Source organism: Hemiscyllium ocellatum, chromosome 11 (genome assembly GCF_020745735.1).
Source record: "Hemiscyllium ocellatum isolate sHemOce1 chromosome 11, sHemOce1.pat.X.cur, whole genome shotgun sequence".
In the NCBI taxonomy this organism is placed as follows: domain Eukaryota; kingdom Metazoa; phylum Chordata; class Chondrichthyes; order Orectolobiformes; family Hemiscylliidae; genus Hemiscyllium; species Hemiscyllium ocellatum.
In genome coordinates, this window is record NC_083411.1 from 78,992,163 (window position 1) to 79,064,251 (window position 72,089).

A 72,089-nucleotide genomic window follows, 5' to 3' on the forward strand; every position below is an offset into this window, starting at 1 on the left:
CACTGTCTAAGAGAAGAAGTAACCTCCTCATCCCTGCCTTAAAAGAGAGATCTCTTGTCCTTCAATCATGTCTCATCATTTTAGAAATGTTTTCCAGGGTTTTGCTCGAATCAATGCTCTCAAGATCTTATATATTCCAGTTAAACGATTTCTTATCCTTTTAGTCTGCAAAGGGTATAAAACTATCTTGGTCAACTTTCCTTCATAAGATAAGCCCATTATTCTTGGAATCAGGTGAGTGAACCTTCTCCAGGTCTTAGGTCATTGGGTCATCCCAAACCATAGCGCTGCCAAAGAATTTGGGTCATTAACTCTCATTGGCCATATTTCTGGAGTTTTGTTCCATGATATCCAATCAACTCACATCCCCTTCACCACAGCATGCAAATGTTATTGCATTTACATTACAATGCATGTGTGCCTCTTAGTTCAATGTTTTTATTCATTATTTTGTGGCATCAATTGTTGTGTGTAAAGGGCTTGATTCCATAAAGATGGTCTTTAAAGCTTGCCTTACACAAAAGCAAAATATTAGTTTCTAACTACACAAGGGTATAAGAAAAATATATGAAAAATATGACAACATTGGATCTTTATTCTGTTTTTCTGAGATTTAATTTGAAATAATATGTTAAAAGAAACATTGAAAACATCCTCTTTTCCCCAAGCTTTCATCCACATTCTAAAATGTCAGTTATTTATCTTCTAAATGCTCTATCATTCAGCCCACTTCTCTTTATTATCAATCACCAGGCACCATTTAGTCTGTCTCTGAACTAAATTATTCACCAACTGTATAACTGCTTTATTAAAAATTTATTATTTAACTATGCCATTCTCTCTCCACGTTATGGTTAAAGTCATCCTTGGAAGTATCAGTAATGATGCTGATATTGAGGAAATTATTTGAGGGTTGTTTTTGGTTTGATTCCAGTACTGGTTGAAGCTCAGCCTTTTCAACCTTACCACTTACATGAATCCACTGCTAGTACTGATAGAGTAGATAATGATGATTTGTACTTCACATGAATCACTTGTTAAGGGTACAGAATTTCATTGGGGCTATATCTGCTCCATAGTGTTAGCTTCACCAGAATTATGGTGACAACTCTATTTTTGGTGAGATTGCAGTTTTGGAAAGGGAGTAGCACCAAAGAAATGTCCAGTTAGGGTGCCTAACCCAAGGCTCGATGTATAATTTATTTGAAAATAAATATTGATCTTATTGACTCACATGACAGATGTTCTAATTACTAATTGGATTTTTCATACATTTAAACCTCTAGGGAATAATATTGTCTGGATATCACACATGGGAATCTATTAAGATAATAGTAAATGTTCTCGCCTCTCTCTTCCTTCAAGCATAAAGCACAACATAGGTCATAGTTCCAATCTTCAAAACAAAATGGCACCTTTTAAAGATCAATGGAGTTCTATATGACATTTACAAAACAGTTTCCTAACATTATTCATACTGAAAATCTTGTGGCGCAGTGCTAGTACCTTCAAGCCAAGAGGTCTAGTCTCAAGTCCCAAATGCTTGAGAGCTATGTGATAGCTTTGCTAAACAGGTTGTTCGGAAAACATCTAAAATAAGACCTAGAGGATATAATTTAATATTATTTCATTAAGTTAAATGCAAATTATTGGGAAGGCTAGAAACGTTAGATAATGCTGGATCACGCTGATTGATTAGCCTCTGAGAAAATCACTAGGAAGTAAATTATTCCTTTGGGCAGCTGACTTGAAACAATTTAGTTTCAATTAATTCAATTTTAGATAATATCACCCTCAAGGGAGTTAATTCCTTTTCAAATTGTCTACTTATGAATAATTATCAAAGGGGTTAGCTGTATTTTGATGTAAGCTAAGTTTATGTCGTTAGGTTGACTGTAAAATTAATTATCACTCTGGGACAAGACTTTATTCTTTTAATCATATAATCTGCTATATAATTTTATCTACTTTAATATGAGTAACATTCTATTTGGTGTTACTCCATTTATTAAAAGAATGCAATAACATTACTGATAAGTATTTCTTTGTTCCTGAGTCAATTGCATCAACTGAATGGCCAGATTAGTAATATGTAATTATGCTGGGTTCAATCATCAAATACTACATATTCAAAACTTGATAAGTTAATGATTAGTTGACAGAATACAGAGAAAAAAAATCACCACATTTGTTAAACTTGAGTATGGAAGCAATAGCTTCTGATAACTGGTGAAGTAATAGTTTCTTTTTATTTAATCTATTTTTCCAATCAAGCTGTTTAGGGAGGTAGACTGTGTCTACCTCTGGAGCAGGTGGAACTTGAATGCATGCATCACCACTGCATCACAAACAGGCCCAGTGAAGTAATGGTTAAAAGTGAAAGTTTAAAGCAAACATCTGTTTAACATAGGTCCTTGATGCTACCTTACAAGTAAAGCAGCCTCCAAAATGAAGCATGTTGGAGATGGCATGGTGGCTCAATGGTTAACATAACTGCATAACTGCCTCATAGCACCAGAAACCCAGGTTTGATTCCATCCTCAGATGACTGTCTGTTTGGGTTTCCTCCCATTGTCCAAAAATGTGCAGATTAGGTGGATTAACCATGAGAAATGCAGGGATGAGGTGCATGGGCTGTTCACCAGAGGGTTTGTGCGGACTTGATGGACCAAATGGCCTGCTCTCCTTAACCACGAAAACCACCCTATCTTTGCTATCTTTTCTGAATACAAAGCATTACAAGAAAATTTATAACAGCAGAGCAGCCCTCTTAAGGATAAAGCCTCTATATTGCCACAATATTGCAATTCCACATGGCAATCTGTCCTTGTAACTCCTCAATCTTATTCATTTCTTCATTTATTCACAAACATAGTTGGTGATCCTCATTTAGACATCATTACCTTCTGCTTACTCCAACTTCATCTATTGTTTTTCTGTTCTCTATGCTGTTGCAATCTGCCTCTGAGTATTTTATGCACTCCCGTACTCCCTCAAAATGGAAAGAAAGGGCAAATAAATCGGGAAATTCCTTTGTAAGAAAGGAGATAGAAAATGCCATTGAGAACTAAGAGAAATATGGGAGGTTCAGAGGGGAGGTGAAGAAGCATATTAGAGAAACAAAGCAGGATTATGAGAAAAAATTGATGGTCAACAAAAAGAGAATCCCCAAGTTGTCTCTGCGCACATTAATAGTAAAAGTTGATTAGTGACCAAGTTGATTAGTGACTTACACATGGAGGCATGCAGATGTTAAATTAATAGTTTGCACCTTCTTTTTTAATAAAGCACAGAAAGAGTGCCTAAGAGGATTATCTCAGATTACAACAGGATCCTGACCAGATGCCAATGGGCTGACAAGTGACAGATGGAGTTTAATTTAGATAAATGCGAGGTGCTGCATTTTGGGAAAGCAAATCTTAGCAAGACTTATACACTTAATGGTAAGGTTCTAGGGAGTGTTGCTGAACAAAGAAACCTTGCAGTGCAAGTTCATAGCTCCTTGAAAGTGGAATTGCAGGTAGACAGGATAGTGAAGATGATGTTTGGTATGCTTTCTTTTATTGGTCGGAGTATTGAGTACAGGAGTTGGGATGTCATGTTACGGCTGTACAGGACATTAGTTCAGCCACAGTTGAAATATTGCGTGCAGTTCTGGTCTCCTTCCTATCAGAAAGATGTTGTGAAACTTGAAAGAGTTCAGAAAAGATTTACAAGGATGTTGCCAGGGTTGGAGGATTTGAGCTATAGGGAGAGGCTGAACAGGCTGGGGCTGTTTTCCCTGGAGCGTCGGAGGCTAAGGGGTGACCTTATAGAGGTTTATAAAATTATGAGGGACATGGATTGGGTAAATAGGCAAAGCCTTTTCCCTGGCATCAGGGAGTCCAGAACTAGAGGGCATAGGTTTAGGGAGAGAGGGGAAAGATATAAAAGAGACCTTAGGGGCAACTTTTTCACACAGAGAGTGGTATGTGTCTGGTATGAGCTGCCAGAGGATGTGGTGGGGGCTGGTACGATTGCAACATTTAAGAGGCATCTGGATGGGTATATGAATAGGAAGGGTTTGGAGGGATATGGGCCAGATGCTGACAGGTGGGACTAGATTGGGTTGGGATATCTGGTCGGCATGGATGGGTTGGACCGAAGAGTGTGTTTCCATACTGTACATCTCTATGACTCTATGACATGCTGGCAGAAGAGGAAGCTCAGTCACTTGAAGGGGTCAAAGCAATAAAGAGGAAATATTAGGCTATTGATATTTAAAGTTGGGATTGGATGAGATGCATCCAAGGATACTGAAGGAAGTAAGAGTGGAATTTGTGGGGGCACTGGCCATAACCATTCAGTCTTCCCTAAACTCAAGGGAGGTACCAGATGACTGGAGGATTGCTTTTTTTTAAATGTGTGCGTGCAGGTGAAAGACACAATGAGAGACACAAGGTGTACGAATCTTAGTTCAATTTCTAGGAAGAAAAGAAACACCTGAATGGCCAGTGACAAGCAGTGCCCTTCACAAAAGGCAATACGGAGGATTGTTCACATTATGCCCTCGTAAAAGTCAATTGTTGTTGGAGAATCGTTTTCTAAAAAGGAAATCATTTTTTGACGAAATTGCTGAAGTTTTTTAAAGAGGTGACAGAAAGTGTTGGTGAAGGTAATGCTGCTGATGTGATGTACATTGACTTTCTAAAGTCATTCGATGTACACAATAAACTTGTGAGAAAAGTTATAGCTCATAGGCTAAAATGGGCAGTAGAAATATGGATACAAAATTGACTAATAGACAGGAAACATATCCGGAAACACAATTATTGCTGATGGATGTTTTCCAGAATTGAAGAAGATTTAGAGTAGATTTGTCTGGGGTTCAGCATTGTGACCCTTGTTTTCCCTGGTATGTATTAATGGTATAGATTTTAGTATCAATAGTAGAACTTCAAAAGGACTCTGCTAAGTTGGAGTGGGCAGCTGGATGACAGATTTTAAAAATTCACTTCTGCAACATGGGATGTGAATGCCGCTGACTGTCCAGCATTTATTGCCTGTCCGAAGATGCCCTTGAGAAGGTGTTGATGAGCTGCCTTCTTGAACTACTGCAGTCTATTTGCAGTTGGCTGACCCACAGTGCTAAAAGGGAGAGAATTCCAGGATTTTGATTCAGCGACAGTGAAGGAATGCAATATATTCAAAGTTTGGGAGAAGATTTGTAGCTCGGGTGCTCGTTGTTGTGATTCTGTTCGCCGAGCTGGGAATTTGTGTTGCAGACGTTTCGTCCCCTGTCAAGGTGACATCCTCAATGCTTGGGAGCCTCCTGTGAAGTGCTTCTGTGATGTTTCCTCCGGCATTTATAGTGATTTGTACCTGCCGCTTCCAGTTGTCAGTTCCAGCTACCTTCGTAGCCACAGACTCAGATGACAAGCAACATGAGTTCGACTGGGACAACACTACTATTATAGGACAAGCCAAACAAAGAACAGCCAGGGAATTCCTAGAGGCATGGCACTCATCCACAGATTCAATCAATAAGCACATCGACCTGGACCCATATACCGGCCACTGCAGCGGACAGCTGGAACAATATGGAGAGGCTGCAACAATTATCCTTGGAGAGCAGGCAGAGAGGAGATCTGATAGAAAGTTTTAAAATTATAAAAGGTCTGAATAGAGTGGAGAGAGAGAAATTGTCCCTACTTGTAAAAAGATCAAGGATGAGAGGGCACAGATGTAAAGTGATTTGCAAATATAGCAAACTTAATGTGAGCAATTTGGTTTACACACATGTGGTTTAAGTCAGGAGTATGCTACCTGGAAATGTGATGGAGGCAGGTTAACGCAAAGCATTCAAGAGAGCATTGGATGATTATTTAAATAAAAACAGCATGGAAGCTACAAGGAAAAGGCTGATGCATGTCACAAAATCTCAACGCTGTTGGATAGCTAGTGCAGAGCTGTTGAGCTGGATGGTCTACTTCTGTGCAGTAACAGTTCTGTCATTCTGTGGTTCTGTTGTTAGCTGAATAAATACAGAAGATGATTCATACATAACTGTGTCCCATGAGCAGCAAATTAGTTTAATGACTGCTATTAGAATGACTTTTACAGAATGTCTAATTAGCTCCTTTATGCACGTTTGAAAAGAAAAACCAAGACTTGGGTTTTAAAGCATCACTTTCAACAAATGGAGCAATGCATTCAATACTGATGATTCAATTAACAATCTGACCCAGAGTCTGTAGTTTTCTTTGACTACTGTCCCTCCTCCTTGCACCACCACACATTATTTCAATGACAAAAAAGTTAAATGATTGTTTACCAAAAATGGTTCTATAACTTACATTTAGGTGAGGGGGAAAGATTTAAAAAGGACCTGAGGTGTAACATTTTCAGACAGATGATGGTGTGTTTATAGAATAAGCTGCTAGAGGAAGTGGTGGAGGCTAGTACACTTACAACATTTAAATGGCATCTAGATGTGTATGTAAATGGAAAGGGATAGAGACCAATTGCTAGCAAATAGGACTAGATCAGTTTGAGATGTCTGGTTCATATGAACAAGTTGGATTGAAGGGTCTGTTTCTGTGCTGTATGACTCTATGATTCTATAACTATGACTCTATAACTTTAGTGCATAGTTCAGGAGTGCTTCATTATGAAATATTAAGTTGTGATCTCCACTTGACTTGAGACGGACAAAGACTTCGTGCCATTTTTTTGAAAAAGACCACCTTATGTTCTCAACAATCAACATCATCAAACAGACCAACTGGTTATCTTCTTACTATTTATGGTACCAGTTGGCTATTGTGCAGTGATTAGCTTTGAAAAGTTTTTAATTAGCTGCGATTGTTTTAAGACTCCTTGACTGAAGGCTATCTCCCTTGACTTGAGTGAAGACTGCTCACAAGTATGACAAGCTTCCTGGCTTTGTGTCTGAACTAAATATAACAGCCAAACAGAAGTACCATGAGACCTGATAGCTCTGGCTGGGTAGGCAAAGCAAGGCAAGGCAGGGTGTTATAGGCACCCAGCTCGGTTCAAACTGAATAAATAGTAAGAGAGAGAGAGTGAACAGGTACATCTTAGACAAGCCGTGAGCTGGCTGTCTGTCCCTGGGTGCAAAATGTCCTTGCAGCAGCATTGCAAACACAGTTGCTGGTGCATAATGAGGTGTAGCTTTAAAATGCAGAGGTGTTGTGTAGGTGATTTGGAGATATGCCATATAAATGTGAAGAGGCTGGCAACTGTCTGATTCTTAAGTTTGTGTACGTAGGAAACATAGTCACTCACCACAGATCTTGTCCTGAGAAGTTGTTGGTGGTTGTTCAAAATGGAGATTCAGAGGAGAACGAGATGAGCTGGAGTCACAGGCACCAGTTCTGACTTTCCTGTCAAGCATTCTCAGTATCATGGTTTCCTGAGTCAGGTGGTAGGATAGGAAGCTGCATATTAATACGGGGAGATGTGCATTTAATGAGGTCATCAACAAATAATCATCCTCTTATTACCACCTAACAAGAATCTTGTCTCAACATCTGGAACATCATTGAAAAATGCAACTAATTGCTCATGACATCAAGAAAAACCTTGCTGGACCTTTCATGTAATTTTCCTGGATTTCTCACCATAACCCATGTTGTTCAGGCCCTCTAAGCTTCTGCCTAATGAGTTTAATGGTGCTCACAAGAGCTACATCAGTACACAGTGTAGAAACTTTCCAGCAATGTGTTTCAAGGTAAAAAACATTGTCAATAATCACAAGTTGCTGGACAATTTACAGAATTTTGTTTTTCTCCTCACAAAAGTTGCAGCCTGCATTCACCATGCTTAAGCTTCAAGAAAGTTCTGCATTTGAAGATTAATTATCATTTAAAATCACTGCAGAACATCAGACAATAAAAAGTCAGAGCAGTGATCTGGAGGTACTTCTTCAGGCAGACTTGTAAGGCTGTGCAAATAATTCCAGAGTTGTTTCAGGAGAAACAATGTCGAAAGCCATGAGTAGATTGGGCAGATCACTCAGGGAAAATGAACTGAGGTGTGTCGGCATAGCGTGACTCCGATCAGTTATTTGCATGTCAGTGTGGATTGACTGGTTCAGCTGAACGATTGTTTGTGTGTTGCATCTTCTATGTATTGTAAGAATAAAAATGAATCCCATTATTTCATCTGCCAGAGTTGTCATTTTGGAACCAATTCTCAGATTTGGGTTGTCCTATCAGACAGTTCATATTATATCATAGTATGGGAATAACACTGAAGGAGGCCATTTGGCCCAGTGTCCATACTGGCTTTCTGTATGAACAATTCAGATGGTTCTGTTCCCCACCCTTTCCCTAAAGTCCTGCAAAAATCTTTCCTCTTCACTAGCTCTTCCAATATTCTTTTGAAAGCCATGATTGAGAACTTTGTCAGCATATTCTCAGACAGGGCATTCCAGATCCAAACCATACATTGCATTAACAATGGTTCCCTCTAGTTCTTTTACAGAAGCTAATTTTTAAAATCATATATATATGTCTTCAAAAATGTCAATTCTGATATTTAAATTTACTGACTGTTAGCATTATTATAACATTTTTATTTGCTCATACCATAACATTCAGAGATTAAACGCTCTGAGGCTCTGTAAGGCTCTGTGTCACCAATAATCAAAACTCATCAGAAAATTACAGATTTTCTCAAAACATAGTCTGAACATTCTTTCAGTATGTTCCTGATTGGTATCAAGGTGACAACATTTGTTTATGTGTTTAGTAATTCTATTGGACACAAGGCATAAATATTTTATTTAAAAACACCTAAAATCAGCTTTAATTTGATGTTTGCTCCTGCTCTTTATCAGATTTCAAACATTTTAGAGAGAGGTAAAATGAATTTTTAAGTAAGCTGTTTCAGAAACCAAACAATATTTCTTGACCTCATACATCATAAGGCTCTTTTCGCTACTCCCCATAAACTGGAAGTTAGAATCACTATTTTAAAAGTCAGTCAGAAAACATTGATTCATCTGTATAATCAAAGTGCATAATGTCATAGACTCATAGAGATTACAGTGTAGAAAAAGACCCTTTGGTCCAACTCATCCATAAATTAATCTCGTTCCCATTTTCCAGCAATTGGCCAATATCCCTCTAAACCTTTCCTATTCAAATACCCATCTAAATGCATTTTAAATATTGTAATTGTACCAGCCTCCACAACTTGCTCTGGCAGCCCATTCCATACACGCAACGCGCATGGCGAAGTTGCCCCTTAGGTCCCTTTTAAATCTTTCCTCTCTTAAGCTAAACCTATGTCCTCTAGTTCTGGACTCCCCCACCTCAGGGAAAAGACCATGTTTATTTATTCTATCCATGCCCCTCATGATTTTATAAACCTCTTGAAAATGAGAGTTTCTTTTTCATTTTCAGGAAATAAGTAATAATGCTTCATTTCACACTAAATCATTAAAGTTGCCAACAAACAGATTCAGTCTTATAATTCAATTTCAGATAAATTCAAGTCAGATCATGAAGGTGTAAAAATAATGCTTGTTCAAAGAATCACATGTCAGTTTGTTTACTAACATCCTTTCTTAAAAAGCTAAATTCAGTTGATTTTTTAAAAAAAAAGGTTTGTTTCAAACTAAATTCTGTTGATTTTGAATGTTTCTGTTTAAGTACTAATCATTTGCCAAAAGAGATTCACTTGGAGGAGTTGTTTTCCAACTACCAAGCAATTTTAATAAGAATGAACATGTGCTCATTAACCAGAAGCAGACTCAGCAATCATATTCTTTAATCTATGTTGAACTTTGACCTACAGTGCAAGGCATGGTAATTGTACCAATCAATTCTGGTAAATTCAATACTTCATCTTAATTAGAATTAATTTGTAATTGTTTATTTTCCAAAATGAGTTCCTCCTGAACTATTTTATTTTCTGATCATATAAAGTATTATGACAAGAATATCCAAAAAAAATGCATTGTTTTTCAGAGTGGATGTGAAAATCTGTTTTTCATGTCATTTGAAATTGTCCTTATCTATGTCCAGGTATCCTGAAGCAAGTTCAATCTGAAGGGTACTATATTTGGATTGGATTTGATTAAATTAATCAAAGATCTTACACTTTGAGAAATTGGGATCAGCGGATAGAACATTTCATTTCGTTTCATTTCATTTTCTGCCTATCCTTACTTTTCCAGAACTTTGTGCTGGAAAATACCTTGCAATTACTATTGCCTCACCACTCCAGTTGCTGTTCTCTTGATCTCGATAGCTTTAGTAAATCACCAAACCATATCATTACTTATTGCTGATCAGTAGCGCTGAATCTGAGATTGTCATTGACATTGCACTAAAGGTGGTGATTAAATGTCACTCAAGCTTTGGCTTGCATTAGTGAGCAATTCTGTTTGGTTTCTCATCATGATGACCTTCAATATTACAGAAATGCCAACTTCAGGAATAGAGTTGACATGTTTGACAGGAGCCAGGTTGATAGAGAAAATGGCCAGGTTTCTGCACTTAACACAAAACACTATTTATTAAAAGTAATTATAAACCCTATCAATTAAAATTCTGTACCTTTGTAAACTCCGCGTCTCTATCACACACTCTCACGTGTACACTTTCTCTTTCACACACACACACACACACACACACACACACACACACACACACACACGATATGGGTGGAGGAAAACTGAATACAGCTCATTGCTCCAATTTATGAATTGCTGAGATGAGTCTTATGCAGCGAATGTTACTTTTCTGTTGCCTTTCTCCATCTGGTTCCATTGGTTTTCAAGAGATGCAAAGTGGCTGATAGCCTTAAGAAAGGTCTCTGACATTTTACTTAAAAGTTATCAACTACTGAAGGAAAGATGAACTGGTTTTCTTTGAGTTTAAAGTAGATTTTGCATGTAGAGAACAGAGAGACCACTTTTGTATTGGTGGAGAGAAAATCATTTCTCATTGCAGCGCTAACCTTGAATAAATTCAATGATTCAGCTTCTACGACTTTCTGGGGAAGACAATTCAGAGAATAAGAACTACCAGAGAAAGATAGATAGACAGAGAGAGAGAGAGAGAGAGAGAGAGAAATCTCCTCATCCTCGATTTGAAAATGAATCATCATATTCTTAAATGATGCCTCTACTTTAGTTTCTGTTGCAAGCAAATTTATTCTGCCCTGTATCCACCTTATAGAGTTACATTTCAATCTTATGCTTCAATGCGATCACCTCACATTCTTAGAAATGAATTTAGGCCCCCTCTCTTCAACCTTTCTTCGTTATTGTCCTGTTGAGTGCCAGATATAATGCTTCAACAAAAAATCTGTTCGGTAATACTCACTTATTTTTACCTTGCTGTCGGCTTTTTTCCTTTTTATCTGCAAATTACATTGCATTAAGCACTAAAATGACGTGCAGCAATAATTTCTTCTGAAGAAGGGTCACTGGACCTGAAACATCAACTCTCATTTCTCTCCCCGGGTGCTGCCGGAGCTGCTGTGTTTTTCCAGCCATTTGTTTTTGGTACAAAATTCATCGACTTAAGCCACTAAAACAAAAAGTGGCAAATAGCAACAATTCCTTCCCTCTTTGAACTTTTAAAATGTGCATTCTTGCCAAATTCTCACTTCTTACACTTTTATTTATGATACATGCCATCTAAAACTATGCTATGTAACCACTCACTCACATCAATCACTTTTAGAAAATAGCCAGGGTACTGTGAATTGGATCTGATTGCTTCAGATTCAAAGAATCTCTGGCATCAATTAATACACTGGAAATGTATGCTGGCTTTGGATACATTTCAGATATAACACCAATACTAACTTATCTTAATTTAAAAATGTTTACATATATTTTATAGATTTAAATGGTATTTCAGGCAAAGCCTTTCTTACTGATCATAAATGCCAATCATACACTCTCTGACTGCTGACAACTCTGTGAGAATAAATTACTGCTGATTTCCTGAACAAACTTAATGAAGATTTATGTTCTGTATTATGCTGTGCAATTCTATTTAAAAGGAGGAATTGCAGAAGCAGAACATTACATGGAAATGTGTGCACCAGATGTAATAAGCAGTTTCAACTAGTCATATGCTTGGTCATGTATTTGAGGATCATAGAGAATAATTATACAAAATTACAGTGATCAGTGAGTGCAACATGGTGTACATAAGCCAGTTAGACCTCTGCACTGCCGTTTAGTTCTCAGACAAAGGGAAAAAAGAGACAGCCACGCAGGATCTTAATTACAGTGTGCTATCTGCGTCTGCGTGTGTTCCAGAAATGAAAGTACATATTAGACAAAACTTGTTGCCTATTTATATTATAGAACTTTTCACAAACAAGCTAAGAACAGACATAAATTACATTAATACCCCTCTCCTAAGATGCTACAAATAGGGAATTCTTCAAAAACCTCTTAATTGCCATTTTGAGGGACAATGAGATTATACAATTTGAAAAGCTCCATAACTGTCTCTCACAAGGGAAGCAAAAGACATCAACAGTTCAGAAACTAAATCAGGAGGCACATAGCTTTTGGTTACATCCAATGCATTAACATAAATTATCTCTTGAATGTGCTTCTGGCACAGAACCAAGCAATTTTTTTTAATGTGCGGTCAGTCAAAACTAGAAATGAAACGGGAAGATGGATATAAGGGACATCAGTGTGACCTTTTAAACATTGTTAGAAATTGGTTGTCCTTTAAAGGAGAAATAACTTCCTTGCAATAGAAATGTCTTTTAAACAGACTGTTGGCTCGTTGAGTGGAAGTGATATATCTGGAAAAGAGGAAGGCCATGGATTATAAAACAGAAAACAAATCATTTTACTTCTCCCTGCCTGATAACACTGATATGACCTAGAAAAACAATCTGTTAACCTCCTTGGAATTTAACCAGCAAACAAAAACTGAACGTCTGACAGTACGCATCACAACAGCTCATTTGGGATCGTTTGTGAAGGTCCTTTCATCTTTGTCAAAATCCAAAAGGCACAGGAGCAGGAGTCAGGTCTGCTCTGCCATTTAATGAGATCTGATCATTTCCCCATCCCTCCCCAACTGATTCAGAATCTATTTCAGCCTTGATTATACTTAAAGACTCAGCCTGGACAGCCCTCTGCTGTATAGAATTCTATAGCTTCGTTACCCTCAAGGAGATTAATTCCACCTCACTTCTGTCTTAAAGGTGCAACCCCTTATTCTGAGATTCTGTCCTTTGGTCCAGTGTTGTCCCACAAGTGGATACATCTATCTTGTCAAGTCCTCCAAGAATATTTTGTGTTTCAAGAAGATCACATCTTATTCTTCTGAATTCCTGCAAGTACAGGCTCGATCTACACAGCCTCTCCTCATAAGACAGTCCCTCCATATCTGGTATTAGCCTCGTGAACCTTCTCTGGTCTGCCTTCAATGCCAGTATATCTTTCTTTAGATAAGGGGCCCAATACTGTTCAAGGTATTCCAGCCATGGTCTGACTAGTTCCTTGTATAGCTTTAGTTACATCTCCCTACAATTGCACTTTATTCCCAAGAAATTAAAGGTCAACATTTCCTTTGCCATCCCTGTTGCTCTCTGAATGTGGATGTTAGCCTTTTGTGGTTCATGAAGAAGGATTCCCAAATCCCACTGTTCCATAGCTTTGTGCAATCTTCCACTATTTAAATAATAATAAAAATAATATTATTGCTGCCAAAGTGCTTTCCCACAAATATTCCCATGTTATATTGTATTTGCCTATTTTTGTCCTGCTCACTTAACCTGTCGATATCCCCCTGTAGACTCTTTGTGTCTTCCTCGCCAATTGATCTCCCACCTAATTTTGTATCATTCACAAACTTAGCTATAGTACATTCACCTTCATCATTCAAGTCATTCACAAATATTTCCAATAATTGTGGTCCCAACACTGATCCCTGTGGCACACCATTACTTAGAAATTGCTCTCCTGAAAATGTTCCCTCTTATCCCAAATCTCTGTGTTAATTTATCAATATTCTATCCATTTACATGTACTATCTCCAACACCACGGGCTCTTATTCAGCAGCATAGTATGTAGTACCTTAACTAACACCTTCTGAAAATTCAAGTAAATTAGATCCACTAATTCTTCTTTATCTGTCCTGCTTGTTCCCTCCTCAAGGAATTATAATAACTTTGTCAGGCATTAAATTTGAGTGCTGACTCAGCATAATCATATTATGTTTTTCTAAAGATTCTACTATTATGTCCTTTATAATAATTTGCATACAGAAATGCATCCCATGATGGCTTCTGTTACAAGCAATAAGCTTAATGTTTACAACAAACTAAAGTGAAAGCAAGTTACAGCAAAGTTTGATGTAGCATGACGGTGTACAAATGCAAATCTCCAAACATTCCCATTTTTATAAAAAGAGCAAGAAAAACTTTGCATGCACCACAATGTGCAGTTATAATTGACACAATGTCCATGGTGATCAATGAAATAAACATTAACACAATTCTTATTGCAAATCAGCTCCACTTTCAGCAACTTTTGCACATGTCATGCATATATAATCTCTAAATCACAAAATTTATTTAATGGCAGGTGTGTGCATTGTCACTGGCTGTTCATCTGCCATTTGTTCATTCCTAGTGTTACAATACTGTGGCTTTAAGAGATGTATTCTGTGCTATTTCTCTTGCAGAGGGGATTCTTACAGTAGCGCGGAAAGTCTCCTCAGATGAGTAGTTAGTAAACAGTGTTGCGTTTTCCCGAAGTGCTTTTTTAAATGAGACAATGGAATCATGAGTGGGAAGGGTCAAACTCACACAGACCTGAAGGCATTTTATTTTTGCTTTCAGTTGGTTTTGATGGCTGCTTGGGCTGAAAATTGAGTTCTGTGCTGCTAGGGTGAAGTCTTAGGTGGAGGGGGAGGGAGGGGGGGAGCGAGGAGGCTTCCTCTTAAAAATCAAATTGGGGAGATAGTTCCTTTCTACTGAACTGGAGAGAGACAGCTTGTGAGAACAAGAGCTGTTCCTGTTTTTTGCTGCATTGCCCATGCCTTGGGTATGTTTATGGGGTGCTCCCTTTTTTTTGGAAAAGTTGCTGATTATTGGTCAAATAATACATTATCTTGTTAAGTATTTCCACAGGGTAAATGTATGCCAATTTTTCCTTTTGGTGTATTTTAACTGTATTGTAAGAATAAAAGATGTTTTGATTAAAGCTTAGTGATGGACCATTCAAATCATATCTGGAACACAGTGTCTCATATTTGCCTTTAAAAAAATACAAAAGTTAAGATCTAGGCTATCTCCATATTATACACTGGAGGTCTGGTCTGGTCCATAACACCAGAGAGTGGGAAGTGGGGTCTGGTTTGATCTATAACACTAGGGTGGGTCTGGCCTGGTCCATAATACTAGAGGGCGGGAGGTGGGGTCTGGTTTGGTCTATAACACTAGGGTAGGTCTGGTTTGATCCACAATACTAGAGGGCGGGAGGTGAGGTCTGGTTTGGTCTATAACACTCGGATGATAATCACTCACCAGCAAATGTGATTGTTTTGACAAGAGTGCTGTTGCCTTGGTAACTGTTGCTGATCAATTTCCATTGTTGAGGAATAGTGAACATCTGGGAGAAATGAACATTTTGTACTCTGTGCAGATGGTAGGATCACATCTTCCTGATAAGCTGCGTGCAGTGACTGAACAGCTCCTGTGGTTGTGTATATATGCCTTACAAAGTGATGTTATGTCTGAACATCATCCCCTTCTACTGCCATCATTCTCAAAGTTACAAATTATTTCTCACTTTTAGATCCAGTCAAACCAACATGCTGTACAGTATTGAGTGATTTGTCAGAATCTTTGTCTGACATCTCTCCAGCAACCATCTCTGGAAGCATGTTTTATTTATTTCTAGCCAAACATTGCGTGCAAAGTGTTTCAGCTTGCTGCAGTTAAAGTACTGCTTTATCTTTTGTGTGATGACCTGTGCAATGTTTAGGTCATGTCCTCTGCCCCTGATTGTTTTTTGCTGGTTCTTCTGCAAAGATTTCTTCCTTTAATCCAAAGTGCTGTTATCATTCAGCTTCGCATGTTTCTTCCAATAGCACTCCGTAGCTGATAATTGACAACCTCAGAGCTTCTGTACGTGTTAATTTTTCTTTATGAGTAAGTTCCTCTCTCAGCAGACATGCTCTCGTGGTAGAATTTTTTATATCTAGAATAGTGCTATCTCTGTTTGATTTTGAAATCCCCTCAACCTTCTCCTGCTTTAGAAGGATTCCCTCAACATCTATTTGGTGATATTTTGTGATACTTTGACACCATGATTCAACCATGTTTTTGCCAAATATGACACAAGGTCAGAGTATATGAAGAAAGGGCTTGTTAAACCCAATGGCTATACTCCAACAGAGGGAAAGAAGTCCACAGTCAACTGGACACAGCAAGAGACAACAGTGTTGTTGATTAGAATCCTGTAGACAAGTGTTGAACTGAATGGCCTGCACACCACTGACTTGGTTAAAGATCACTTTTTATACTTACCTTTAAATACTTAGTAAATCTATTGCACTAATTTTCAAATCGCCTACAACCAAAGTGTCCTATGGTTATTCACAAGCACATCTTTAGCCCTGCTTTAACTAGAAACTTACTGCTGGAGCTGTGGGCACATTTATTATTCTGGTACCGCCCCTTGGGTTTCTGAATAGGAAGCAATTCATTACTCTTGTCAATTAAGTCTAATTGTAAATGTATATTTAACAAATCTATCTGAATCTCTTCCCATGTGCTCGAATAGAAGATAAATTGGAAGCCAATGGATAATTATCGTTTGTGATCATCGTGTATACAATTTGCATCTAATCCCCACAAATTCATTGGACCTGCCTGCTATTCGAATGACCACAATGGGTATAGCCTATTTTCTTCACCTTAATTGCCCCTGATTTTGCCTAAAAGAAAACTACCTAGCTCTTTGCTTCCTCCTTTAAACTGTGGATAAGGCACTGGTCTAACCTTGCAAAATGTCAGCTATACATTATCCGTTAGCTTAAGTTTAACCTTAGGCTGACTGATTTTATCATTTTGTCAAAGGAAACAAAACAAGAAGATGAGGGTTCTCAATGATCTCGGTATCATGGCAGCTCCCAGGCTACTTGGCACAGATGTCTAAGAAGTCTCAGATCACAGATCACTTGCACACAGATGGGTGGTCACCCATTTCCTCACGCTACCTTTATAGAGTACTTGGATGAGCACTCGAAATGACACAAGATTGAACGCCTTGGGCCAAGTCCTGGGAAGTGCGACTAGTGTCATTTAGAATACTTTTTTATCGGCATAGACCCGATGAGCTGAAGAGTCACTACTGTACTGTATGATTCTGTACTCCATTCAAAAGAATACAACACCAACTTCTCTCTCTTTTCCAGTAATTCTGGAATGCCTGTTTTCTGGCATTCCTTTTAGTATTTTTCCTTTGCACTCTCTCTGAGACCTTGACCAACGACTGAAGCCAAGGTCGAAGGAGACAGGATTTGGTGTGATTGCTTAGCTGCTGCCTCTGTCTTTGTCAGGTTAAGTTCCTCTGTACATCTGTAAATTAATGTATCAATTCCATTCCTACCCTAGGGTTTTTATTGGCATAATTTGCCATCAGTTTGCAAGCTGGGTTTTAAACTCTTACTTTATGATGTCAAATGTATTGTGAATGACCCCAGAGATTTTGCCTGCAGTAGATTTTCTTTAAAATAGCTTAAAGCAAACATTTATTAACCCTTGATAAATTTGGTTTTCCTGATTATCAGTTATGAGTTTACATTTATGCCATCCGCTCTTACTTGTTTGATTTGCTCTGAAGTCTTTACCCCAGCTTGCTTCGTCCATGACATTTAATAATTTAACAGTTCAGTCATGTCAATCTTAACCATTCTCTCTTTACGCTGAAACACCATGGTTTTCCTCATCTCTTTTTGAATTCAAAACAGTTTAGAATTCTTTTCCATGATAGCAAAGCCTTGATAATCCAATGACTGCACCAGAAAGTGATATTCTGTGCATGGTTTCACTGGAAAATAGATTGAACCCCTATGAGCCTGGATTCTCCGACTGGCAGTGAATGAACAAACTTGCCATTTATCTCTCTTCCAGCTACATGTAGACCTCTGGTGGTGTTTTGAGCATGGATTAGCATCAATGGAAGTCTGATGCAGTGCAGTGACTTTATCAGGGAATCTGGCAGCCCTGTAAACAGGGCAGACAGAAGTGTGTTTATTCAATCGATTAAGACAACCTTACTAAGACACATATAAACCATGGAAGGTGAGACACTAAAACCTCAAAGTGTTAGCAATCTGATGTTCTCACCCACTTCCAGTTTTAACAGGTGCACTTTATCTCAATGGAGCTGTTGACTAAAGAACTTTGACAGTCAAATAGCATTTTAATTGAGGGTTCCAGCTTGAACAGCGAATTATGAAATTTCTTGAGCTAGATGAAACTTTCCACATATGGCAAGGTGAGAACACAAAAGGAGCCATTACTCAATGGACTGATATCCCTTTAAAACCTGAAACTGGATGGCTGTGACACCACCTAAGTGAAAGGCGTGTGTTAACAATACAAAAAGTCAGATTTCACTCCTCAGGTGATCATTATTGATGTGGGAATAGTTCTCCAACTTAGACTTTACTCATCTTGTCCTCAACTTTCCTACTGTCAGCCTTCACAGTAGTATGGTACCAGCTGCAAGTCCACCCATCTCTCCTCGACTTTCACGCCACACTTTTTGACTCTAATCTCTAGCATTTGCAGTTCTCATTTACCCTTCACTTTTGATGAGGACCAAAAGAAGTGACATCAGCAACACTTAAAGCAGCAGGAGCAACATTAACAAGCTGCCTTCTGCCACATACTGATCCAATGGGATAGCTATGGTAACAGAGATGTAGAAAGGCAGAGATACCCTCAAAGCTGGACCATCGGAATCTATAAAAATATGCTCAAAAGTAGACCCCCACAAGCCTGCCCTTCCTTCAATAAAGCCATGGTTGATATTTTGTCAAATCTTGTTACTCTCCATGAGCTGCGAGAACAGAAATTGATCTATCTCAAGCTTGAATGTGTTCTGGCCTCTAGGGTAGATGAAAAGTTATAACCTTCTCAATGGTCAAATTTATCTTCAGCTTTGATCCCGAATTATTTGAGACTGTGCCCCAGTGTTTAGATTCCTCAGAAAAAATATCACCTTAGTGCCTATACTGGCAGTATCCCACAGAATAAGATTGCCTCTCCTCCTTTTGAACTCCAGAAAGTATAGGGTTAATCAGCTTAATGTCTCATTAATGGACAACCCTGTAATCCTGGGAACCAGTATAGTGAACTATACTATTCCAACTGCAGTGCAAGTGTATGCTTCTTTGGACATAGAGACTAAAGCTGCATAGACCTCTCCAGGTTTAGTTTGAAGGTCGAAGATTGGTGCAATTTTAACAAACCATCCTGGTTGCATTTCAATCATTTTGCAAAACTCCCAACATTCCAAAGCCTTTTGAGTTGCTTAGTGCAGCACCGGGAAGGGAGGTAATGTTTGGCCTCATGCTCCCGTCTGCTCCAGCCAGATGCTTTCTCCCTTCTTTCCTTACTCTTTTTGTCTTCTTTCTTTGTCTTTTTCCTGTGAGTGGTGGAGGAGGGGTGACATCGTGAAGGGGGAGCAGCTGGAGCTGGACACTTGGTGAGGCAGTGACCTGGCCTGGCAGTGGAACCGGGGCTCCTGTTTGTAGTGGGCCCAGAGTGTGGACTCAAGGCGTTGGCGAGGAGGAGGTGGCAGCTCCACATGGTTGTCGGCCCGGAGCTGGGATCTCCTGGTTGTCGGTGCGATGGTGGTGACAGCAGAGTCTGGGTTTCAGGACAAGTGTGGCTCCAGCATAGGATCTGTATCGGTGGCCCATCAGCAAGATGGGCCCAGCGATGAAAAGCTGGCAACTGAAGAATGATGACATCAACATTGGTGGGTCCAGTACAGGTAGTAAAGTGAGTTGTTGTTTGGCTGGTTCAGGGCTTGGGACTCATGGTGAAAGTGACAGAGCAAAGATGGACTTTCATTCAGTTTTGTCTTTTTATTCTTGATGTATTCGAGTGATGCCAAATTATGGTTACAGTCGAAGCTTTACATTGTATTTTACCATGTTGACCATTGTAGAATACAAATGGTAATAAATTACATTCATTCTAACTTTCTATATTCCTTGTGCAGGTATGTACAAGTTCCTCTGATTATCAATATTTATAGATTTTGCAACTTTTAAAAGATATAATATTTTTAAACATCTGGCACCTTCTTGCCATAAACTTAACTTGACTGTATTTCTTGGAAAATTCTTTCCTGTCCTCCTCACAGTCTGCATTCATATATGTTTTGTAAATCAGAAAATCATTTAAGACCATAAGACCATAAGACATAGGAGTGGATGTAAGGCCATTCGGCCCATCGAGTCCACTCCGCCATTCAATCATGGCTGATGGGCATTTCAACTCCACTTACCAGCGTTCTCCACGTAGCCCTTAATTCCTCGAGACAACAAGAATCTATCAATCTCTGCCTTGAAGACATTTAGCGTCCCGGCCTCCACTGCACCCTGTGGCAATGAATTCCACCACTCTCTGGCTGAAGAAATGTCTCCGCATTTCTGTTCTGAATTTACCCCCTCTAATTCTAAGGCTGTGTCCACAGGTCCTAGTCTCCTCGCCTAATGGAAACAATTTCCTAGCGTCCACCCTTTCTAAGCCATGTATTATCTTGTACGTCTCTATTAAGTCTCCCCTTAATCTTCTAAACTCCAATGAATACAATCCCAGGATTTTCAGCCATTCCTCATATGTTAGACCTACCATTCCAGGGATCAACCGTGTGAATCTCCGCTGGACACATTCCAGTGCCAGTATGTCCTTCCTGAGGTGTGGGGACCAAAACTGGACACAGTACTCCAAATGAGGCCTACCCAAAGCTTTATAAAGGCTCAGTAGCACATCGCTGCTTTTATATTCCAACCCTCTTGAGATAAGAGATAACATAGCATTCGTTTTCTTCATCACGGACTCAACCTGCATGTTTACCTTTAGAGAATCCTCGACTAGCACTCCCAGATCCCTTTGTACTTTGGCTTTATGAATTTCTCACCATTTAGAAAGTAGTCTATGCTTTTATTCTTTTTGCCAAAGTGCAAGACCTCGCATTTGCTCACGTTGAATTCCATCAGCCATTTCCTGGACCACTCTCTCAAACTGTCTAGATCCTTCTGTAGCCTCCCCACTTCCTCAGTACTACCTGCCTGTCCACCTAACTTCGTATCATCTGCAAACTTTGCTAGAATGCCCCCAGTCCCTTCATCCAAATCATTAATATATAACGTGAACAGCTGTGGCCCCAACACTGAACCCTGCGGGACACTGCTCGTCACCGGCTGCCATTCCGAAAAATAACCTTTTATACCAACTCTCTGCCTTCTGTCAGACAGCCAATCCTCAATCCATCCCAGTAGCTCACCTCGAACACCATGGGCCCTCACCTTGCTCAGGAGCCTCCCGTGTGGCACCTTATCAAAGGCCTTTTGAAAGTCTAGATAGACCACATCCACTGGGTTTCCCTGGTCTAACCTACTTGTCACCTCTTCAAAGAATTCCAACAGGTTTGTCAGGCATGACCTCCCCTTACTAAATCCATGTTGACTTGTTCTAAACAGACTCTGCTCTTCTAAGAACTTAGAAACCTCATCCTTAATGATGGATTCTAGAATTTTACCAACAACCGAGGTTAGGCTAATTGGCCTATAATTTTCCATCCATAATACATTTATGTCTTATGCTTTAAGGAATTTGTTCATGGACTGGCTATGAATTCAGAGCAGTGTTTGCAATTTGGAAATTGCACCACTCCTTATTAATTGTAGAGACACATCTGAATTGAATAGAACATCTTGAATTTAATAGCAATGTTAATCACAGTGAATTGATTGAAATTATCAGAGCTTGGTAGAAACTAAGCAAGTAATCTCAGAAAGAAGACGTCCTTATATCCTCAAGTCCAGGAGGCTTTGACTGAACTATGATAAACTTTGTCTTAACTTTACCTTTTATTATTCTGTATGACATTTATCATTAATATTGGTGCCATGGTAGGGCGACTTATAAAACTTTTCACTGTATTTTTCACACAAAAGTACCATGTGACAATAAATTTCTATTCTATTCTATATGAATAAGCCAGTGGAAAACTAAAACAAAGTAGTGCAAATGCTGAAAATCTGAAATAAGCACAAAAATACTCAGAAAACTCAACAGGTCAGGCAGCATCTGTGGGTTGAAATTACTGCTGCAGAGTAATGACCTTTCATCCGTGCATCAAAAAAAAGTTTCCAAAATGCCGTTCTAAAACTATCCTTACAGACTATGTTTGTCAGTTTGATTTGTCCTTTCTGTGTAAAGATTAAAGTTCTCCATTAGCATGGCATTTCCTCAGACATAAACTATAATTATTTCTTCCTAAATGCTGATAGAAAGTCAATTTTTTTTTGGATACATCAGCTCCAATTCTTCATGAGACTCATGATTTCATTATGCCTCTACATGCAGCAAGGTCTCTTCTGTATTAGAGCTTGTGGCTATCCATAGCCAATGCCCATTATCCTATTCCTTGTCTTGGATATATATTAACTTTCAGTCAAGCATCACCTTGATTTTAAATTTTTCATTCTTGTTTTCAAATCCACACATCGCCTTTACGTCCTCTACATTTGTAACATCCTCCAGCACACCAAATATCTGCAATCCTCTAATTCTGGCCCCTTGTACCTCCCAAATTTTAACTGCTCCACCACTGGAGGCTATGCTTTTTGTTGCGCAAGCTTTGAAATGTGCCCCCTACACTTCTTTACCTCTCTACCTCCCTTCCCACCTTTCAAAGGAAACCTTTAAAACCTCTTTGATTAAACTTTAGTCATCTGTCTGATGTCTCCTTATCTGCCTCGGTGTCACAATTTGTTTTAGAATGTTCCTGTGAAGCACCATGGAATGTTTTAGTACGTTAAAGGTGTTATATAAATATAAGTTGTTGATGTCAAATTTGTTATCACTGGATGGCTGACTCCCCATTCTTTATCTCTCACTGGAGTTGAATGCTCAAGTCTGTTGCCAGGGTTGGAGGATTTGAGCTATAGGAAGAGGCTGAACAGGATGGGGCTGTTTTCCCTGGAGCGTCGAAGACTGAGGGGTGACCTCATAGAAGTTTACAAAGTTATGAGGGGCATAGATAGGATAAATAGGCAAAGTCTTTTCCCTGGGGTCAAGGAGTCCAGAACTAGAGGGCATAGGTTTAGGGTGAGACGGGGAAAGATATAAAAGAGATCTAAGGGGCAACTATTTCACACAGAGGGTGGTACGTGTATGGAATGAGCTGCCAGAGGATATGGTGGAGGCTGGTACAATTGCGACATTTAAGAGGCATTTGATGAGTATATGAATAGGAAGGGTTTGGAGGGATATGTGCCGGGTACTGACAGGTGAGACTAGATTGGGTTGGGATATCTGGTCGGCACAGACGGGGTTGGACCGAAGGTTGTGTTTCAATGATGTACATCTCCATAACTCTATGACTGTATAAGAAAAGAGAGCATAACCATTGGAGTGTGACAGATGATTGTATGGAAATGAAATTGTGGAATGTTCCTCTGAGACATCTGTGTGAGCTATCAACAAAAGGAGGAATGACGTCAATGTTGGCTCTTTGGGTAGCAATGTGAGGAGATGTAATGTCTACCGGTTCGAGGAGTGTGTGTTGTTCTGAAGCATTTTATATTTATGTGAAATGGCTTCATATTGATATCAGATGAGTGGAAACAAGGAGTTTAAATTAAGCTTTCAAAGGAAACAGGTATATCTGTTTGCAGGTCCTTGTAATTATGCCTAACTAGATGTTGTATTTATTGCTATCATGCAGTAAACCTTTTTGTCATCTCAGAACAGTTCCTCGTCTGTCGATACTCTACAGTGGTATATCTTACCACGAGTCATTAAATCAGCACAAGGCAAAGGAAAGACAAGGAGGGATTGGTGGCAATGAACCAGCTCAAATAGCTGATACTAGTCGGGGTGGCAAATACGCAAGGCACGGGGAAAATACCACATATTGTACGGGATAATGCTGGCAAGGTCAGATACTGGATGCTGTCACTGCAAAGTGTCATGCCACTCACCCACGTGCGATCAGTGAACTCTGAGATGCACTATTTCCAGGTGAAGACTCACTTGCTTGGCCAGTTCCACCATGTGAGTTTCATTTGTGAGGTTGCCCGCTTCTTCCTGTCCTTTCATTTCAGTTCCTTAGATTCAGCACCTGGAATTTTGTGTAAGAGCCTGGGACCAGAGTTCCAGCTTTCCTAGATCTCCTTTCCATTCCTGCAACTCCTGAAGCTTCAAGAATATATATTGAGTTCCCCCATTCTGACCTCCTCCTGAAGTCCCTTTAACTAGAGTTCTCTCCTTTGACAAATGGAAGTCATCATCACATGTGCAGTCTGTTTGCTCAGAAAACCCAAAACTGAGATGCTAACGCTGTTGATGAGTTAAATAGAACATAGAACATAGAACATTACAGCGCAGTACAGGCCCTTCGGCCCTCGATGTTGCGTCGACCTGTCATACCAATCTGAAGCCCATCTAACCTACACTATTCCATGTATGTCCATAAGCTTGTCCAATGACAACTTAAATGTACTTGGTAAAACACACGTGGCATAGTTTGCTACAGTGGCATTCAGGGTTCTGCCCCGCACTCACATTCCTGCTATGCTTGGCTCTGTTACGTTAAAATTCTTTTCAGTGTGTAGATCATAATAATAGCTAAAAAAATGTAAAACTGTGTACTAAATTTGAACCAAAAGAAAAGAATGAAATCTGGGATCAAGAAAGAAAAATGAGAATGTCTATTTGTCACTCTATCAAGGCTTCAAAGAGCTTTAGAATACTCTTTGTGTTGAGGTCAGAGGTAAGAGGTCAGATGACTTATGGCAGCCATTTCATAATGCCCCTTAAGTCCCCTTACAGAGAGATTAGATTTTTGAAGATTGAGTAATATCATAAGGTTTGGGCAGTCTTGGTTTTTATTTTGAGGAAAATCAGTTTGTGCAGTTTCCCACTTGTCCTGTAGGTTAGCTCAACACCAGTTGGAAGCTTCTTGGTTCTAGGATGGACTGTTGTGGCAAGAAAGAGGGAGAAGCATGTTGGTGTGATGATGAAATCTTGCTTGACCCCAGTTCGCACAGTAGTGGATCAAGAATCATAGAATCAAATACCACCAAAGAGACCCTTTGACCCATCGAGCCTGCACAGAACCTAACCACACTGATCTCACTTACCTGCTTTACTTCCACCCACATCTGTTCTTTAAGGCATAGATTTTTGTTGGACCTCAGCCTTCATTTGTCCACAGACCTGCTTTCTTTCCCTCAGGTCTTGAGTTGTGTCCAGTTCAGATTGTCTTCAACTTGCAATTTAGTAGCTCTTAGATGTTCTAGTCATTCTCACCAAACCAATGTTGGTGAAAAACCTGACATCTTCTCACTGGTGATGTTTATGATGGACTAAAGGGAAGACCAGGCATTGTCGGACCTATATATTGATAATTGTTAATTGGACTGTTAAGCACGTACTGAATTAGTCTTTCTTCTCAGGGTCCAATCTCTGATGTCAAATTGCTGATGCACTCAGAAGCCAAGCTCTGATCTAACATTGATTCATCTACAAACACACTTGAGAGAATGGGCTTTAGGCTAAACATTCAGGAAGCAACCAGCCCATGCTTACTATACTTCACTGATCCCAACAATTAAGATCCATAATGTGCCACTGGACAACATGGATCAAAGCCTTGGGAGCCTTCTATCTGCAAGGTCAGACAATCATGTTGAAATTCAATATCACCTCCAGGGTTTCAGAGCACCCCTTGGCCATCTGAGGAACAAGTGCTTGATTGCAAAAATCTCAAAAACAGCACCAAGCTTAGGACAGCATTATTACCAGTCCTCCATTGGGGAGATGGTCACATTACAGCAGACATCACAAATCCCTTGAGAAGGGAGGACTGATAAATTAAACTGCATTTATTTCAATGCAAGAGGCCTAACAGGGAAGACAGATGAACTCAGGGCATGGTTAGGAACATGGAACTGGGATATCATTGTAATTACAGAAACGTGGTTCAGGGATGGACAGGACTGGCAGCTTAATGTTCCAGGATACAAATGCTACAGGGAGGATAGAAAGGGAGGCAAGAGAGGAGAGGGAGTGGCATTTTTGATAAGGGATAGCATTACAGCTGTGCTGAGGGAAAATATTCATGGAAATACATCCAGGGAAGTAATTTGGGTGGAGCTGAGAAATAAAAAAGGGATGATCACTTTATTGAGATTGTATTATAGAGCCCCTAATAGTCAGAGGGAAATTGAGAAATAAACTTGTAAGAAGATCTCAGCTATTTGTAAGAATAATAGGGTGGTTATGGTAGGGGATTTTAACTTTCCAAACATAGACTGGGATTGCCACAGTGTTAAGGGTTTAGATGGAGAGGAATTTGTTAAGTGTGAACAAAAAAAAAATTCTGATTCAGTATGTGGATGTACCTATGAGAGAAGGTGCAAAACTTGACCTACTCTTGGGAAATAAGGCAGGGCAAGTGACTGAGGTGTCAGTGGGGGAGCACTTTGGGGCCAGCGACCATAATTCTATTAATTTTAACATAGTGATGGAAAAGAATAGACCAGATCTAAAAGTTGAAGTTCTAAATTGGCGGAAGGCAATTTTGACAGTATTAGGCTAGAACTTCCAAAAGCTGATTGCGCACAGATGTTCACAGGTAAAGGGATGGCTGGAAAATGGAAAGCATTCAGAAATCAGATAACGTGAGTCCAGAGAAAGTATATTCCTGTTAGGGTGAAAGGAAAGGCAGGTAGGTAGAGAGAATGTTGGATGACAAGAAAAATTGATGGTTTGGTTAAGAAAAAGAAACAAGCAGGGTAGATAGGATAGATTGAGTAAATCCCTTGAAGAGTATAAAGAAAGTAGGAGTATACTTAAGAGCGAAATTAGGAAGGCAAAAAGGGAACATGAGATAGCTTTGGCAATTAGAATTAAGAAGAATCCAAAAGGTTTTTACAAAGACATTAAGGACAAAAGGGTAATGAGGGAGAGAATAGGGTCTCTCAAAGAGCAGCAAAGCGGCCTTTGTGTGGAGCTGCAAGAGATGGGGCAGATACTAATTGAGTATTTTGCATCTGTATTTACTGTGGAAAAGGATATGGAAGATATAGACTGTAGGGAAATAGATGGTGACATCTTACAAAATGTCCATATTACAGAGGAGGAATTGCTGGATGTCTTGAAACATGTAAAGGTGGATAAATCCCCAGGATCTGATCAGGTGTACCCTAGAACTCTGTGGGAAGCTAGGGAAGTGATTGTTGGACCTCTTGCTGAGATATTTGTATCATCAATAGTCACAGGTGAGGTGCTGGAAGACTGGAATTTGGCTATCGTGGTGCCACTGATTAAGATAGGTGGTAAGGACAAGCCAGGGAACAATAGACCAGTGAGTCTGACGTTGGTGGTAGCAAGTTGTTGGAGGGAATCCTGAGGGACAGTGTGTACATGTATTTGGAAAGGCAAGGACTGATTAGGAATAGTCAACATGGCTTTATGTGTGGGAAATCATGTTGAAGAAGTACCAAAGAGGATTGGGAGGGCAGAGCAGTAGATGTGATCTATATGTACTTCAGTGAGGCATTTGACAAGGTTCCCCATGGGAGACTGATTAGCAAGGTTAGATCTCATGGAATACAGGGAGGACTAGCCATTTGGATACAGGACTTGATCAAAGGTAGAAGACAGAGGGTGTTGGTGGTGGAGGGCTGTTTTTCAGACTGGAGGCCTGTGACCAATGGAGTGCCACAAGGATTGGTGTTGGGTCCACTACTTTTCATCATTTATATAAATGATTTGTATGTGAGCATAAGAGGTATAGTTAGTAAGTTTGCAGATGACACCAAAATTGGAGGTGTAGTGGACAGTGAAGAAGGCCACCTCAGATTACAATGGGCTCTTAATCAAATGGGCCAATGGGCTGAGAAGTGGCAGATGGAGTTTAATTTAGATAAATGTGAGGTGCTGCACTTTGGGAAAAAAAATCTTAGCAGAACTTATACACTGAATGGTAAGGTCCGAGGGAGTGTTTCTGAACAAAGAGACCTTGGAATGCACGTTCATAGCTCCTTGAAAGTGGAGTCACAGGTAGATAGGATAGTGAAGAACACGTTTGGTATGCTTTCCTTTATTGGTCGGAGTATTGAGTACAGGAGTTGGGAGGTCATATTGTGGCTGTACAGAACATTGGTTAGGCCACTGTTGGAATATTGCATGCAGTTCTGGTCTCCTTCCAATTGGAAAGATGTTGTGAAACTTGAAAGGGTTCAGAAAAGATTTACAAGGATGTTGCCACGGTTGGAGGATTTGAGCTATAGGGAGAGGCTGAACAGGCTGGGGCTGTTTTCTTTGGAGTGTCAGAGGCTGAGGGGTGACCTTATAGAGATTTTAAAATCATGAGGGGTATTGATAGGATTGGGGAGTCCAGAACTAGAGGTCATAGGTTTCGGGTGAAAGGGGAAAGATATAAAAGAGACCTGAGGGGCAACTTTTTCACTTAGAGGGTAGTACATGTATGGAATGAGCTGCCAGAGGAAGTGGTGGAGGCTGGTACAATTGCAACATGTAAGAGGCATTTGGATGGGTATATGAATAGGAAGGATATGGGCCGGGTGCTGGCAGGTGGGACTCGATTGGGTTGGGATATCTAGTTGGCATGGACGAGTTGAACCGGTCTGTTTCCATGCTGTACATCGCTATGACTCTATAAATATCACCAATCACATCTCTGCAAGCATATGCAACTCCACTGGTAAGGTAGGTGCTCCAGTATCTGTGTCCCTTCTCAACTCAACCTCCCTAGTATGATTACTGACTACTGTCAACCCACATAGTCTGCATGCCTGACACAGTACTTCCAAAACAATCTCTTTGCTCTGAGCGTGGTCATTGCAATCCTAACAGACAGACTCACGAGGAAAACTTCAAAGACTCTCTAAGAAAATGTAAGATTTCAACTACCTCATGGGAATCTCTAAGATTGAAGGTTCTGTAAATTAGCTGAACCTATGATCTCTCTTGAAATCCTTGCTGGTATTTGTATCTGGAGATGTATAGTCAGCAAATCGTGCCAACAGCATATATTTGGCAGTCAAGATGCTAATTGTTTGCAAGCTTCTTCAATACACTTTAAATTGGCCATATTAAAGTATACCAATTACTTGCTCAAAACGTGCTATATTCATATTATTGTGACATCCTCTTTATCTTGTCAATTTGCAAGGGCTGTGTGATTCCTATAAGGTTTCATTTATACTCACAGAACTCAATGTGATGAAAAAAACTATTTATAATTTCATCATTTGATTATTGTTATCATAAAATGATCATTAAAGACCTTCATCCATTTGGAGTGAAATTCCTTCAATGGCAAAATTACCGATAATGGACTAAAGAAAGTCTGAGCAACGAGATCTGATATCACAAAAACAAAGCCATAAACGTAGCCTGTAAATTATTTCAAATTAATGTTCACTTTTCATTCCCTGAAACAATATAGGTCACATTCCATAGTTATTAATATGATGAATATCATTGTTTTGAGGTGATGTGTTGTAAATACTTGTCAATTAAGTTTTAGCCTACAGATTGATTTTGATTTGGCATGTAAATTATTCATATGCATCCTTGTTTCCTCTTTTGCTAAATTCATTCCTTTTCTTGAAACCTATTTTCTGTTTCATCTTACATTTTCAGCTGGACAGCATTGAGTTTGGTGATGATAATTTAATGATAAACACTTAATCTAAATAACTGACTGCGCTCTAACATTTGATAGTGTGAATGTGCTAATACTTAAATTAATATTCAGACAAAAGACAGCCACATACTATTAGACTATAAAACTGTCATTGAATAAGATTGATTTAATTCAGAGTTTAGTATTTCTTACATCATTGATTTAATGACAGCATTTATCACTGCATCCTACCAATTTATTAACACGTCTCCATTTTGCAAGTAATTAGGTTGCAACAAGCAGAAAATCATCAATTCCTTGTCCTCCTTTGCAGTTCTGCTTTGAAAAATGAATAACTTTGGACAGACAATCTACTGTTTTCAGACAGACATACCTCTTTCTGTCTTAAAACTAATGAAACGTTTCAGATTTTTAATTGCTTTGTGACTGTGTGCATCACTTGTATCAACCAACCACTTTACAATGGAAGTTCAAGCTGAACGCCATCACCAGTGCATTCATGCCAAGCCTGACATTGAACGATGAGCTGACTTGTGAGTTCTGCCTGTTTAGCAGAATTATTTCACCTCTGCACCATTGGCAGCAAAATGCTCCAATTACCACACAGTCGGGTTTGTAGGGTCAGAGGATTGATGGGCTCACAGTGATTAATATCCTATTTTGATTAACTAAAGACAGAAATTATAAATTAATTCATCCCATGTTTATTAATTATTAGAAGTTCTGGAAAGCAGAATAAAATGGAAGTCAGTTCTGTGGTATCACATGCTTGAAATTTTGGGTTTTAACTTCTTTGCTGATCTTAAATTCAACTGGAAGATTTTCTGGCAACCTTTATTTGTCAATAATAACATAACAAAGAGTGGAAGTCTCATTTACACAGAACACATTCAAATCTTTAGGATTTATGTTTGGCTGTTCCAAAACATATTTTTTTAAAAAGTTTATAGTAAATGAAATGTTATGATTCTGACTTTCAGGTTATCTCAAGATCAGATCTGTAGCAGGTGTGCCATGAAAAACCAGCATTACTAGCATCGACCAGTGTGACACTGGGTAAGCACAGCAGGTCAGGCAGCATCCGAGGAGCAGGAGAGTCGATGTTTCAGGCTTACGCCGGTCATCAGGAATGGCTTCTATGAATGCACTGTGAGTTCAGCTTACCCATATCAAAATTCACCAACACCACATTTTGTCTCCTGTCTTTCTGCACTACCACCTAAGTGGAATAAACTAAAGCATCTTATTTGCAACTGGGTCTTTTCAGTTAATTATAACTTCACTGCCAGTAACAAACCACTTTACTTGCTCTCCTTTCCAATCCTTAAGTAAACAAATTGTTAAAAGAGTGTTGTTAATTTAATTCTAAAGTGTTGGATTCCCTCCTCCATGATTGGTTTACCATTTAGATTGTCTGACAATGTTTTATAACTGGGTTTGATTAACAGATTAACTCTGCTGAATAATTAAAACCTAAGACAGACTTTTGTTTCCCATTTGATATCATTGAGTACCATGAAGTCCATAATAGGATGATCAAGAAATTGCTAACTTCCACTAATCAAAAATATTTTGATATTACTTTTGATGGCTATGGTGTTAAAGCATATCTTGAGTTGATGAAAGCATTTGAATTTCAATTGAACATCACCTTATAATTTCTATTTTGTGATGACAGGCAATTTACAAATATTGGGGTATATCTAAATGAACAATGCTGATAAAAGTCATTTGGTTATTGTTTTGTACAATTAATTGAACTATCTGCCTTGCAATAATGATGATTTGTTCTGTTAGCTTGGTCTAATATAAGATGCCGTAGCAATCATTATATTTTAGGACTAAAATTGGTTTGTGTTGTTTTTCAGGTCTGAGAATGATAATTCACAACGTGCTTGTACTGGTTCCAATGAAAATAAGCAGAAGACATATTTTATGTTGTTACCTCTTTGATACAACGATAACATGGGAACATGCACTTGATACATTACTGGTTGCAAGTGCATCAGTGGGGAGCAGAGCAGTCAGAGAGTCATTGGCATACAGCACAGAAAAGGCCGTTCAGTCCACTAACCCTACACCAATCTATCTAAACTGAATTACTTTCCAGCACTTACCCATAACTTTTGGGCATTATGACATTTCAAGCTTTCATCCATGTACTTTTTAAAGGTTCTGATTTTTCTTCCCACTACTTCCTTCCAAAGCAATGCATTCCAGATTCCCATTACCCTCTGGGTGAAAATGTTTTCCTCAAATCTATTCTAAGCTTCTTGCACTTCACTTGAAATTACGCACCCCCCCCCCCCCCCCCACCTTATTACTGACCCTTCAACTGAGGGAAACAGTTGTTTCCTATCCACCCTATCCATATCCCTCATAATCTTTTACATCTTAATCAGATCCCCTCTTGGCCTTCCCTCTTCCATAGAGAACAACCCAAGCCTATCCAGCCTCAATTCAGAGCTGAAATGCTCCCCCCCCAGCCCAGGTAAAATCCTGGTGAATTGCCTCTGCACACCCTCCAATGCAATCACACACCGTGTGGTGACCAGAAAGGCACACGGTACACCAGCTGTGACCTAATCAAAGATTTGTACAATTGCAACATAACCACTTTACTCTTATACTCAGTCACATCACTGGTAAAGACAAGTGTTTCATATGCCTCCATAACTATTCTAATAACCTGTCCTGCTGCTTTCAGTGATCTGTAGATTTTTAAAAATTCATTTGTGGCACTTGGGCATCACTGGCTGGCCATCCTCATTTGCCCTTGAGAAGGTGGTGGTGAGCTGCCTTCTTGAATCACTGGCATCCATTTGCTGTGTGTTGACCCACAATGCTGGTTGGAAGGGAATTCCAGGATTTTGACCAATGACTGTGAAGGAATGGCAGTGTATTTCCAAGTTAGGGTGGTGAGTAGTTTGGAGGGGAGCTTGCAGGTGGTGGTGTTCACAAGTATCTGCTGCCCTTGTCCTTGGGAAGTGGGTTTGGAAGGTGCTGACTAAGGATCTTTGGTGAATTTCTTCAGTGCATCTTGTAGATGGTGCACACTGCAGATCAGATCGTAGAACTGATGGTTTCTTAATCCGCAGGCAGCCTCATGTCATTGTTACAAAGCGTGAAGAAGGGTCAGTTAACATTGAAGGAGTTTGGCTGGTGGGAGGGTGCAGGGCAAGCTTCATGGGAACTTTCCCTCCCTGCTGGCCTTGCTCCATCACCTTGTCTTAATCACAAACCTACAGCATTGCAATGTTTCTGTGTACAAGTAACCAAGTCCTTCACTATTGCTGTGAAGATCCAGATTGAAGAAATACAATGCTACCACATATCTGAAAATACTGAAGAGTACTTCCTGGGATAATGCAATATCACAGCCTCTTCAATGTCCTCAAAATTTGCTTCTCCTTTTAAGTAAAATGAGTGCAGCTGTTGAGGTGGGATATTTAAGCTTCTGTCAGTAACAAACATATTAGTTGAAGAGATCGAGCATGCTCAAAATTTTGAAAGTGAATTGCAACCAGTTGTGTTTTGCAAATTCATAGGAGCAGTGGTTCATCTTTGATCCAGTGCTTGCTTGAGACACTTTCCTCAAAATGGTGTGCTGCACTAACTGCACTGGTAGCAATATCCTGCACTAAAGCGTAGCCCTTAGTCTTTATTAGATGCCCATAATGGCTAGCTTTTTTTTTTAGCATCCTGTCTGGTAAAAAAACCATTGCCTACATTTTATTCTAAAAGCAATATTGTAAATAAGTCTTGAATTATCACAACACCATATCAAGCATTTCACTGGGATGGGACTGTTACCAAATAGTTGCTATAATAATCGTTAAGCAGTCCTGGACATTTTATTGCATTCAAAATGTTGAAATATTTATGCTATTGTTGGCCCATTTGATTGCAGCAAAAATGTAAGTTTTATTTTGATGCCTACACCCCTTAGTGCCTGTATTCTGAAAGTAATGGTTCGAAAGAGCCAAGGTTGAAGTTGCATTAAGCTCTACTCAAGCTTAAGATGTTAAATTGTTGGGTCAAGCAGGACAAGTCCTATTAGAGAGGGAGAGAGGAGATTCACCAGGATTATACCTGTGGAAGGAGCATTTTGGCTTTGAATAGAGGCTGGATAGGCTAAAGAGAAATCTGGCAATCTATCCCAACCACTCACCACCAGTGATAGGTACTGCAGCAGTCAACACAGTGATCAATGTCGGGAATCATTTGATAAACACCTCAAAGGGACAATGTTGAAAAAAGAGTCAATCTTTGGGAAAATAATTTAGAAGACAGTGAGCTTTCCACCTTAAGAATACTACTGTTTTGAGAAGTTGCTAACATTCAGTAAGAAACATCAAGCATTTCACATTACTCATGGAAGTAGCAGCAGGGCAGAAAACAGCTGTCCAGAAGAAAACATTCATTTCAGAGCTGTGAATAGTGTGAGTGAAGAAGAGGGTCAAAACCAGCAGCACTTGGGATTTCCAGGTCTTCATGGTACAATAATCTGTGAGAGCATATTGAAGCTCTGTAAATAAAGTTAGAAATCTCTATGGTTCGAAGAGAAACCTTTGAAAATAACATTGCAAAGAGCCAGGCTAGAAAGTAAAGAAATGAACATGAGTACTTACCCTTGAAATGGAGCATCGTCAGCATTTTGAGTCAGCTACAGTAGGCAGAGCAAGAGCCAGCAAATCCATTCACGCTCAGAACAAATTATCAGAAATGTTGAGGTATATTTAAGTCAACAAAAAGACAATTTAAAGGACTCTGAGCACACAGTCTATAGGAAAATGAGAGTTAGTATTTAAAGATAAGACAAGGATCATGCATAATTTACACCTTGATTTAATTTGAAAGATTTATTAAGGCTGCAACCCTAGAAGATAATTTGTAATAGTATGTAAGGGGAGGTGCATTATGATTTGTGGCCATGAAATGTGGGGAAACATCCACTTTGTCTTTGAATACACAGGAATCATCAATCTTAGTAGCAGAGGCAGGAAAAATTTCAGGATCTGGGAAAACCAACACGTGAAAAGAAAATCCACAGTAAGCAGTACAGCAATACAATATTGCCATGATGCAGAATATAAATCTTTATTGGAAGACTTTTTATAACATCTGTGCAATGTAATAATGCCAAATTAAAAATCTGCAGAAAGAGAAATTACGACATTGCAACATTGCTGTATTACAGTTTGAAGTTTTCAGTTGTAAAGTTTGAAGCACTTCTAAGCCAGAAAATTACTATTACACTGATTTAATGCAAGGTTACAAGCATTAAACCCATTAGCATTTATATATGTTAGAGCTATTAAATCTTTGCGGTAAACAGAAGAATGGAACATTTAGATACAGCAATATTTTATAAAGTTTACAAGCAATAAGCAAAGGTTGTGGCACAAATACATATTTAATGGTTGCAAGAGAGACTCCAGGATGATGGGTGTCTCCTTGTTGTGGGCATCAAAGATGTCTGTGAGCACACACAGCAAAAAAGTAACGTGGGAGAGAGTAGGGCCTCTTAAATGAATAGAATTCCTACAGTGTAGAAACTGACCCTTCGGCCCAACAAGTCCTCCAAAGAGTAACCCAGATCCATTCCCAATCCCCTCCCCCCCCCCAGTGCTTTACATTCCCCCCCCCCGATTAATGCCCCTAACCTACATATCCATGAACACTTTGGTACTTTAACATGGCCAATTCACCTAACCCACACATCTTTGGATTGTGGGAGGAAACCAGAAAACCCAGAGGAAACCCACACAGACATGGGGAGAATGTGCAAACTCCGCACAGACAGTCATATGAGGCTGGAATTGAAGCCAGGTTCCTGGCACTGTGAGGCAACAGTGCTAACTATTGAGTCACCTTGCCACCCTTAAAGATCAGCAAGGTAATCTATGTGCAGAGCCACAAAAGATGGATGAAATCCGAAATGAATATTTCTCATCAGTATTTACTGTCGTGAAAGGTATGGATGCTAGGGAACTTGGGAAATAAATAGCACTGTCTTGAAGAGTGTCCACGTTACAGAAGAGGAGGTAATGAAAGTCTTAAAATGCATGAAGTGTATACCAGGATTTTGTGGAAGGCTAGAGTGGAAATTGTGGGATCCCTAGCAAAGATATTTGTATCATCAAGAGCCATGGATGAAGTTCCAGAGACTTGAGGATGGCAAATGTTGTGCCATTATTTAAGACAGGCTGCAGGGAAATGCTTGGGAACTGCAGACCAGTGAATCTAATGTCTGTGGTAGGTAAGTTGTGAGAAGGGATTCTGACAGAAAGGATCTATAGGCCTTTTGAGAGGCAAGGACTCATCTGGGATAGTCAGCATGGCTTTATGTGTGGGATATTGTGTCTCATGAATTTGACTGAGTCTTTTAAAGGAGTGACCAAGAAAGTAGATGAGGGCAGTGTAGTGGACATTGACTTGAACAAGACCTTTGACAAGATACTGCAAGTATGTTGTTGAGTAAGTTTAAATCTCGCGGTATCCAGGGAGAGCTAGCCAATTGGATACAAAATTGGCTTGAACATAAAAGGTAGAGGATGGGCGGGGGGGGGCAGGGGGTGCGGAGTTGCGGTGTAGAGGGTTGCTTTTCAGATTGAAGGCCTGTGACCATTGGACTGCCACAGGGATCGGCGCTGGGTCCACTGTTATTCATCATTTGTCTGAATGATTTGGATGAGAATTTAGAAGTTATGGTTAGTAAGTTTGTGGGTGACAGCAAGGTTGGTGATATAATGGATAATGAGGAAGGCTGTCTAGGAATGCAGTGACATCGTGAGCAACTGGAGCAGTGAGCTGAGGAATTGCAGATGGATTTTAATTCAGAGGTTCATAACTCCTTGGAAGTGGAGTCACAGGGTGAAGAAGGCTTTCAGCATGCTTGCTTTCATCAGTCAGAGCATTAAGTACAGATGTTGAAATGTCTTGTGCAGCTGTACAAGATGTTGGCGAGGCCACATTTGGAGTACTGCACACAGTTCTGGTCTCCTAATTATACAAAGGGTATTATTAAACTAGAAAGAGTGCAGAAAATATTTACCAAGATGCTACCTGGAGTGGAAGATTTGAGTTATAAGGAGAGGTTGAATAGGTTGGGACTTCTTCCTTGGACCATAAAAGACTGAGGGGTGACCTTATAGGGGATTTTAAAATCATGGAGGCATGGATAAGGAAGATAGCCAAAAGCTTTACTGCATGGTTGAGGAGTCTAAAACTAGAGGGCAAAGGTTTAAGCTGAGAGGGGAGAGATACAAAAGAGTCCAGAGGCGCATTTTTTTTCACACAGAGGGTGATAGGGGTCTGAACCAGAGGTGTAAGTGAGTAAAATTTCAACATTTAAGAAATATTTAGACATGGGCGAGATAGGTACAGACAGAAATGTAATAATGCATGCAAATGGGACTCGTTCAAATAGTGAAAACTGGGCAGTATAGGTTAGTTGGGTCAAAGGGTCTGTTTCCATGCGTGAGGGCTCTCTATATTGTGAAGGGAGAGGGTGAGCAGCTTAAGGTTGTGGTCCATATGGGAACTAAAGACGTATACAGAAAGAGAAATGAAGACCTGTAAAGGGAGTTCATAGAGTTAGCAAGGAAATTGAAAAGCAGGACCTCTGGGGTTGTCATCTCAGGATTAATTCCTGTGCTATGTGAAAGAGAGGCTAGGAATAGGAAGATAATACATGTAAATACATGGCTGAAGAACTGATGTAGGAGGGAGGACTTCAGGCATGTGGATCATTGAGATGTCTTCCGGGGCAGGTGGGACCTGTGCAAGGACAGATTACACCTAAAAAGGAGGGGCACCAAAATCCTGCCAAGGAGGTTTGCTAGTGCCATAGGAGAGTTCAAACTAGTGTGGCGGGGGAATGGGAACCAAAACAGTAGTCAACAAGTAAAATGAGTGAGCAAGAGTCGGAGACTGAGACCAGTAAGGCTGAGAGGAAGAGCAGACGAAGAGAGGTTACTAAACATGGCAGGAACATGGTATATTTGTTTTAATGCAGAGAATATGGAAGGTAAAGCAGATGAACTTACAGTTTGGATTAATGCAGATAACTATGATGTTATAACTGTTACAGAGGCTTGGCTGTGAAAGGGACAAGACTGATGGCTCAACATTCCATGATTTAGATGTTTCAAATGAGATCAAGAGGGATGTAAAAGAGATGGGGGAGTTGCATTACTGATAAGGGAGAGTATCACAGCTGTACTGAGGGAGCACACTTTGGAGATAGTGAGGACTACAGGTGCAGGTAAGTCAGAGTCCATAAAGTGTGGAGCTGGCGAAAGAATAGCATGTCAAGCAGCATCAGAGGAACGGGGGTGTTGACATTTCAAGTTGGGATCTTTCACCAGGACTGAGGGAGGGGGAAGGGGGCTGAGAAATAAATGGGGGGGGGGGGGGGGGTGCTAGGGGGAATGTAGGTGGGATGGTGATAGATGGATGCAGGTAGGAGATAATTGTGGTTGGTCAATGGGAAGGGTGGAGCAGATAGCTGAGAAGTAAGATGGACAGGTTAGGTCTGGTCAAGGGGGCTGAGCAGAGAGAGAGTGGCTGGGCCTGGAATGTGGTAGGGAGGATGAGGGGAGATTTGGAAACTGGTGAATTCTGTGTTAAGGCCATATGGTTGTAAGCTCCCGGGGAGGTAAATGAGGTGCTCTTCTTCCATTTTGTGTGTGGCCTTATTTTGACAGTGGAGGAGGCCCAGGATGGGCATGTTGTCAGGGAGTGGGAGAAGGAGTGGAAATGGCTGGCAACCAGAAGGTGGGTTGATTAGAGTGTACGGACCATAGTCGTTCTCTGAACAGATCCCGGTTTGCCCTCAGTCAGATGTAGAGGAGACCACATCTGGAGCAATAGATACAATAAATCAGGTTGGAGGAAATGCAGGTCGAACTTAGACTAATTCTTTGGGACCTTGGATAGTGGTAAGAGGGAAGACTTGAGGGCAGATGTTGCACCTCCTGCAGCCTCAGGGAAAGATACTGGGTGTGGGGGAGGGGTTGGTTGGGAGTGTGGACCTAATAATGGAGTTGCAGAGGGAACAGTCCCTACAAAAAGCGAATAGTGGTGGGGAAGGCAATATCTTTTTGATGGTGGGGTCAGACCATAGATCGTGAAAATGGCAGAGGATGATTCATTTGATTTGGTGATTGGTGGGGTGGAATGTGACGACTGAGAGACTCTATCCTTGTTGGGGTTGGGGGGATTGGTATAAGGGTAGAGATGTGGGGAATAGAGGTGATGTAGTCGAAAGTGTTGTTAATCAAGAGGGAGGGGAACCTATGGTCCCTAAAGAAGGATAACATCTGCAATGTCCTGGAGTGAAATCGCTCATCCTGGGAGCAGCTACGAGAAAGGTGGAGAATTTGGGAGTATGGGATTGCATGTTTGCAAGATGCGGGTAGGGGTGGGGGATGGTGGGATGAGGTGTAGTCGAGGGTGGCTGTGGGAGTTGGCAGGTTTGAAATACACTTTGGAGGGCCATCCAACAAGGCCATGTGTGCAGAACTCTGGAATAGGAAGGGTGCAATCACTTTGTTGGGCCTCCCAGTAGCCAATGGGCGATAGAGTACAGGTGTGTGGACAGATTATGGAAAAGTATAAAAACAATAGGTTTTGCCTGGGTCTCAGATGGTGCAAAATGTTTGAGGTGTATCCACGAAAATTTCTTAAAGCAAATGTAAATAGTCCAAGACAGGATTGTGTCATTCCAGGCTTGCTATTGGAGAATCAGCTCAGCCAGGTGATCAAAGTTGGATAAAGATAAGAGTAGTCCTTAGTTGAAAGTACTAAACAAGCTATAACAATATTAGGTAGTAACTGGGGAATGTAAAATGAGGGAGGCTATTTGAGAGTCAATCCACGTCTGGTAAGTTGGAACCTTTCAAATACTAGTTGATTAGAGTTCAGTACCAGTACGCTGTGGTGAAAATGAAGGATAGGGATGGCTAGGTCTGGTAATGGTGGATGACAAGAAAAATTTTGAGCTTAGTCAAAAAGAAGAAGTAGGCGTGTTTTGAAACTGAAAACAGACAGAGCCCTTGAATAATACAAAAATAGCAGAAAAACACTTAAACAAGGAGTTGAGAGGGCCAAAAGTGAACATGAAATTTCCTTGGAAAACAGAATTAAAGAAATTCCCAAGGTGTTTTATCCATATCTAAGGAGCAAGAGGGTAAGGGGTGGTTCCACTCAAGGACAAAGGAGGACATTTATGTGTGGAGCCCGATCAATTGGATGAGGTGCTTAATGAATACTTTGCATCAGGTAGTCACAAAAGAAAAGGGCATGGTGGATGGTCACCTAAAAAAGGGGCAGTGTTGGGTTTTTTGAAAAGCATTAAGTAGACATTCCCTCAGGACCTGATGAGATCTATCCATGAATGCTGAGGGGAGCAAGTGAGGAAATTGCTGGGGCCTTGTATGAAATCTTAAGTCACAGGAGATGTCCCAGAGCATTGGAGAATAGCTAACGTTTTTCCTTCATTTAAGAAGGGCGACAGGGATAATCCATGAAGTTACAAACCAGTGAGCCTTACTTTGATGGTAAGGACATTACTGGAGAAGATTCTTAGGGACAGGATTTATTCACATTTGGAAAAATATGGACTTATTAGCGATAGACAGCATGGCTTGTATGGGGCTGGTCCTGTCTCACAAACTTGACGGCGATTTTTGAGGAAGTAACAAAGATGGGCAGTAGATATTTATATGAAATTTAGCAAGGCCTTTGACATAGCACACTGAATAGAAAAGTGATGTTACATGTGATCTTTGGTTAGCTGATGAGACGGACACAGAACTGGCATAGTCATCAAAGACATAGAGTAGTGGTGGAAAGGCATTTTGCAGATCAGAGATCTGTGACCAGTGGTGATCCAAAAGGATCGGTGTAAGGTCCCCTGTTGTTTGTAATATGTTATAAATGATTTGCAGGAGAATGTAGATGGCCTGATTAATAAGTTTGCAGACAACACAAAGATTGGGGGAGCTGCATATAACATGGAGAATTGCCAGAGGATGTAACAGAATATAGACAGGCTAGAGACTTGGGCTGAGTCAGGGCAGATGGAGTTTAATTTGGACAGATGCGAGGTGATGCATTTTGGAAGATCCAGTGCAAGAGGGAGCTGTTTGAAGGAAATCCACATTCAATATGTAGGAGGCTTTTAAAGAGAGTTTGATTGGAGTTCAGGAGGGAGATGTTCCAGTGAAAATGAAGGATAGGAATGGCAAGATTAGGGAACAATGGATGACAGGTGAAACTGTGAGACTAGCTTCGAGGAAAAATGGTGCCTACATAAGGTCTAGGTGACTGAAGATGATGAAACTTCGGAATAATATCGGGAATGTAGGACAAATCTGAAATGACGAATTAAGAGGGCTAAGATATCCTTAGCAAGCAGGATTAAGGAAAACCCAAAGACTTTTATTCATACATAAGGAGCAAGACGATATCTAGGGAAAGGGCTAGCCCACTCAAGGACAAAGGAGGAAAGGTATGCGTGAAGTCAGAGGAGATGGGTAAGATTCTTAATGAGTAGTTTGCATTGATAGTCACCGAGGAGAAGGACATGGTAGATGCTGAGGTTGGGGATTACTCTAAATCAGGATGGCATTAAGAGAGCGGTAGTGTTGTGTATTCCTAAAGGCATTAAGGTGAACAAGTCCCCAGGTCCAGATGGGATCTATCCCAGGTTATTGAGGGAAGCGAGAGAGGAAATAACTCAGGGCTTTAACAGATATCTTTGCAGTATCCTTGAAAACTGGAGAATTGCTAATGTTGTCCCCTTTCTTAAGAAAGATAGCAGGGATAATCCAGGTAATTACAGACCAGTGAGCCTGACGTCAGTAGTAAGAAAGCTACAGGGGAAGATACTAAGGGATTGGATATATACCTATTTGGAAGAAAATGGGCTTATTTATGATAAGCAGCATGGTTTTATGCAGTGAATGTCATGTTTTACAAACCTAATGGAATTGTTTGAAGAGGTGAAGGGAAGAGATGTAGATGTCATATACATGGACTTTACTAAGGCATTTGATAAGGTTCCCCATGATAGGCTGGTGAAGAAAGTGAAGTTGCATGGGGTCCAGGGTGTTCTAGCTAGATGAATAGGTTGGGCAACAGGAGACAGAGAGTAGTAGTGGAAGCAGCTTCTCAAAATGGAGACCTGTGAAGAGTGGTGTCCCCCAGAGATCTGTGTTGGAACCACTATTGTTTATGATATATATAAATGATTTGGAGGAAGGTGCAGATTGCCTCATTGGCAAGTTTGCAGATGACATGAAGATTGACGGAGTAGCTGATAGTAAAGGGGACTGTCAGAGATTACAGCAGAATATAAATAGGTCAGAGAGTTAGGCAGAGAAATGGCAGATGGAATTCAATCCGATAAATCTGAGATGATGCTTTTTGGAAGATGCAATTCCAGAGTAAACTATACAGTAACTAGAAAAATCCTGGGGAAAATTGATATACAAAGAGATTTGGGTGTTCAGGTCCATTGTTTCCTAAAGGTGGTAACAGAGGTCAGGAGAGTGGTCAAGAATGCAAATGACATGCTTTCCTTAATTGGATATGGTATTGAGTATAAGAGTTGGCAGGTCATGCTACAGTTGTATAAGACTTTAGTTCAGCCACATTTGGAATACTGTATACAGGATGTGGATGCTTTGGAGAGGCTGCAGAGGATGTTGCCTGGTATGGAGGGCACTACCTATGAGGAGAGGTTGAGTAGTTTAGGATTATTTTCGTTGGAAAGAAGGAGGTTGAGGGGGGACCTGACTGAGGCCTACAAAATCATGAGAGGTGTAGATGGGGTGAAAAGCAAGAAAAGTTTTCCCAGAGTAGAGGACTCAATTATGAAGGGTCACGAGTTCAAAGTGAAAGGGGAAAGGTTTAGGAGAGATATATGTGGAAATTTCTTGATGCAGAGGGTGGTGGGTGCCTGGAATCTGCTGCCAACGGAGGTGGTAGGGGTGGGAACGATAACGTCTTTTCAGATGTATCCAGACAGATACATGAATGGGCAGGGAGAAAAGGAATACAGATCCTTAGAAAATAGGAGGTAAATTTAGATAGAGGATATAGATCGGCGCAGGCTTGGAGGGCCGAAGGGCCTGTTCCTGTGCCATAATGTTCTTTGCTCTTAGATACAGTAAATGGCAGATCCATTAGTAGCATCAACATAGTGAGGGGTCTAGGCATACAGGTGCACTTTTCTCTGAAAGTGGCAACGCAAGTGCATTAGTTGGTCAAGAAGACATACAGCATGCTTGCCTTCATCGATCAGGGCATAGAGTTTAAAAATTGGCACGTCATGTTGCAGTGGTTTGGAACTTTAGTTAGGACACATTTGGATTATTGAGGACTGTTCTTGTCGTCACACTACTAAAAGAATGTGGAGGCTTTGGAGAATGTACAGAAACAGATTACTAGGATGTTGGCTGGTTTGGTGGATATTTGCTATGAAGAGAGATTGGACAAACTTGATTTGACGTAAGAAGCTGAGAGGCAACCTGACAGAGGATTATGAAATTATGAGGCATGGATAGTTGGAGTCTTTCATTCCTTGGGTAGGCATGTCACTTACTAAGAGACATAGATTTAAGATAAAAAGGCTAACTTTCAAGGAAATGTGAAAGGCAAGTTTATTTTTACACAGAGGTGATGGAGGTGGATACAATAGCAAGGCTTAAGAGGCATCTTGACATATAAATGAATAAGGAAGGAATAGAGGGATATGGACCATGTAGAGGCAGAAGGTTTTTAGTTAGGCAAGGCATCCTATGTCATTGCAATTTTGGTGGTCCAAAGGACCTGTTCCTATGATGTACTGTTCTTTGTCCTAATATATAATTACTCTCAGAAGAAGTTTCAAGAGAAATAACTACCATCAAGGTTTAATTTGAGAATGGTCAAACAAATTGTACTTGAAGCAGAAACCAGAAAGGTGTACAAAAAAAATTCTGAGAGAAGGATAAACTCATCACAGGAAATCAACAGAAGCCATCAACTTTATTAAATGCAAGCACTCCAATGACACATATGCCAAGTCAACATAAAGGGTCAACAGAATTACAAATGTAAAGAATCAAGGTCAGTGCTGTGGAGCAAAATGCCTCGCAGACACATGAAGTTTGATCTTAAGATTCCTGTCATAGTATTTTCATAATTTCTTATGTTAATACCTTTCTCTTTGGCATTAGCTTTACACTTTGGTTTTACACATGTTCCCAAAATGAAACCCTTGCCACAGCTTTTTGTTTGAAGTCCTTACTACCTCCCAAGTTGTACATTTGTCAAGAGCACGCGCCCCAGCACAGGCAGAGACAATCCCATTCTACTTTCCCCAATACCAGTGTCAGTGCGACATTAATCAGAATCCTGCTTCTCCTTCAGCAATCATTTAGCCATGCATTCAACTCTCTAATCTGATTTGCCCTATGCTAAATAGCACATGGCTCATGTAATAATATGGAGAATATGACCTTTAATGTTCTGCTTACAAACTTGGTGCCTTGCTTCTCATACTGATACTGTTCTCATTCTCATAGTATTCTATCAATGTTGTTGGAACCTAAATGGATCACAGTAACACAATCCTTCTCTTCCCACTGCAAGTTTCCTCAAATCCGGAGCAGATATCCTGAAACTTGGCATCAAACAGGCCACATAACTGTCTGTATATGTACTTTTTCTTGCAAAGGACAATGTCATTGTCTTTATTAGACTGTCCCCAACTGCTACTACATTGTTTCCTCATCTCCCTTCTTGAATTACCCCAATTACCATGATGCTGTAATCAGTTATGCCATTCACCTTGTAGCCCTCAGCCTCAACTAGACAAGCTAAAAAAAAACTTTAAACCTGTTGAACAATTGCAAATGTTGAAGTTCCTGTGCTCTCGCCATCTGCTTTACTTGCAGTCAGTCTCTCCTGACCCCAACCATTGATCAAATAAGAATACTCTGTCCTAGGGATATGACTGCCTCCTGGAATCAAGTGTTCAGGTAGGATTTCCCTTTCTGATGTGGCATAGTATTTGCTGCCTGATCCCCAGCTTATTAACTCTGAAGTTCCTGCCACTACAAGTACTTTCTGCAGATATGTTTGCCTTGGAACACACCTGAATCTTGAACCTCCCACATTCTTTAACCACAACCCCTCACCTTCCTTCCAGTCCTTAATGTGTTATTTCATTAGTAGCTCCTAATTAATTAATGTATAGCTAATGCTGCCTGCGTCTCCCAAAATGTTTTCGCAAACGCTGATGAAACAGTTAAATATTTACAATACTGATAAGACATACAGTCTCTAACAATACCAGTGACTGATTTACCTGCTCTTTTTGCTGCAAAGAAAATTGGAAATCAAATGTTGGAGGCTGGGGCAACAGTTCAGCACAGTAGGACAATCGCCACTGAAAAATATATTGGATACATTCCTTGGGGAAATCAGTCATTCAACCGACAATGTTTTGATAGAATTTGCTCATGTCAATGGACACCTCATTGGTTTTAAGCTTAATATAGGTTTGAGTGTCACTGTCCTATCAGATCAAATAAGATGGTTGAATAAATTGAGCTTATAGCCTGCACACATGAGACTACATAGTGTCAACTGGCAAGTAACAACATGAAAGAACAAGTAACACTACAACATGCACATTTAATTCACATTCAACAAACCTCACTCTTAACTAAGAATCCATGTTTTGCCCTTAATTTTATTCAAATGTCAAGGCACAAGAACAACACAAGATTAAATGCTCCTTTGAGATGGATACCCTGAATTATACATTGGAGTTGGCAAACTCCAATATTAAACATAGCATCACGTTAACAAAGGGTGCTGTGTTAGTATGTTTTTACATGTCCATGAAAATGTCTACCAATTAGTTAAGAAATGTCAGAAGCATCTTGAGGAACTGACTGAATTAACAATGATTTCCCTGGTAACCAAACCCACTGGTTCTACTGCATGTCTACTGTCTCCAAACCCAACAGGTCCATCAAAATTTGATTTCCACTAATACTATTCAACAAGGCAATTTGAGGGAAATCTACCCGAGGTTTATCATTGTCAAGAATTTAAGCAAATTGTTGAAGCATTTTTACAAAACTCCATGCCAACAGTGGGTCCTGGCAGGTTCCACTAGACAAGCATTCAAAAATGCTCATTATATTTTATCACCCAATCTGGGAGATTTTGCTACAAGATCCTGCCGTTCTGATCACTTCATTTCCAATGGACTGTGTCCAATTTATTAAAGGGTTTAAAAGCTGTCACGTGTCATGTAGATGAATTATTGATACATGGAGAGAGTCAAGGAACATGACCAGAGTCCACGCAATTTTAAAATGTCCACAAGGATTTATCCTCAAATAAATGTATGCACTTTCCAAGACACCTATTGCTCCTTGGAACACATTGTTGAAACAAATGGGTCAAGGTTAGACCCAGAAAGCAAAAAGTGAAGGCTGTTCAGAAACTTCCCACAACGAAACTAGTTCTTGACTGCAAAAGTTGCTCAGTGTGCTAAACACCTTGGCAAAATATTTGCCTCATTTAGCAACAATTACGGAACTCTTGAGGCAACTATGAAAGAAAATGCAAGGAAAGATCCCAGACATGCAGATGGGCCAGAACATCTGTAGACAACACAATCCATTTTTTCTGATTCTCATACCTTCAGATGCTTCAGCTACAAGCATATGTGATCTTCTAGAAGCAGTCAAATGGGTGTCAGAAACTATAGTATTGTGACCACACGGAGACTCGATATACAATTATAGAGACAGTCTTTGATGGCACCAACAATCCACTTATAATTGTTGACTCCAAATGCTAATGTCTGATCTTTCTCATTATGCACATAAGCTACTTTACTTGACAATTTTGCTTCCATTTACCAGCATGTTCCTTCATGCAGTTCTTTTCATTTTAATGTGTTGGCCATGTGTTTATTGTTCTTTTTTAAAAATGTGTTTTTGGTGTCAGCAGACTGAGCCAGATAGTAAAGAAGACTGTCTTGGCAATATGGGAATGTGAGAGATTATCCATCTACTTCCTTGGCCTGAAATTTCTTGATGGGATGGAATATAAAGAAATTATCTCCCTGCTGGCATTCAGACGGGTGTCCCCATGAAAGATTCTGACTTTTCCTTCAGCGATGTGCTTAAGAGACCCAAAATGTAGAGGGGAAATAATGTCAGCAGATGCATTCTTCAGTGTTGATGTGGAAGTGCCAGTGTTGGACTGGGGTGGACAAAGTTAAAAATCACACAGCAGCAGGTTATAGTCCAACAGGTTTATTTGAAAGCATTAGCTTTCAGAACTCTGTCAAAACAAGTACTTCCAAATAAACCTGTTGGACTGTAACCTGGTATTGTGTCATTCTTCAGTGTGACTGTTAAAAATCTCACAGTATCTGAGGGACAAATAATTGGTTAAATTGAATTGTATACTCAGGCCGTTATGAATTGGGGGCCTGCAACCCAAAGCAAAATCCAACAGGAGCAAAAAGACCAATATGTTGCCATTCATCAGTATTGTGTTGAACACTGGCCAGATCAAAAGTCCACCAGTTTGGACACAAAGACCTATTTTGACCATCAACAGCATTTTTCCATTATGGACATTCTCATGTTGGATGAAAGGCTGATCATCTCAGGGACATTTAGGGTTTGCTAATCATAGAGCCAGGGCTCAGATGTTGATGCAATGGCCAGGGAGTTAAAAGAAGATTTAGGACCTCAAAGTTGATTGAGAAACTTACGTTATTTTCAGACCTGAGCAGAGAGAGCCACTGATCCCTATTGCTTCCCGTATCCAGACCACAGGAACAAGGATACCAATGTTTGATAGATGGTCTGAACTGATTGCTATCAACTATTTTTCCACAGTGAATAGAGTAGGGTTTAAATAGATATATACCATGAGCAGATACAGTTGTCAGTGTCTTGCATGAAATAGTCACTACCCATGGGATCCTTGATGTGGTTGTATCAGACAATGGAACACAGGTTGATAGTGAGCACTTCAACCCATTTGCAGCCAATTCTGGGCTTGAACTTATAACCGGCTTGCCAAGATGCACAAGGTTGAACAGGGAGACTGAAGGTAGGGTCCAGATTCTTTTTGAAGTAAAGCATTAAATTTTCGAGGTTTGATAATTATTGATCCTCCCCACACCACTGTGGATTATCACTATCAGAACTGCAGTTGAGAAGAAACCTAAAGACACATCTCCTGATCTTACCAAAGAGATTGACTGTACTTGAGTCCATGGAACTATAGATATTATGTAATAAAGAGCAGTCTTGTTGGGGGCAGATGGCTCCTACAATACAATGGATCTCACAATGTACAACAGTTGCCACATTTGAACCAAAAACAGTATAGACAACGGACATGAACAGAAGTGATACATTCATACAAAAATCAGTGGAACAGAAATTGTACAGAAGACCTTCAGGAACTTGTCCCATTGCAGAACTTTCATCAATTAAACCCAATGGAGAATGTCATGAAAGCATGTTTCACAGAACACCAAGGTCAAGATCAGCAACAAGATTAATAGTCCTCAACTCCAAAACCTACCAAACTTTCAAGTAAGATGAGAACATATTCTGAAAGAATTGCAAAACCATCAGAATACTTAGGCTTGTGAAGCCAAAGAGTTATAGAGTCATAGAGTCAAAGAGATATATAGCACGGAAACAGATACTTCAGTCCAACTCGTCCATGCTGACCAGATATCCCAACCCAATCTCGTCCCACCTGCCAACACCTGGCCCATATTGTGTGTGATTGAATGGTAGTAAAGTTAGACAAAAAATGATATACCATTCCAATCAGATCCCCAGTGAGGTTCTTCAATTCACTAACAGTCCAGATGGGATGTCACAAACTGTTAAGCTCCCAGGTGATGATGGGTGATTTGGCTCCCTTCTTTCATTCAACCACCTCTTCAGCTGTTTGCAACAAGGTTAATTTAAAAGGGATATTCTCCCTTGTGGAGATTTTTCTCTCAGGCTCAAATTAACTTATCTTTTAAAAAGAAGCCAATGATCGAGTTTATTAATTACTAAGTGTCGATACAATCAGTAATACAATACATAAACACATTGATTAAAAATAAGGGATGAGTCTCAAAGTTAAAAGTTAAATTGAGATACACTGATGAGCCACTGATTTGTTCTCAGAAAGCAGATAATTGAAAATTGTGGCTATTGTAGTGAAGGTTACCAGTAGCACTGACATTGATAGTTGAACAAATGATTTCATAATCCATAGTTTTGCAGATTGGTTGAGGTTCAGTCATTATGAATCCCTTTCAATCATGATTAAATTGAAGCTTTCAGGGTGCGAGACTCCTTTTGTTATTTTTTTTTTCCTTTCTAACTGTTATGCAGCACGTGGAGCAAGAGAAAATCTCTCCCTGCAGGATAGGTGTATTTAGGTGATAGTTCTTCAACTGTGACTTTCATAACAAGCTTACACATGAATCTAGGGTGATTTTCACAAAAGTGTTGAGTCCCACTAGCACACTCCTACAGAATTGAAACTGAATTTTTAACTCCTGTCCTTGTGTATTCTTCAAAGGGAAAAACATGAAATGTGTTTGCAGTTTGGGGCATAATCTGCAAGTGGATGGCATGCTGTTGAGCAAGAGTTTGTTAACCCCTCATTACCTTGGCAACCACAAGAGATCCCAATCCAGACTGTTTGCAGCTTCCCTGACACTTTTAAATGTTGCATTCCTTCACTCTTGCTGGGCGAGTATTATTTTTGAATGTATTAGCCCGCTTTCAAATAAATGCATATTGGCATTACAAATTTAAAAATGTCCATAGTATTTTAGGACTCTGATCTGTGGCAATGAATGTATAAATTCTAACCAAGGTGAGAAAAGCTTTGGGAGGGAGTTGGGAGAGGGAGATGTTTTACAAGTTAATAGTCCTATATGAATTATTATTGAAGCTGCATTAATCTTTATCCAATTTGCTATTGTCTTACCCTCCTTGGGTGGAGAAAAGGAGTCTGGGATGAAGTCCTGATGGTGTCACATGTGCCATCTCTGGAACAAAAGTAGAATTTGTGGGCTGCAAATGTGTTGCTGGTCAAAGCACAGCAGGCCAGGCAGCATCTCAGGAATGCGAATTCTCTATTCCTGAGATGCTGCCTGGGAATTCTCTATTCCTGAGATGCTGCCTGGCGAATTCTCTATTCCTGAGATGCTGCCTGGCAGAATTCTCTATTCCTGAGATGCTGCCTGGCGAATTCTCTATTCCTGAGATGCTGCCTGGGAATTCTCTATTCCTGAGATGCTGCCTGGCCTGCTGTGCTTTGACCAGCAACACATTTGCAGCTGTGATCTCCAGCATCTGCAGACCTCATTTTTTACTAGAATTTGTGGGCACCTATGGAGAGAAAATAGAGTTATTGTTTCAAGTGCAGTGATCTTCCTTCAGAATTTCTTATAGTATGATCTCTGGATCCTTATAATTACTGACAAGCCAATGGAACTTGTACCTATTGCTGTCATGAAAAAAAAATCTTATGTAAGGTAAGTGCCTGCCTCTTGTCATTAAGACTCGAAAGGGGGATGTCTTCTGCTATTGCTAATTAGAGAGAGGCTTAGGCTAACACTAAGTAAAATTGGTAGGAGCACTTTACCCCAATTTCAAGCCACCAGTATCTTGACAGAGGTGGGTGGAAGGGGAACTTCCATTGAGAAAGTGAGTGAGTTTCTGGAGGATTGCAAATAATGAGTGAAATAAGTATTTTCCTACCTTCTGTTTGTGAGTCCAACTCTTCTTCAAAATGGACGCCATACCAATCCAGCAGAAGTATGGACATTAGATTTGCATGTTAGTTCTGACTTCTCAGTTCAAATCCCATTCGAGGGCTTGAGTATTTAATCTAAGCAAACTTTCTTGAAGTGTTTTAAGTCAGTGCTGCATTGTCAGTGATGTTATCTTTCTGGGTGTGATAATAAACCAAGTTGATGTGTAATGATTGGAACAAGGTCAGCCAGGTGGATCTCATAGAATACGAATTCCCTGATTGGGGTTGTTAATCTGGTCCAATCAGGGAGCCCTGGCTATCAGATATAAACAGGAATGTCAGAGGTTCTGTTCACTCTGACAGCTGCACTGAGAAATCTGGACCACTGTCAACTGCTTTATACATGTAAATGATGGGTGACTTGGTGACAGGATACCTCCCTGTCTGGAGTTATTTTTCCAGAGGTACACACTTAGAAGTTTTGCAGAAAGCTAGTCAGCAATTAAAATGCATTTTACCTCCTCCAATTACCTAACTTTATTATGGGCCTACCATGATCCTGTTCTTTTTGTCAGCCCCCCCTGACACCCACTGAAGGTAGGGGGGTGAGTCCTTTAATCATACAGATGTCACCAGGCCTCAGCAGTCATTGTAAGCCCTAGTCTGATCAGGAGCTTGCCAAGTCAAATTTGTTGAGAAGAGGACAGCACACTGTCTGAGCGGTTAGCACTGCTGCCTCACAGCCCCAGGGACATGGGTGCAATTCCAGCCTCAGGTGATTATCTGTGTGGAGTTTACGTATTGTTTCCGTTTCTCCATGGGTTTCGACCAGGTGCTCTGATTTCCTCCTCCAGTCCAAAGATATGCAAGATGGGTGGATTGCTGTACTAAATTGTCCATAGTGCCCAGGGACATGTGGATTAGTCATGGAAAATGCAGGGTTACACAAATAAGGTAGGAGGGTGAGTCTGGTTGGGATGCTCTGCAGGGAATTGCTAAGTCGAATGGCCTGGTTCCACACTGAGGGGATTCAAAAGACCCTAGGCTATAGGTGGTGCAGAAATAAAATTTGTTCTAATTTTTTAAAAGCAGTTTCCTTCTTGATCAGAAGGAGCAGAGGCACCTCTATGGGTTTCTTTTGGAAATTTTGAATCTTTCCTACGTTGGACTACACAGTGTACCCCAAAATAGAATGCCTTATGGCAGATAAGATTTTACCACTCACCATTCCTATAACCCTGTCCAAAATCCACAGTCTTGAGAGCCAGAGCCATTACTCCCTGCTGGCTGAACTCCCACCTCTTGCTGATCTAATATTCCAATATTAACATGGATTGAGGTCAAGGAATTAAAATCCCCTCTTCCACATCCTTTCAAGGACCTGATAACTTTATAATCATTTCACCTCTCCACATACTCACTTGATCTGTTTTTAACTGATCTTCCATTCTGTTTGTAGTTCATGGCATTTCTTTGTATAATAAGGAGCTATCATATTTTCCTATATAATCTAAGCACATTACAGAAGGTAGAGAGTGTACTGCTGGAAAAGCACAGCCGGTCAGGCAGCATCTGAGGAGCAAGAGCATCAATGCTTTGGGCATTTGCCCATCAGGATTGAAGGGCTTATGCCCGAAACGTTGATTCTCCTGCTCCTTAGATGCTGCTTGACCTGCCGCGCTTTTCCAGCACTACACTCTGAACTCTGAGCTCTAGCATCTGCAGTCCTCACTTTCTCCACACTACAGAAGGTGTAATTTTTTTCAATTTCCTGTGGAAATGAAAAGCAATTTTATATAAGTGATCCAGACAGGAGTTTGCTTTATCATTCTTGCACTATTGTTGTTCTAATTCCTGAGAAGTTCGCTGTTGCTGCGTCTCAAGTCCGTGCTCCCTTTTTACAACAGTAAATATATTGGTACTAAATGGAAAATTCTCTGAATTGCAAAGCAATTGAGAATCATAAAATTGAAGTATTGCATACATCCTGACATTTAACACATGGCTTTACTTCATATCATAGGATTTCATAAACACCTTGAGTCCTCTCTAACATTACGGCAAATTTTTGAAGCATGTTGCTTAGGTTAAAAGTTCTTTGACAAGAAGAGAGATTAGATGGATTGGGGTTACTTTCTTTAGTACAGAGGAAGCTGATGGGGCATAGACAGAGTTAATTGGGAGGAGCTTTTGCCCTTAGTAGATTTGTCAGTAAACGGTGGGCACAGTTTTAAGGTAAATAGCAGGCGTTTTAGATGATATTTGAGAAAGAGATTCTTACCCAAATTTATATGGGTATCTGTAACTCATTGCCTAAATTGTGGTGGAGGCAAGAACTCTCAAGACATTTCAGAACTATTTTGATGAATACTTGAAATGCCATTGCACACAAGGCTATAGACCAAGTGCTGGAAAGTGCAATTGCAATGGCTGGATGTTTGACGAGCAGCATATACTCAATGGTTGAAAGGCCTCTTTCTATGCTATAAAAACTCTATGACCCTCTATGACATATTATTTGATCACATTAGAAGCTTCTTCATATTTTATACGCTGGAAGAAATTTGTCTGGGCCAAGATATGTTCTTTAAGGATGTGTTGGTGCAATTAGAAAATGCAGTCCTGATTTATTCTGCACTAAATCTGGCTAATAGCTTTACAACTGTACATTCTGCCCTCATTAAAAGTCTATGTGTTATGTCACAGATTTTGTTTTATGTTCATGCTGTGAGTTAGTGTCAGCATGTTGCAAGAAGCGATTTGCTCACCAGATTGTGCGTGCTCTTATTTGACTTTTTTTTTATTTTTAGCACCTTGCTTTTCAGAACCTGATAAATATTTAAATGAGGAAATAATTCCACCCTCATGCAATATTATTTGCATTTAGTGACAGAGACAGATTGTTGCCAGTGCTGCTTTGACCCATTTCTTTTCCTCATATACAGGGGAACCTCGATTATCTGAAGGACACGGGCGGGGAGTATTTAATTCGGTTAATTGAATTCCTTGAGATTTTGCCAGGTAATCTAATATTCGTATAATCGAATGCTGAATAATCAAGGTTTCTCTGTATTCTAGTTTTACAAAAGCTTTCCTTTCTCTGGTTCTCTTTTGCCGTCTCTCCACCTATTGAACATAGTGAAAGACTCCCAGCATTGACACAATGGGCAGAATGGTCCCTTTTGGTGCTGTGTCACTCTGTAATTCTTCATTTCAAACTGTTTGGCGGTTTTCTCAGATCTTTTTGTATTGACGAGTATGAGCGGACATATTGAGTATTGTCCAGCTATCTGACTATGGACTAACACATCTTATGTGTTGTTGTTTGATATCCTCATGTGCATTTTCTAGGTGTGTGGAAACAAAGGGTGTCTTTCTTTCGACATCAAGTTTGCAAAGGTAAGTATCCATTGCCTTGCCGCATTGTGCTTTGCAAGTCTAGCCTGCAGAGTTAGATAAAAGCTAGGATTTTTCTGATCTGTGTGACTGAGAGCCAAACACTTGGGAAGCCAGATAAGCTTATATTAAAAGTTAGATGCACTACAATACAATATGAGGTTGCCAATCATCAGAGCTATAATCTGAAATGTAATTTAAGGATCACACCGTTAAACTGTCCATTAAAATTTTGAAATGTCCACACAACCATCTACTGCTGTATAATCGAAAATGAAGTCAAGCTGCTCTTTTCAAACACAAAACTTCCATTTACTCTGCAAATGTAAAAAACATAATTCTGATCTGTATCATATCCTTGTCCCCAAAACAGTCTTTGTGCAAAGCTCTATTTCAGAAGGATAACTCACTTCATTAGATAACATCAGACCTCTTTCATATTATAAGGGATCTGAATTTTTACAGCAGCATGTTCGACAGTGTTTTTGACCTTTTTAGCTTCTTGTTAATGTTGATTGATGTTCATTTTGTGTACGTTTTTTTGGAATTCCACACTTCAGCCAGCTAAATGGTAAACCAGAGATCCCCATGTTTTGAGCAACCAATGGCTAATCCATCCAAACAATCACATGAAAATGCACATAACTAAGGCCAGGCATGAAGGGCCAGATTTTCATCTCCTAGAAATTGATAGCAAAAGGATCTCCAATTCCAGTAAACCTCATTTTCATTGCAAATAAAAGGGTGTGAAGATCATTAGCATAAGTTACAGATTGGCTGGACCATTTAATTTGGGTGCATGTGACTGATTGTCACTCTGAAAACAGTCGAGGAGAAAGTGAGGACTGCAGATGCTGGAGATCAGAGCTGAAAATGTGTTGCTGGAAAAGCGCAGCAGGTCAGGCAGCAACCAAGCAACAGGAGAATTGACGTTTCCTGAAGAAGGGCTTATGCGCTTTTCCAGCAACACATTTTCAACTCTGAAAACAGTCTCAGCATATAGTGTGTGTTCCATAACTTTATGATGAAGTCACGTATGCTCTTGAAGGGTGTGTAAGTCTTCTAAATCATTGTTATTTAAATCCCCTACCCTTTAAAATTTGTAAAGACAATCTCTAGTATTTGTCTTGAAGAGTAATGAAATAGTTCTAACAGTTTGATAGGTATTTCTTGTGAATTATAAGTTTACATTTTGATGGACTGTCCAGATAAGCTATTAAAGGGTTAGCTGTCTTTGATTTGGGATTATAAATACAAATTTTCCTTTTAAGAATGTAGTACTTACCAAAATTCAATGTATTTAATGGTCTTGTATGAATGATAATGTATTTATTAAATATAATGACATCTATAACAGATGAGCTACAACTTGTTAGAAGTTTATTATATTTTATCTAAAGCTTGATGTTTGTGACTACCCTGGAGGATACTGTGTGACTTAGGCTGGATGGTGTAACCATGAAAATTGGTTGGCGTGGGATCGCATGGTCAGGCTTTGCTTTGAAATTGTGAATGTAAAGGACCATGAGAGTAAGTGTGGGTCTTGAGTTAACACTTGGTTTGTCTAGGTCCTAGAAAGGACCATGAATTAGAATTAGAATTAGAATCCCTACAGTGTGGAAACAAGCCATTTAGCCCAACAAGTCCTCACCGACCCTCCAAAGAGTATCCCACCCAGACTCATTCCCCTACACCTATGAATCTACATTTCCCCTAACTAAAACACCTAGCTTATACATCCCTGAACAGTATGGGTAATTTAGCATGGCCAATTCACCTGACCTGCGCATCTTTGGATTGTGGGAGGAAACCAGAGCATCCGGAGGAAACCCATGCAGAATGTGTAAACTCCACACAGACAGTTGCCCAAGGCTGGAATCAAATCCGGGTCTCAGGTGCTGTGAGGCAGCAGTTTGGATTTCCTCCAGTTGCTCCAGTTTCCTCCCACAATCCGAAGATGTGCAAGTCAGGTGAAGTGGCCATGCTAAATTGCCCATTAATCGAGGGTAATTATAGGGTGGGGAATAGGACTGGGTGGGTTACTCTTCAGAGGGTCAGTGTGAACTTGTTAGGCCAAATGGCCTGTTTCCATACAGTAGGGAATTTAATCTATGAAGCATTTCAAGGCAATGGGGAGACAAGAGCAGCAAGATTGTTTCCGTCTATGGCAATGTCCTTGAAGCGTGAGTGGAAGAATGTCAGCGAACAGGACATTGCTTCCTTATCTAAAAAAATGGGTGGGAGCTCCAGAAAGGAGTTGCACATATCTCTCAACCGCATACCAGATTGTGAAACTGGCACAATCAGTGCCAGTTATATATTGTCAACATAAGAGGTTTAGTAAAATGGATGTTTTAGAACAATTTACAGACCCTCGCGGTCCCACAGGTTTAAACGGCCCTTTTGTTGACCACACAGTTTGAGTGTTATGTGTTGATCATAAATCATGCCTTGACTTAATTCCCCACACCAGTACTTTACAGTCCTTACTGGCTGCTGTGTTAATGCTGGATCAATCCAGAAAATTGCTGAATCAAAGCTAAGCAGACAGACTTTTATCAACTTTTAACACATAATCAGTGTCAGAATCTTATCAATGCTCCTCACTTACACTATTCTATCCTGAAATTTTGTATTAATTAACAATGATATGCATCAAGCTGATGGTGAATTTTGAAAAATCCAAGATGAAGCATCTTAACTCCGGGCTGTAAAATTTTTATGCTTGGTGTTTGCTATGCCTTGAGGCATTCATCACAGCTTCTATTTTTGTGCAATACGTCAGATGCTTGGTTTCTTGCCACCTGTGTTAAAAATGAGGATAAGGTATAATCTCCAATGTACACTCAGGGATATCTAGTACTAGTACAAGTAAATGACAAATTTATGATTATGGTCAGCATTCACTTGCAAAAGGAATATTAGTCACTCATTGTTACCATTAACCATTTTAGTTGGGGCTGCACTGAACCCCTGAATAACACTATGTTTAAGATTTTAGTGTTCAAAATTTATTGTAAGCAAAATATGGTGGCACGGTGGCTCAGTGGTTAGCACTGCTGCCTCACAGCATCAGAGATACAGGTTCGATTCCAACCTCAGGCAACTGTCTGTATAGAGTTTGCATGTTCTCCCTGTGTCTGTGTGGATTTCCTCCGGGTGCTCCATTTTCCTCCTACAGTCCAAAGATGTGCAGGTCAGGTGAATTGGCCATGCTAAATTGCCGATAGTATTCGATGCATTAGTGGGAGAGAAATGTCTCTGGGTGGGATGGAGGGTCGGTGTGGATTTGTTGAGCCGAAGGGCCTGTTTCCACACTGTAGGGAATATAATCTTCAGAAAATTCTACTGCTCTTAGTGCTTTACATTCATCAAATATCATTTTGGGGTTGACACATAACTAGGTCATGTTCTTAATGCTGCAATTCAATCAATTCACAAGGAGTGACTGCAGCCACTTAAAAGCAATCAATTCTACAAGATTGTGAAAAATCACTCTTGACAAAATTAAGTTACAGAGCATATAATGGGAAAAGCAAAGCCTAAGCTTGGAATGATTGAGGTTGTGAAAAAAATGAACTCAACATTAATTTAAGAAAACTGCTCTTTTGTCTTTAAGATACTAATTTGCTTTTGTGTCACAAATTGTTGAAGCTATTGTTTTTGATATGACAATGGTATCAACCTTGTCATGCTAATTCCTGGCTTTGGGAGTGAATGATAAATTGGTGGACTTATATGAAATGATTAAAAATGCAACCGTCATAAGCTTCCGTTCACAGGTATTCAAAATTAAATTTTCGTATAGCATCTTTAAAGGTTGTAGTTGTCTAAATGTAACATTTAATTATCCTGGGCTACTAATCAAATCAGTTTTCCTGTCCACACTAATTGCTATATTCTGAAATACATCAAGAAGTTAATTGTATTCTTTCTATACATAATGAATAAAATGACATAATTTTAAATTGCCCAGTTACCTTTCTTTAAATCAAGGTTGCGTTGTAGAGCTAGAAATGAAATGAAACAACCCTGAACAGCAACCCTAAATGATTCACTCATTAGCTTCCACAGAAATATAACTGTAAGTGTTGGTCTATAACAAGATCAACACTAATGGCAACATTCACAAAGATCCATACCCTTTAAAAAAAATGTCTCAGAAGCTGAAGGTGAACATTAAAAGCTTCTGTTCACAAATGCAGACCTGACAATTAACCGGACCTGCAGGGAATGAGTCCACAAATGGGATTACATCACATGCTGTAGACATTTTATTCTTTGACAGATCAATTCCCTGTCCAATCATAGTTTGATTGGTGGGTGGCAGTGATTGGGGAAAGGGTGTTTGTGGGAGAATAGGCAAGTCTGCTCGAGGACTGGGAAGTGAGGGTGAAAAAGTAGGTGATGGGAAGAGATAGAGACAATCAGTTGTTAGGAGAGTCAAGGGCCAACATCATGGGGGAATTGGAAGTATTGAAGGAGGATGGGGATGCTTGTTGGGTGGAATTGAGGCTTTGAAGTTGTGGCAGGATCGAATCTTGATGGTGGTGGCTGCATGATGACTGGGTGATTTAAAGAAGAAATGAGATTGAAGGCTTCCCAAGGTGGAAGGATTGAAAATGGGAAAAGTGGGATGCTCAAATCATAAAAACATTTCATAGAGGCTCCAGAATCCATTAGTCAAATGCGAAGGCATTTACTTTCTGAATTCACCAAGTCCACGCCTCAAGCAAGGTATCTGCTTACCCGAAACTTGGGAAACCCAGCTGACACAAATTAAATTTCAAAACCTGGAGGACAATGACGCTCACAACTTTATCATTGCATTTAAAATAGAAACTGAGCTCCGTGGATTACATTGATCATCTGCCCATCTCCTGGTTTTAGTTAAAGTCGAGAATGCATGGATTGAAGTAAAAAATAGGTTTCTGAGACTTTAACTCCTAATTGATCCAAACCTGCTATTGTTAAATTAAAAAATTAATCTATTGTTCCACTTTCTCCTTTTCGATTTCAAATAGTAAAATCCAATTGTTTTACTGGTCCATCCTTGTGGTAGCTAAATAACAATTTTCACCGTACGTCTTTTTTGTGGCATGACTGCTTGTAATTAATAATTTGTAGTTATAAATGCATTCAGAACTGAGGGTCATTGCAGAAATCCCACTGACAAATTAACTTAATCCAGCATACTCAACACTAACTGCAACTTCGAGTAAAAAGGGAGGTCTGCAGATGCTGGAGATCAGAGCTGAAAATGTGTTGCTGGTTAAAGCACAGCAGGTCAGGCAGCATCCAAGGAACAGGAAATTCGACGTTTCGGGCCAGAGCCCTTCATCAGAGCCCTTCCTGATGAAGGGCTCTGGCCCGAAACATCAAATTTCCTGTTCCTTGGATGCTGCCTGACCTGCTGTGCTTTAACCAGCAACACATTTTCAGCACTAACTGCAACTTTCCTGACCTGGATGGCTGGATCCCAAATGGTATCTCACTCTCTCTTTAGGGAGCAATTCTTTAAGAGACTGGTGAATGTCAAAGTAAAATTAGACACTGAGAAGACAAAGGACAGAGATCAGTAACATAAACAAAGCTTTCAGGCCAGTATTGAGAGGGCTCTCAACAATAACAACAACAATGGTGTGCATTTATACGTGTCTGTGATTATAGCAAAGCAAGTTAAGTAAATTCTCAACCAAAACCAAAGATGGAACTATGAAAAAAGAACAAAGAACACACAGCACAGCAACAGGCCCTTCGGCCCCAAGCCTGCCCCGAAACACTTTGCTTTTCCATATTAAAAATATCTTCAATTACAGGATCCATTTCCCACTATTCCTTTCCCATTCATGTATTCATCCAAGCGTTTCTTGAAAGCTGCTATTGTGTCTGTTTTCGCCATGTCCTCTGGCTGCATGTTCCAGGGACTCACTTTGTGTGAAAAACTTGCCTCACACATCTCTTTTAAAATTTCCCCTCCCACACGTTACCCCGTCCCCCACAACCTGACCACAATCTTGAATCTATGTCCCCTAGTAATTAACCCCTCCACTCTGGGAAAAAAGCCTCATATTTTCCACGCTATCCATGCCATTCACAATCTTATAAACCTCCATCAACCTTCTGCGTTTCGGTGAAAATGAACCCAGCCTATCCAATCTTTCTTAGCAGTTAATATCCTCCATACCAGGCAACATCTTGGTAAATCTTTTCTGTACCCTCTCCAAAGCATCCATATCCTTCTGGTAATGCGGTGATCAAAACTGTATGCAATATTCCAAGTATGGCTTACCTAAAGCCCTATGAAGCTGCGGCATAACTTATCTATCCATTATACTTAATACCCTTTCCAATGAAGGCCATTTTTACTACCTTATCTATGCTTCAGTGATCGCCTTCAGTGATCTGTGAACTTACCCACCCAGATCCCTCTGCATACCAATACTCCTAGGGGTTCTGCGATTCATTGTATAATTTTCACCTGTGCTGATCTTCCAAAATGCATCACCTCATATTTGTCTGGATTAAAGATGATCTTCCATTTTTCTGCCCATGCCTCCAACTGGTCTGTATCCTGCCTTATCCTCTGACAATTCTCCTCACAATTCGCAAGCCCACCAATCTTTGTATTGTCCACAATTTACTAATTAGACCAGCTACATTTTCTTCCGAATCATTTACATAGACCACGAACAGCAGAGGTCCCAGGACTGATCCTTGAGGAACACCACTAGTCACAACCCTCCATTTCGAAAAGCAACTTTCCAACACTACCCCCGTCTCCTATGAATAAGCCAGATCTGTATCCATCTTGTCAGCTCACCCCTGATACCATGTAACCTCACCTTTGATACGGTCTGCCATGAGGGACCTTGTCAAAGGTTTTACTTAAATCCATGTAGACAACGTCAACTGATTTTCTCTCATCAATCATCTTCATCATCTCCTCAAAAACATCAATCATGTCAGTGAGGCATGACCTCCCTCACACAAAGCCAGGCTGTCTATCGCTAATCAATACATTTGCTTCTCAATGCTTATAGATCTTGTCCGTGAGAATCTTTTGCAGTAATGTCCCTATCAATAACATGAGGCTCTCACAGACCTGTAATTTCCTGGATTACCCCTGCTACTTTTTTTAAACAATGGAACTACGTTGGCTATTCATCAGTCCTCTGCGACCGAATCAGACTCCTCCCTCCCCTTCCTAGACCTTTCCATTTCTATCTCGGGCGACCAAATCAACACAGACATCTACTATAAACCGACTGACTCCCACAGCTACCTGGACTACACCTCCTCCCACCCTGCCCCCTGTAAAAACGCCATCCCATATTCCCAATTCCTTCGTCTCCGCCGCATCTGCTCCCTAAAGGACCAGTTCCAATACCGTACAGCCTAGATGGTCTCCTTCTTCAAAGGCCGCAGATTCCCCCCAAACGTGATCGATGATGCCCTCCACCGCATCTCCTCCACTTCCCACTCCTCCGCCCTTGATCCCCGCCCCTCCAACCGCCACCAGGTCAGAACCCCACTGGTTCTCACCTACCACCCCACCAACCTCCGTATACAGCGTATCATCCGCCGTCATTTCCACCACCTCCAAACAGACCCCAACACCAGGGATATATTTCCCTCCCCTCCCCTATCAGCGTTCCGCAAAGACCACTCCCTTCGTGACTCCCTCGTCAGGTCCACACCCCCCCACCAACCCAACCTCCAATCCCAGCACCTTCCCTTGCAACCGCAGGAAATGCAAAACTTGAACCCACACCTCCTCTCTTACCTCTCTCCAAGGCCCCAAGGGATCCTTCCATAGCCACCACAAATTCACCTGCACCTCCACACACATCATCTATTGCATCCGCTGCACCCGATGTGGCCTCCTCTATATTGGGGAGACGGGCCACCTACTTGCGGAACGCTTCAGGGAACACCTCTGGGATGCCCGGACCAACCAACCCAACCACCCCGTGGCCCAACACTTTAACTCTCCCTCACACTCCACCAAGGACATGCAGGTCCTTGGACTCCTCCATCGCCAGAACATAACAACACGACGGTTGGAGGAAGAGCGCCTCATCTTCCGCCTGGGAACCCTCCAATCACAAGGGATGAACTCAGATTTCTCCAGTTTCCTCATTTCCCCTCCCCCCACCTTGTCTCAGTCGATTCCCTCGTACTCAGCACTGCCCTCCTAACCTTCAATTTTCTTCCTGACCTCTCCGCCCCCACCCCACTCCGGCCTACCACCCTCACCTTGACCTCCTTCCACCTATCACATCTCCATCGCCCATCCCCCAAGTTCCTCCTCCCTACTTTTTATCTTAGCCTGCTGGACACACTTTACTCATTCCTGATGAAGGGCTTATGCCCGAAACGTCGAATCTCCTGTTCCTTGGATGCTGCCTGACCTGCTGCGCTTTAACCAGCAACACATTTTCAGACCTCACCTGTTGCCAAAGAGGAGGCAAAGATGCCTGTCAATGCTCCAGCAACTTGTTCTCGCATCTTCCTCAATATTCTGGGATAGATTTCATCAGGACCTGGGTATTCATCTACATTAATTTTTTTTAAGATGCACAACACAGATGATGTTAAAATAGGGATCTTGGCCAAAGAGATAGATTTGAAAGAGATAGAGTGATAGACAGTTTTAGGGAGGGATGACATTGCACACCTTTGCCTTATTCAGTTGGTAATGTAAAGTGTTAACTCTTGAACATATACATAGGGAATTATGTCACTGACTGTATATTAACCACAAGATAATACACATAGTCATAGAGTCATAGAGATGTACAGCACGGAAACAGACGCTTCAATCCAACTCGTCCATGCCGACCAGATATTCCAACCCAATCTAATCCCATCTGCCCAGCACCCAGTCAATATCCCTCCAAACCCTTCCTATTCATATACCCATCCAGACCCCTTTTAAATGTTGCAATTGTACCAGCCTCCACCACTTCCACTAGCAGCTCATTCCATACACGTACCACTCTCTGCGTGAAAAAGTTGCCCCTTAGATCTCTTTTCTATCTTTCTCTTCTCTACCTAAACCTATGCCCTCAAGTTCTGGACTCACTTACCCAGGGAAAAGACTGTCTATTTATCCTATCCATGCTCCTCATAATTTTGTAAACCTATAAAAGGTCACCCCTCAGCCTCCGACGCTCCAGGGAAAACAGCCCTAGACTATTCAACCTCTCTGTATAGCTCAAATCCTCCAACCCTGGCAGCATCCTTGTAAATCTTTTCTGAACCCTTTGAAGTTTCACAACATCTTTCTGATAGGAAGGAGACCAGAATTGCACGCAATATTCCAACAGTGGCCTAACCAATGTCCTGTACAGCCGCAACACGATCTCCCAACTCCTGCACTCAATACTCTGACCAATAAAGCCAAAGCATACCAAATTCCTTCTTCTCTATCCTATTTACCTGCGAGTCCACTTTCAAGAAACTATGGACCTGCACTCCAAAGTCTCTTTGTTCAGCAACACTCCTGAGGACCTTACCATTAAATGTATAAGTCCTGCTAAAAGCTATTTTCCCAAAATGCAGCACCTCACATCTATCTAAATTAAACTCCATCTGCCACTTCTCAGCCCATTGGCCTATCTGATCAAGATCCTGTTGTAATCTGAGGTAATCTTCTTCACTTTCCACTACACTTCCAATTCTGGTATCATCTGCAAACTTACTAACTATACCTCTTATGCTCACATCCAAATCATTTTTATAAATGATGAAAAGTAATGGACCCAGCACTGATCCTTGTGGTCACTGGTCACAGGCCTCCAGTCTGAAAAAGAACCCTCCACCACCACGCTCTGTCTTCTACCTTTGAGCCAGTTCTGTATCCAATGAAGAGTAGAAAAGAAGCATTAGTCTAGACCTTGTGAAGAGTATAGTATATGTAGTTGACTTGGTGTAAATAATTGTTGAAAGAAAAATTCAAGAGTTGCCTTCCCTCTCAGTAAGATTCCACAAACATCATCTAGAATACAGCCTGATACCAACACATGATGATCTAGGTGAATGCCCTAAAACAGCCCGAAGGCCTAGCTAACAGCAGAGCTGGTGCAGCAGATGCAACTTCAGAGCAAATTCCTGTTGAATAGACAAACACACAGAATGGAATAAAGCTTAGAAGAGAAATATCTCAGCAACTAGCAGAGTAGCATTGTGAGATGAAACCCTGAAGCAAGGTGCTGACAAGAATGTGAACTTGTTGTTTCAGAAAATATTTGAGAGACCATAAAAGGCTGAAAAATGGCCAAATTGAAGATATTCACATGCTATCAAAATGCCTCAAGGTCAGCAACAAAAAACCTGCAAAGATCTGGTCAGTATGCTGCTGTACACAGTAGGCAGGATCAGACTGAAGGAGTCAACAAAGAGACCACAGCGGACATAATCATAGATTGTGGTTCATATTTTAGTTTTGGCACAACAAAATCGAATGAACAAAATTTAACAGGAGGAATCAGAAGTATAACTCCCTCAGTAATTATCTTTACCATTTGATAGAATATTACAATTACTGAATGCCAATAGACAACTTGATCAGAGACAAAATAATAATTAGGACTTGAATCTCAATCTTCCTACAATTTATCTAATATTGAATAAAGGATTATAACTGACTGAGGTCCAGAAACAGGATTGAGCCTTTATTAAGAGAGAGAGAAAAATACATTTGAAAGAAATCCTTGTAGACTGTTCAGAGGTGCACCACAATAGCAGCCAGGGAAATGGGGAGTGCTACACGCCATTTGTCATTTTCTTAATGTGGCAGGAAGAATGTCCACAAGTATGAAGAGCATCCCACCTGAAGCGCAGGCTGCCTTGCCTATTGGAAATCAGTCATTTTAAATCAGCATGTCTTTCCCAGAATTTTTTATCATTCAAACAGGTGAGTGCCCTAAAACAGCCCTATGACCTAGCCAACAGCAGAGCTGGTGCGGCAGGTGCAACACCAGCAGGAGAAAAGTGGATCAAACTGACGAGCAAAGACGGGCGAACATCAAATCTCAAGTACAAGGACATGAAATTATTTGAAACAAATTGAAAATGCTCATTTTTAGGCTGAAAGATGTATTTGGATTTGAAGTTAATTGACAATGTAGATGAAATTAAAGAAACAGAGTACAAGTGAATTCAAACTCAAATTTCCAAACCTCTTTTCAGGATTGGTGATTATGCTCGGATCAAAATAGATTGATCTAACCAGGATTTCTGAGAAAGGTCAGAGTTGAAGTGGAATCAACTTGCTCGGACACAAGGCCATAGCTTGTGAAATAATTCCAATGGCATCAGAAAATGAAAGCACGCTTTCAGAATTGAGAATTTGAACACAAGGCGCTGAATCCTGGCAGTTGCAATTAGATGAAGAATTGAGATTGTAAGCAATCTTCATTACCCCATTTGGGTAAAGGAACATTGAAAATAGGAGCAAGGGAAGACCATTCAGCCCATCAAGGCTGCTGTGCCATTCAAACAAATCCTAGCTGATCATCTACCTGCATGGCATTGTTTTCCTGCACTATCCCCATGACTCATGATTTCATAAGTACCCAGAAATCAACTGATTTCTGTCTTGAGCATGCTTAATGATTGAGCTGGCACAGCCCTTTTGAATAGAGAATTCCAAAGATTCATACCCTGATTGAAGAAATTATGCTTCAGCTTAGTCTTAAATAGCTAGTCCTTTATTGTCATTAGCCAAGGGAAACATCTACTATGTATGGACTTTGTAAACTTCAATGAGATCAGATATCATTCTTGAGGCTTTAGAGAATAAAGACTCAGGTTCTTTAATCATTCCTCAGAAGAAAACCCTGTCATCTCAGGAATTAGTCGGTGAACACATGTTGCATTATTTCACTGGCAAATACTTCCTTCTCACCTTCTTTAGGTAAGGAAACCAACTGTATATCATATTCCTGTTGTGGTCTCTCAGGCTTCATCCATTTTGAACAAGGCATATTTAACCTTATACTGAAATCACCTTTCAATGAAGGTCAACATACCATTTTCCTTTCTAATCACTTGTTATATCTGTGTGCTAACTTTTAATGGCTCCTGAATAAGGACATCCAGGTACCTTTGGGTATTAAACTTTCCAATATCTCACCATTTAAGAAATATTTCAACTTTGTTATTTTCTATAAAGTGGATAACCTCATCTATTCAAATTCTTTTCCATTTATAATGTTATTGTACTTTCCAAATCTGCTTGAATACTCCTCATATCCTCCTCACAAGTTACACATTTTTTTTTACTGACGGTAAATTTGAGAATACAACATGTGATTCCTACATCAATTCATTTTTAAAGATTTTGAACAACAGTGTATGAGCATACATGTCAAGATCATCTCACATGCCAGAGTTTGAGGTGGAAAGTGAGCAGATGCAGAGGTATGGGTTGGATAGGGTCCTGGGGAGATGTAAAACCTCTGGAATTGACAGAGGGGCTCCCAGGAAGAGGATTTGGATGCTTTGGGAGCTCACTATCATGCCGAGTTGAGACTAGAAGCCACTCCATTGAGGAGTGTTAACTGTCCTATTCTAACATAATGGAAATTGAAAGTATGTCATTGGAAAGGAAATGATTGCAATTAAAACTGGAGGGCTGAGTAACTGTCTGGAGCTGTGAGGGAGGGAACTGCAGGTCTGCTGGCATGATGCTCTTTACAGGGAACAACATTTCACACAGTCCCATGCAATGCACAGGACACAGACCTTCAGAGTTATTAATCCTTGGTGATCCTCAGGCATTGATGCCCTGCATTCTGCACACCTCCCAGCCCCTGACATTGCTAAAAAGTTCGTTCACACGAGCACATTTGGACTCAGAGGCCAGAGAAAGAACAAGAATGTTCTTGGACCAAGGGCAATGGCCTCAGCAAGACATCTGCAACCAATGTTCTATATGTGCCATGTTTCTCCTGCTTCCACATGTTACAACCACCTCTTAATAAGGCAGCAAATGCATGGTACATCCTGTGTGGATCTATGTAGCTGTCACATTAACAATCACCACACAGAGATTCAAACAGATAGATATTGTGCCAAAAAATGAAATTGATACAAACGTGATAGTTCATGGACAGGATACTTGTGCCACCATGCCCACCCACTATATCTTAGAGTTGTTCCAAGTTCCACAGTTAGGGGTAAGAAATCCTGAAGAGATTTGGAGCCTATTAGCCTTGTATGGTTTCATCACAGGACACTGGGAATGTGCTTGAGTCTGGATGACCAAACATGCCAAGTGTCTTCTTGCCTCCTCAGCTCCAACTTCTAAAGGTCGGGGAGGTGGCAGGCAAGCAGACAGGGTGGAGCTGGAGGGACTGTCTATTGCTGAAATGTCCTGAATAGAGATTTATGAGGGGCCTGTAGAGAGTTCCTCTACCATTGGATGATTCCTGGCACAACCCTGTCTCCTTGTGAGGAAGAAGCACCTGGAATGCCTGCTACTTTCCTGAGAACCATTTGCTGGGGCAATGGCTTGCTGGTGGTATGTGGACCTCTCTAGTAGATCCTGAGGCTTCTGGGCCTGGTTCCTCTTAGTTAATCTGTCTAAAGAAGCAACCAGATAGTCTTAGAAGCTGCAGCTTCTAGGAAATGGGGGCCATTGCGACTCAAATGTCTGTCAATGTTGTTCCTCCCTGTGCCTGCAGATAAAATCCCTGGTAACCGACACCACAGATGCCTGGTCAGGCCAGTCCTCCCAGTGCCAGCTGTCTGTGTCGTTTCTTCCTCAACCAGCTGTGGAGCTGCTACCATGAGGTGCTCACCAGATTGTTCTTCCAAATGTTCTGAAGTTTAATTTCTACTGAGATGTGAGTGCTTGAGCTTAGTGGGTTGCAGGAGGCAGCTTTGTCATAGAGATAGTTTCTGGTGGTGCAGGCCATTTTATTCCCAAGGTAGTACATTGAAGGCAGAAGAGAGCAAAGGCATTTTGGCCAATGGTTAGAAGCATTGGATGAAACTTACGGAGGGGCTAATGTGGACGTTACAGTAGAATGAAGGGTGACTCTTCCTTGATTGGTAGGACATGGATGCTTTGACACCCCCGAAGGAATGCTGCTATTCTTCTCCTGCAAAGGATTCTTTTCTTGCCAGGGCTGAGGAATCAAGCAGTCCTCCTCCCATCCAGCTCCTTTCTGCCTGGTTGTGGGCTGTCTTCTCCGGGAATGGGAGCAGGGGAGGCGATGAGTGAGCAGAGAGTGGGCGGCCCAGCTGTACAAGTGCTGGTACAAGTGGGTAAAAGGTGGCAAGATGGCCTGGCAAGTGAGTCGGCAGCACAGAGTCCATGCAGAGTCAAGTGCTGAGACATGGGAAGGTTACAGTCCACAGAAATGAGAGTGAATGAGGAAAGACCATGACTGTGGTAGGTTGTGGGTGCAGTATCAGTGATATCACAACATCACGGAGACTGCACTGGTCCAAGTGGTGGTCTTACACCTGGTTCTACCTCCTCCTGTGATCCCCCTGTGCGGGGTCCGCCCACCTTCGCACCATACCATCCACTCCAAACTCCAGCTCCCTGTCAGAGAATCATGGTGCCATCTTCCTCTTCTCTGGTATGTTCAAACGCTGTAACAAGCAAAGCAGCTTCAGAATGCCAGTGCTCAGCTGGGAGCACAGCAACCATTTCAATATGGCTTGGGCACCACTGATACTGTATTTTTCCAGACATTTGCTGAGTGGCAAGTTACAGAAATGGCGGGTGGTAAGCTAGGGCTAGAATCAAATAGGAGAGACATCATAGTGGAAGGGCAATTAGTTAATGAGGCAAGTTTGGTAAGATAGAGTGAGAAATCCTCCAAGGCCTTGTGGTGAGGAATTGTCCAGAAATACTCAAACAACTGACACTGAGCCAAACAAAAGACTCATCCCATTGAGTTACTCTCTCTATGGATTCAACATAAGTATCAGACAAGTGAGATTAAAAGGGGTAGCATTTCTGTGAAATATCAAGAAGTTGCATTTGGTTTGAGTGCATTGAAGAACACCATCAGGAATATCTCCCCTTTCTTATTGGTTGGTTTTGACCATGCAGACCTTATTTCTGCATTCCCCAATATTGAAAACAAAGTTGTAAAAATTGTGCAGTGGATGTTTCAGCTTTAGGTCAACAGAAATCATAATTGCAATGAAGTGATTTGTAGCCAAGGATAGTGTAGATAATGCAAACAGGATGCAATTACTGCTGTGAGAGTAATTTATAAATTCAAAAAGTTATTTGTATGACTTTTACTGGAGAATGATTTAAAATTCAGGACAAATGTTGATTGAACCTAGGTTGACAAAAAGAAAAATGTACAGTCCAACCACAAATCATCTTTAACCTCAAATTTCATGCTCATTTACCCTAAGTATTTCATTTCATGTATCACAATTTTTAATGCATCGTGCTTTAAAGGCAGAAAGCAAGACTGTTGTCCAGAGTGCTGGCAACTGAATCAAAATTGATGAGTCATTTTTATGATATATAGCTCATTCAATCTTCTAAAATACATCTGTCCCCTTATTGCACCATTTTTCTCATTTTCCAAGCAAGCCAGCTCTCTCCTGTTACTTATGAACCTTTCCGCATTATACCTTTCTGCATTATACCTTCATCAGTCACTCTTTGCTTCATGTAGAGATAACGGCGTGATATTTATTGATTCTTGCACATTGGCTTAAGGCACTGTTGAACTTAAGTTGTAGTATGGATGCAGTCTTGCTGTAATTCAGTTGGATGGCACTTTTATCACTGACTCAGTTGATTGTGAGTTCAAGTCCCACTCCAGGATGTGAATATTATTTCAAGTGTACAATGAAGCAGTGCACTCAACAGAAAGACTTTATTGAAGTGAGCGTGAAATGTCTGCTTGCTGTGTGTGTCCCACACTTAAAGATCATGTGACTACAGAAAACCTAAGAGGGGCATTTGTACTTGATTGTATTTCAATCCAACAAAAATGCTGCAAGCTTTATCACATGCACTCTTAGTTCCCCATTACCAAATATATGGCACAAATGGGGCCAGATTTCCTGACATGCGGCAATTGCATGCAGATCGTCACTTTGGCCCGTCATTTTAGTGAAAGAATAGTGCTCTGTATTTCTGAGAGGAATTGCTGCTCAAGTCTCCCTGAGAAACACAGAGGCACTCTTATATTCTGACAGTTCATTCGTAAAGTCGACCTGTCAGAGGAAGGTAAAGCATTTCTCCTGCTTACAGCAGTCAGCTGATATTTCCTGTCATTTGAAGGTCCTGACAACCACTTTGCCGGCTGCTGTCAAACAGTATGTCTGGAAGGCAAGTGTGATGTTCGGGTGTGGTGCTAGTAGATTCAGAGATGTACGGTGCTAGCCAAGTAAGGTGCAAGCTGAGTGAAGTGCCAAATGGGGATGGGTACAATGCCAATGTTAGTGTGCCAGAAGGATAGGAGCTACAGTGCTAAGTAAGGATGTTGTCTGATTGGTAGGATGTCAGGTATGTAGGGTGTCAGCTGGGTAAGGTTAGGTAGCAAAGGAATAGGAATGGCAAGAAGTAAACTGGGTGGGGTGCCAGGGTTAAAGATGGCAAGGTAAATGGTGTAATGTTTGGGATAGGTCCAGGTGAATGGGAGAAACCAGGTCTGTTGAGGACAAGGCAAGTGGGCGTTGCATTTAGGGCTTCAGCTCTGACATGATAGGATGTGGGTGGTGTGTCAGCATCAGAAAGGAATGGGAGCTAGGGTGTCAGCTCCAGGGGTCCATGGTGGGACACCAGGTGTGGAGGGGAACAGGTGTTTCCCATTCATTGGATGTGATGTGTGTCGTGAAAATTAAATTGACTCAACTCAACTATTAGCAAGAGCAAAGAAAAAAAACTTTATTATTTTTAACCTCTGCAATGCAGAGGGATCAACACACTTGGCAAAAAATGCCTTGTGTAAGGGCACTTCAGCATAATTCAAAAACTCTTCTTATCCCATTCTTATCATGGTCTCAAGGACAAAGACTGGAAAAACTCAAGTTGTTATTTTTTTCATTCCTTTGTTGTGGACATGCTGTTCTTATGTTTTCCTGAGCTCAAATCTGAAATCGACTGTTCACAAGGTCAGTTTGAATGTTTACAAAGTTCCGCAGAGATAAGCTGTTCCTTGACTGCAGATTTCAGCAAAGTTTCAAAGTGTCAGAAAATTTTTAAATATTGCAGTGGCTGGTATATTGGGTCCAGGTCAATATGTTTCCAGAGGACAGCTGGAACTGACCACCGGAAGCGGCAGAGACAAATCACTATAAATGCCGGAGGAAACATCACAGAAGCACTTCACGGAAGCTCCCAAGCACTGAGGATGTCACCTAGACAGGGGACGAAACGTCTGCAACACAAATTCCCAGCTTGGCGAACAGAACCACAACAACGAGAACCCGAGCTACAAATCTTCTCACAAACTTTGAAAAGCATTAAAGTCTCTGTTCTCTTTTGCTTGCGGGTTGGCTGCATGGACGTTTACAAATGGACATTTATATTTGATTTTGGTGACATCGGCACCCAGTTTTCATCCCAGGAGACGTCTCATCTCATGTGATGTGGAATGGAACTCGATACAGAACTTTGTCACTTCTTCAGCGAACTTATTACCTCCAACCTTGCGTGGGTCAGGCAACTGCCCATAGGCACTTTCCAAATCCTTCATGATCCATGGTCGGTAGATCAACACTGGGTATCCTTCTGGATCTGCAATTTCAACCATTGGTGCTCGCAGGACTACCTGGTTAAACGATCATACACCAGTACTCACACCATCTGACTCATCATCTGTTGAGGGGTGATCGCAATGAGGCCCTAGAAGCCTTTCTGTCTTGGAGTGGCCTTCTTGCTTTGATCTGTTGCGGGTATGAGATGCTACCGGTGATTCAGCAGACCCTGAGGCGGCG